General features: G+C 38.5%; 1 protein-coding gene across 2 annotated transcripts; it reads left to right on the top strand.

The window, feature by feature from the left end:
- The first annotated feature begins 17,113 nt into the window (after window positions 1-17,113).
- Window positions 17,114-67,992, top strand: SYK (spleen associated tyrosine kinase). 2 transcript variants are annotated; one of them, XM_056514388.1, is made up of 14 exons: window positions 17,114-17,368; window positions 34,753-35,207; window positions 36,583-36,743; window positions 45,652-45,790; window positions 47,238-47,313; window positions 48,319-48,365; window positions 52,660-52,728; window positions 58,666-58,750; window positions 59,412-59,589; window positions 60,744-60,953; window positions 61,382-61,571; window positions 62,871-63,011; window positions 63,228-63,340; window positions 64,898-67,992. In XM_056514388.1, exons 2-14 carry the CDS (start codon window positions 34,794-34,796, stop codon window positions 64,968-64,970), a joined length of 1,896 nt encoding a protein of 631 aa, XP_056370363.1. In that variant the 5' UTR covers window positions 17,114-17,368; window positions 34,753-34,793; the 3' UTR covers window positions 64,971-67,992. The 2 variants fall into 2 exon arrangements, with proteins under 2 accessions (XP_056370363.1, XP_056370362.1); XM_056514387.1 differs by having other exon boundaries at window positions 58,660-58,750.
- Window positions 67,993-72,089: the final 4,097 nt, after the last annotated feature.

Raw genomic sequence — 72,089 nt, 5'->3', positions numbered from 1 at the left:
CAAGTAATACACTGAAGTTTTTCCACAGAAATCTCAGTATGATGTCCCCTGCTTAAATAGTAGCTTACACTCACCTCCCCCTGAAAAGAATTAAACAGAGACCAAAAAAACTATTTCAGGTAAATGCTTCCCACTGAGAATGAGGAAAGATGAAGACTCCATGATGCCTACTAAGTGGTACTTCACTGATGACAGTATTATAAAATGCATGTCTGCATGCAACAGTTACAGACATCTGATGGTAGAAGTGCTTTTAAACCCAGATAAAAAAAGAAGCAAACCTTAGAATTGAGAATCTTTAGTCCTCATTTCAAGCCTTTTCTGAATAGCTGCCATCAACATATATCCCCGAAGGAATGTTGATAAAAAGGCTAATGGACACAGCAGAATATGCTTTATGCTTACCTAGGAGATAAACAATTTGTGGAGTATAATATGAAGGAGTGGACTAATACAAGGGTTAAATAGAAACAATTTTATGTCTGTAAAAGCTGCCTTCTTTGTGCCAGTTGGATATTGTATTAACTTCTACAGAGTCAGAAGCACTAGTTAAGATACTGCTTCAAAACCAGTAGTTCTCAAGATAAAGGTAATGACCTTGGTAGGTGCTGTGGCATGGAACAACAGAGGGAGGAACTGAACAAAAATAAACTTGCAGAAGTGAGTATTTTAAAAGCAGTTGTAAACCAGGAGGTGAAACTGCAATTCAGGAAATGAGAATTGAGGATATTTTGATTCTTTACCCAATTCTATTCTATGGATAATACAAGCAAGTATTCTTATTAATTCACTAAGATATTACAGGTCTACTCCAAAATATTGCTTTAAAACTCACCCTTTACCTGGCACTTTGCTGATTATTTCAAATTACTTTGGCTATCATGACAATATTCTGAATATATATCTTTCCCTGTAAACCAGAAACAGCAATACTCAGTGTGGTAGTTTAATCTCAACTGGCAACTAAGCCCATGCTCATCTGCTCAGTCACTCTCCCAAAAAGAGATGAGGGAAGAGAATCAAAAGGGTAAAAGTGAGAACCAGTGAGTCATGATAAAAACCAGTTTAATAATGAACATAAAATAATAACATAAATAATAAAAATACTAATGCTAATACTCATAATATTTTAATGTAAAGAGAAATAACAAAGAGAGAGCAATAAAACCTAAACAAGATAAGTGATACAACTGAAAACAATTATTCAGCACCAATGAAAGGCTAGCCACCCCCTGAGCAGCAGCCCTTATGGCAACGTCCTCCCTACTCTGCTGAACACAGCAATACATGGTGTGGGATACCTATTTGTTCAGTCAATCCCAGCTTTCCTGGCTGAGTGATCTTCCTATTCATGTTCAAAAATAAACATTTAGGAAAAAAGAGTGGAGAGACAAGAAGAGCTTGTCAAGTTAATTCTTGCAGAGTCTTCTGAATCTCTGTTTGTTGTTGACACACCTCGTAGCTAAGACATCCAAGAAAGCAGATGCAGTGTCAAAACAAACGTTGTAAACCTGTCTGACTTTTCATACAAGTACGCCGACCTTCTTTAAGATTGTGAAAATTGTAGCCCAAAGCAGAAGCTAGTGTTTTCTTTTTAGAAAATACAAATTAGCTCAGGCATTGAAGAAATTAATATGTTTCTTTGTTTAAAGCGGTAGTTGCACTCTTGTCTTCACTACTGCTGATACTACGAAAAAATTATGATATAACATTTAATATTGATGCTTACTTTACAGACAAATTGATGCCTTAATTGTAAATAAATATTTAAATGTTTGTAGTCACTTACAGGAATGTACATAGTTGACAGAACATGCAAATTTATTTAATTATTGGGAATGGTCCCATGTTTCACTGAAAGAGATTACCTCAATAACTCAAGCAAGCTACAGTTTTGTCATCTTAACCAAGCCCCTATCTAAATACAATTAATTTATTCACCTATTTTGGTCTCTTTCCTCAACTGCTTACACAAAAAAAGAAAAAAAGTAAGTTAGTTAGGGCATGGTTTTAGAAGCCTGTGAATAAGAGAAACCCATGTGTCAAAATGTATGTCCAATAACTTTAGTTGGGTATTCTTCCAACAGTGTGATCTACCTTCCTAAACACAGTAACTGAGATGGCTCCACAGGTAAACTTATCGTTAGACTTTCATTCATCCAGTTGCAATGAAGAGGAAATCACTGCTCACATGATTTCAGCCTTTTAGAATTTAGACATTTCACCTAAACTGTTTCCAGTTTTTAAAAAGAGAAATAATAAAGTATGCAGAAGATGAGTTTTTCCAGTTAAATAATTGATCATCTTTCAGCACAGCATTCCTTCTTTGTTGGATTCTGGATGGCTTGTCTTTCCTAGGCATACATACCATTTAGACAATGAAAGATGTGTGGAGTTAAATGGGATAACTCTCACCCTTTCTGTGTGCTGTGGATTAACACGGAGTTTCCTGCAGAATATAAACTGTGCAAATTTGCATCACAACACATCACAAATTATTCTGCTCAAGCAGTCTACCTCCAAGCTTGACACACTCATTTTATCTCTCAGAATTTTGTGCCAACAGATTCATATTTTTACGCAGGCATGAGATTCCAAAAGATGGAGCAAAGCATTATTCCAGTACTGTTGCTAGATGATGGCAACAGTACCAGTGTACATGTATAGGGTTACCAGTATACATGTATAGGGTTCTCTGGAACACTTTCCAGTTTATTTTATGCAATTTGTACTTCCAGATACCAAAATATCACCTTGAGAATATTTTTTCATTTACATATCTCTAGCAAAATAAGGCAAAAAACTTACTACATGTGCAATCAGGAAATATCTAAAGGTTGTGAATATTTGCTTGTGGCTGGGGCTAGGAGGGCTATAAGCTGCATGCTGCAAACAAAAATAAATCTATTATGGATCTCTCTTAACCTCAAATTCACCATAGAAGTAAAATTTAATACTAGAAAATGAAACCTGGAAGCAAGAGAGAGAGGTCTTCTGTACCAGAACAGGATTGGATGAGGTATATGCCAGAGAATTGCTCTGCAGACTTTAAGAGAAAGTGATTCCACAACTTCTCCATATTATTTATCATAGTTACTCACTGCCCTCCTTATTTGAATGTTTTTCCTTATATCTATCCTGGACATTTTTGGCTGTAGCTTAGGCATATTATTTCTCATCTTGCCTATTTTTTCAGACAGATAGATTGTTTCTTTTCCTTTTCCATACTCCTTCTGTTACATAAAAGTCACTGTCTAGTTCAGTCTTTTGTTCATGCTAATAGTCCTACAGGTCATGGCTCCTGCATCTCTCACCAGTTCTGTGGACTGGACTGGAATACCTCTAAATCACTCTGCTCTAGACAGTGTCTTTACGTATTTCTGGATGTACATGTGCTGACAACTGAAAATTGCACTCCAGCTTCAGTTACAGTAATGCTGTTTAGTGCACATGTATTCCAGATGCCTTGGGGATCATTGTCCTTCTCTTAAATTCCACGACAAGGTGTTTAGTAGTATCATTATATTTTTAATTCAGCTGAGACTGTTATATAATATAACATCTTGATCACTTTCAGAGCAACACTTACCTTTAGCTGGCTCTTCCTCATCTGTGCCATTGATATTCATGTAGTTTCTGTTATTTCTTTATATCAAAAATTGAATTACTATTCCTCCAATCTGATGTCTTTTTTGAAATCTAATACTATTTTCCAACCTTTCCAGCCATCCCATTTCACTTCACCCACAATTTTTAATAAACACACTTCATATTCAGGCATAATTCAATGCAGAAAAATGACAATGCCAAGAGCTCCATTGTCATGCAAGGGAAAGCCTGAAGCTCTGTGTAATCATGAACTCAACCACACCTCTCTAAGTATATGAGATAGGACTGCAGAAGCTGTCACTACTGTTAGGGAAGCTCAAACCACCTTATGGCTTTATGTGTTTTTTTTGTCCAAACTACTTTGTCTCAGCTGCCACATTTTAAAGATAAAACAGCAGCAGACAGAGATTTGTTGTGACGAAGTGTGCTGTTGTGTCGCACAGTTCTCTGCCCCACTCACATTTTCAAGGTGATCCTTTTGTCACACTGGAGTTTAGTTAAGGAATGCATGCACAGTGAGAAGCAGATTGTTGTTATTGTCTCTTTCTGTGAATGAGTAATGCTTATGGTAAGGTCAAAATGACATTGGGGTAGTCTTTCTCACCACACCAGCTGACTTTTCTTCATTGAGATTTGCTTTTTCCAAATAAAACAAATATTTGCATAGCTAAGTATTATATACAGCCATCTCATATTGACTGAAGTGTGCATTCCAAAAGTAGTTTTAGACCCCAAGGTCGATTTCATCCACTCTTTTAGCATTCCATATCCAAGTACCTATTATGTGATCAAGCACTGCCTCCTCTAAGAAAACAAATCAAAAGAGAGAAACAGTGGACAGACACAGCAGTAACTACCAGCACTAGTCTGACAGGATGGGATAAAGATGCTTTTAACTGATTCACAGAACAGGCATCATTTCAGCTTGGTGACACTACTCAAAAAAAGTGCCTCAGTTAAAACTCAGCTCAATTGCTCTTAGTGTGCTATAGTGTCAGTATATGCAGATCCCTCTATCTATCATTCTCAATTTTCTTCAAAACTAACAAATAGGATATCAGTTAAATCCTTTTTGTGAAGGTAATGATTTTCATTCTGCAGATATATGCATTCTGCAGAAAAAAATACTCTATTTTTTTCAAGTAGATAAAGACTTCTATATAAACCACCAATCATCAGCCATCCATTTCACATTACTGATATTTTCCAGATGTATATATTGCCTCTCTTCAGTTTGAACTCCTGAAAAGACCCAGCTCAGCTGATCACACAGTTCACAAATGTTCTTGTAGGCCCTTAAATTTACAAGGAGAGCTTTCAAGAACATTTGTGGAACATAAAAGATTTGAAAAAAATAAAGTCATATTAAGGACTTACTTGGTTTTTTCACCTTGTCGCATTCAAGTCCTGAAACATTCTCTGAATTTTTTTGCCCACTGGGAAAAAATAATATAAACAAAACATAGAACAAGGCAAATGCTGAAGAAGGAGTTGTAGCACTGCTTAGCATTAAAGTTCATGACCTTTCCAGAAAGCCCTGATGTCAGTTGTTTATAACTTCATCAGACCATGACCTTTAGCAATGATTTTTTTGCATGCTTCATTGTCTGAATAAAACTGGATCTTTCATAATTTCATTTAAACATTATCAGAAGCAGCTTGTTTTTCCCCTCAGAATGCTAGAATAAAGGGTTTTTTTTGCTATTCAGCTATTCAGTGATGAACTGTAGAGTTTTGTACAGTGAAATAAAGATCCAATAAATATTATGGGATATTTTGTGAGAAATTGAATGGTTTTCTCATATTAGTCTGGCTAAGTTATGCATTACAGTTACAAAGCTAGGATCCCAAAAGATCAGATTCAAGATTAAAGTCAAATGTAACCCACTATAAATCCACTATGTGCATGCTGTATAATACACAACCCCTAGTTGTATATACACAATTTTTTTTTTGTAAGGCCTCTGCTTCATTCAGTTCATGAGGGCACTGGCAGTAATTCTGCAAGCCAATATTTTGGGTATTTTATTAATGCTCATCTGCCATCCAAATGTGCAGTGCAGTAGACTGTAAACCAGGCTGACAGGACATCAGCTGTCCTCCTGACCCCCTTGTGCAGGCAGACACTGCCTCCCCAGTACAGGGAGGGATGGGAGGAAGAGCCTTCCCCTCTGAAAGAGCAGTAAACTAACACACAGAAAGATTCTCTCAGCTGTAGTGAAGAGTAACCACAGAGAATGATCAGTTCAAAATTACTGTCCTTTAAAAGTCTGTGTGTATATAAAGTTTAGCACTTCCTTCATGGGCAAAATCCTCATTCATCAAATAATGTCTGGTCCAGCCAAAAAACTCAATGGATTTCATCAGCAAAATTCATGTCTATCCAACCTGATTCACTACCAGAGCAATTTTATGCTATCTATGCTATGAGTCAGGGTTCCTGGAAAATGCAGCTTGTGGGCCATGCAACTTCAGAACACAGATACAGCCAAGCAGGATGATCTTCAATTCTAGCATTTCCTACCTTCAAATATTTAATTTTGTGACCTCAGTGGTCTTTTATTGTATTATTTCTACAAACATGTCAATGCATACTGTTCTTTAGGTATCTTGCGTTTTTTCTTTTTATTTTTTATTTTGATATTGTTCCTATCTACACACATAAACATTATTGTTTGTTATGTTTGTTTTTATATCTGTGGGGCTGGTGATTTGCCTTATTAATCCCTAAATTGTCATGCACCTCCATGATGTTATATCTAAATAATAATAAATGGAAAAAAACCCAGAAATTTACCTTGTGGAGTCTCACTATGAAGTATTGCTGAACTTCTGAATTAGATATTGTTGAGAAGAAGGGGTTGAAAGCAGAAGAATGGTGAGGAGGATGGTAAATTATCTCAAGTAACCTTGCAGCTGAGAATGCCAAAGCCTGGAAAATAATAGTGTCAGAAATGCCACATTTTATGCCTACTACTGTTTGTATTTTGTCTGTTCTGAGAAATAGAATTTCTGTGTAGAGATAACACTGGTGTTTGGAGAGATTTGGAGGCACCCTCATTGACATGCTTGAGCTGCCTGTCTTGGGAAAAGAGGAGAGGAGAGGAGAGGAGAGGAGAGGAGAGGAGAGGAGAGGAGAGGAGAGGAGAGGAGAGGAGAGGAGAGGAGAGGAGAGGAGAGGAGAGGAGAGGAGAGGAGAGGAGAGGAGAGGAGAGGAGAGGAGAGGAGAGGAGAGGAGAGGAGAGGAGAGGAGAGGAGAGGAGAGGAGAGGAGAGGAGAGGAGAGGAGAGGAGAGGAGAGGAGAGGAGAGGAGAGGAGAGGAGAGGAGAGGAGAGGAGAGGAGAGGAGAGGAGAGGAGAGGAGAGGAGAGGAGAGGAGAGGAGAGGAGAGGAGAGGAGAGGAGAGGAGAGGAGAGAAGAGAAGAGAAGAGAAGAGAAGAGAAGAGAAGAGAAGAGAAGAGAAGAGAAGAGAAGAGAAGAGAAGAGAAGAGAAGAGAAGAGAAGAGAAGAGAAGAGAAGAGAAGAGAAGAGAAGAGAAGAGAAGAGAAGAGAAGAGAAGAGAAGAGAAGAGAAGAGAAGAGAAGAGAAGAGAAGAGAAGAGAAGAGAAGAGAAGAACTCAGAGATAAAAAAATGTGCAAGTGAGGTCACAGCAGGGTGGTAACCTACAGGTGCATGATTCTTTAAAAATGGGCACAAACAAGAGTCCCACCAGCCACAAGGGTGAGCTGAGCCTGACAGTGTCTCTGTTCCTGTTTGAGTGTCTCTCAACAGCTCAGGGTGTTGCTCCAGGATCCTCCTGCTAATGAGGCAATTAAATAAATTTACTCTGCATTTCAGCCATGGTTTTGTGCTGCCTGCCTGTGTCAACTCACACAGGTATTTATTGACTTGGTACAATTAAAAATAAATTTGATGCTCTGACATAATATTTTTCTGTATTTTATTTTACTCAGTTTTTTATTGTACAAAATTATATTGCCTTAGTTGGTCAAATGCAGCACACTAAGACAATATAATTTTGTATTGAGTACAATAAGGTGCTGCTAAGGAGACAGAAATTCAAAGGCAGTAATACTTGCAGCCTGTATTTGTGTATGGCCAAGTTGTTAAAAAAACCGTGCTGCCCTTTCACTGACATTTACTTTACTGAGAAAATCTCTTACAAGAGCACAAATGTGACAAAAGAAGAATACATATTGTGGAGAGACAGGAAGAGAGAAAGAGAAAGCCAGAAGCATGCTGGGAACTCCAAATCTACACATGTGCATGAATGGATGTAGGGAGTCATAGAAAGTAACTGTTCTTTCATGGATCTCCCACTGCCTTGTAGCAATATAGATACACACAGCTGAGATCCTGACAAGTTCAAAACAATGCTCATCACTAAGCATTGAAACATGGATGAGACAAGATATATTAATAGAAACACAGAAAATGAAATTTTCAACAATATAAATGTTGTAAACTAAGGCAGTAGCAGCTTTAAAAAATATGAACATAGGGTTAACCTCAAAGTTGACTAAAATCTCTCACAAAAAATTATTATTCCATGAAATCAAAATCACCTCAATAGTTAACTGTTTCTCTTAACACATTTAATGAAGAAACCTGGAGGTACTTTCTGGATGTCCTGAATTCCCTGAAATACCCAACTAATGGAATCAACAACCTATGTGGCTCCTTAGATCCAAAAGCCAAGTAGGACCATCTGCCTCAGTTTCCATTGATCCATTTTTCAATCTGTAAAAAGTGTGTGAATAAGTTGAGAAAGCAATTACACTTTGGCTGTAGCAACTGCAGCCCACAAAGAGAAACTAATAACTTACTAAGATAAAGTGGTATTTTATAAAAATAAGTGAGGAGAGAAAAGTAACCAGTATGTTCTTTCCTTTAGGAAGGCCTAAAAATGAGGTCTGAAAAAGTGTACGGTCCCCAGCAAGAATCTCACAGTACATCTCACAAATGCAATGGAAATGCCTCTTCAAAATAGAGTCCAGGGAAAGTTGTTTCAATACAAATATTTGTCTAAACTAGTCTTGCAATCACAATGTCCTTCATCCATCAGCATCTTTTTATAAGCTTTTTCTTGTATGGGTGGTGAGATTGATAAAAAGTGCAACCACCATGGAGCTGCCTTTAAATTATCTGAAAGACTTCAAGATGGAAGAATAACTGAACACAATCTAGGGCAATGGTATCCATTTGCAGTGTCTTTCTAAAATCTTGGTGAAACTCAGTTATTTCTGTTTTCCACAGTACATGTCTTCCATCCTTGCAAACACATCATACAGGGGTCAGATACAAAGTTTGTTTTAGCACTCTGGGTTCTACACTGTTGTATGACTTGCAAGAGATTAATCATTTAGGTAGAGACTAGGAAATAAGCACCAGCTCTTCAGGTATTTCAGTGAGACTCCAACACTCCAGACCAGATCTGAGTGTTATTTGGGTGTCTGGAGCCATCTGGAGTTTTTTGAACACATCTGCCTCCAAATTTTTCCCACAGTGTACCTGTTCTCAAACACAAAGTCAGATTTTCCCTGTTATAACTTGACAATATGTACAGCATTCATGCATAGACCTTCATAATTTTCACTTGAAAAATGTTACATACACATTATATACAGGGATTTTTTGCTCAACAAAACCCCCCAACAAAACCACCCCATCTTACTCCACAGGTGTGGAAAGGCAAAGGAAACCTATTGTTTGAAATAACTCCAAATTACAAACTGTTTTATTTGAATTATTTTGCCTGCTACATCACACATTTAGGCATACATTAAAAAAAAAAAATAAATAAGTGGAAAGGAAACTAAAAAAAAAAAAAAAAAAAAAAAAAAAAGAGAAAGATTTTGATGCTTCACATACAGCATGCCTTATTTCTTTATCCCTCACTTGCTGTTAGAAGTGCTATGATTTTGACTCTTCTGGAAGGACATTATTCATATGTGATTAATGTTGAAAGGCACAGCTTAGTGCCTCTGCTTCCACCCTAATGGGAGATACCTGCAGTACAGCGTGCAACTAAATGCCCCAAGTGCTGCTTTTTTAACTACTGTTTTTTTTCTCTTTGTCAAAAGCACATGTCTACATTTGAAAAATAATCTAGGAAAATGCTCCTTTTACATATAAGACTTGTTCATTCCATTTCTCTGGGCAGCTTCATAAGAGTTTTGTTTAACTATGAAAATGGCCATAATATAGGCATAAAGGAAATTTTGACAGCATTAATTAAGAAGTGTACCAGACATAGAGAAGTCACTGTTGTATAACATCAATGTAAATAAGATTTAAATCAAGGTAACTTCTGCTTTCTGTTTCAAAACCATGAGATCTCAAATGGTTTCAGTTCACAAGGAGCTACAAATGCTTTTGTGTGTTCACTTGGATCAACTTTGGTTGAGATAGTTTTTCGATATTCTTATTCGGGGAAGATAAAAGAGATCTTTCAACTTCCCATATTCATGACTTGTTCTCAGTTTTATTTAAGATGGATATTGCTCCTGTCTTGTCCCCTCGAGCTCAAAAGCTTTTCTATGGCCATGTGATGCTTCCATTCTTGCACGGAGCACCTGCACCTTTCCTGTGGTGTAACAACGGGAAAAAAAGAAAGAAGCTATTAAGCTGATTTAATTCCTTCTGATTGCTTTGCATAATTCTATAAAAAAGTGTATTTTTAAAGTAATGTTTGATTTTGAACTGATTTAGTCCAAGATAGAATATTAGAGACTGTTTAAAGACATTTCAAATGTGTGCAATGTGTGTGTGTGTGTGTGTCTGTGTGTGTGTGTGTGTATTTGTACACCTACAGGGAAAAACATGTTATCAGACCCGACCAAGTGGTGCTTCTTTCTTTTCATCTATACTAAAGAAAAAATAGAAAACCAGCCTAAAATTTCAGGATTAGTAATCTCTGATTATTCTGGTTTTTGGCAGAAAATCTATCTTCTTGATGACATAATAGCTGTTAGAAATACAGTTTCTTTCTGGTAAAATTCTGTTGTATGCACAAAATTAAGTAACAAGTACTAGTATAAATGGCACATTCATTTAAATAGCCACACTTCTGCTTCTCCTGTACATTGGAAGGAATGTTAACATTCTTGTAATCCAAGGATTCCCAAATCAATTCCATCATGGATAAGATACTGGAGTTCAAAGCATTTGGAATAGTTCAGTAATTGCTGCTTTGGTTTTTTAACACACTTTTGTGTAGTTTTATTCAGAGACAGGTTGTGGAAAAGTTAGTTCACTGCTAAATGAAGTGTCAGAAAATAAAATACAGTGGAACACTGAAAAGTGCCATTTGTGCAACTTCAAGATATTACCTTGGACTACATCAGATAGTAGTAGACCCCAGATACCTTGCAGCATCAAACAAATCAAAACTTAATTATTCATGATGACTGTGATATTAAATAAATATTTATTCTGACTGTAAAGGCAGGAATTTGAGTCATGTTAACAGATAGTTAATATTTTGTATTACAATTTTATAGTATTTTGCAGCCTGATCAGTTTGACAGTGAATCCTGGATTGGAGGTGCCCACACTGTTTAGCTGGAAGATATAAATGACTGGCATGCAAGGTCAGCTCAGATCTGGCAGGATTCATTAGTTCAGGTGCAGTGATGTGGAAATGCTTCACAGCTCTTCCAGAGTTGGCACAATCCAGAAATAGTACATCTGCCTTTTGTGCATCAATCAGATGCTGAGACAATTATGAACTGGCTGCACAAAAAGACATATTCTGTGTCTCCACAACTTGTTCTCACAAAAAGGAGCATTTCTTACTGTTTCATATACTCTTTCTGCTTCAGTGTGGGTCCACCTCAGATTACTGCTTCTGAGCACCACGGGTGACAGCTAATTCATTTCCTAGAAGTGTTTAATAGACTAAAGCATAAATGCACAGATGCCACCTGTGCCAGCACTACATTTAAGCAAATACAAGACCCTTGACCACAGTGCAAAGATGGAGTGACTGACTCTGTAAGAAAAAGCTGACAAATATTACACAGGGAACAAAACTACAGCTGCATCCAAGCTGATTCTTGCAGTGTCTCTCTCTCTCTCTCTCATGTCTCCTCACTGTTCCTTGAGATTGGAGAGGGGCTCACTGACAAAGGTGTGAGAGGAGAATTTAGGAGAAATAGTATAGAAAAGACCCATAAGTGGGTTTATAATGAATTTGCTTCTATTTGTAACTACACATATATATATATATATGTATAAAACTATTGAAGTAATTTGTGCTGTTTACTTTGTCCAACCATGTTTCAGCTGAAACTAAAAAATCAGGCGTTTTGTGTGCCTCTTGTAGGCTTACAATGGGAACATTTTTTACTATTTTCATTTCTGCATCTCTTAAGGACCTGAAAATTTCACCTATTTGTCTCTACTTACTTATGCCTTTGATTCAGCACAAATGTGGCTGCTTTTATTATCCATATGAATATATAACAGCCTTAGAATGAAATTGGAGATGTTTAAATGTCAGTGCATGTGACCAGGAGGCGTGAGTTTATAATACCACGTCTCAGTGCAGTCCTCCCTCACAGTTCATTTCCATCCAGTACTGCCCTGCTTTTGCATTTCTAAGATGGCAGAAGAGGAATGGCCATCCAGGCATAAGCCATTACAGCACACAAGAGGAGGAAAGGTGGATTAGCCCATCCATTAACTGCAACCAGGGGGAATCACAAATGGAACAGGATGAAGAAAACGTGCCCTCCATGCTCTATGTACACAACCAATGATGGAAAAAAAGGCATCTGTTGATGATGTAACTTCATGTCAATGCAAACATCAGCACTGACACAGGCTTCCAACACTGTTCTTTTTGCTGATTGTGACAGTCCAAGATGATTGTCAGAGGCTGCATGCATATCCAGCATTTTACAAACTGAAGTGCCCTGGAAATGGTGTTGAACCTGAATCCCCCCTAGTTACTTAGTGTTCTGACAGTTACAAGACGTTTATACATCCCACCTCTTTTCTTTTTTTTCATATTCATGGTGATCTTCATCCAAAGCAGAGGTTAATAATGCCACTAATTCTTCTTAAGAATCTTTCTCAAATGTTCTCCTTATATCATATCCTTTTTGCTCACCGCCATAGTTATTTTCTGTTAGGTAATTATTTTACAGAAAGGTTTACTTCTTAAAAAGCCCTGTTTTTTGTACAGCCATAATGTGCTATTGTATATATGCCATTCCTTCTTTTAGACATTTTTTTCGTGCAATGCACTATTTTTTAATATTCATTTAAACAGACACATCATTTCTACAAAAACAAAAACTAGAGCCAGTCACTAGTCATGGGCATGGAGTAAAGGAAATCATAAAACCTGCATTGTCCCACATAAAATTTTAGTCTGCATTGTCCCACATACAATTTTAAATTTAGACATCATACCTCCTCATATCACACTCCTTAACGTGTAAACAGTACATCCTACAACTGCTCTTAATCACTGGTGAGCAAAACTATCAACACTTTTAAGTGTGATACATGTCTTGTTATGAAGTAAAAATAGAGGGGAAAGGTGATAAATGTGGCTGTTGCATGCAAAAAATATAGTATTACGATATAGTTATATTTATATAGATACAAAATAACACAGATATAATTACAATTACCATGAACTGATAAGGAAAATACCTTCACAGCCCTGAATTTTCTTGTTACTTTTGATTTCATATAATAAAGAGTATTGCTACTGACATTTCTGGTCAAAGCAGTAAATTAGTACGTAACCAAAACAGTCATAATTTATAGATTCTTACAATAAGCAGGCAATTCAATTAATTTTTTGGACATCTCCCCGGTTTACCTCCATTTAATGGTACTGAGATTCCCCTAGAGATTTCCACTAGTGTTTTCCACTTATTCATCTATAAGTAAGTGAAAATTTTATGAAACACATATACCTGGTATTTAAAATCTGTGAAGTATTTCAGGCCTGGTTTTAAATAAGATAGGGTTCTTTGCACTCTTTGGATATCAGAAGGAGGCCAAAATATTTGAGATGGTAGTTCTTTCTTTTTGGAGCTTCTGATCCAGTTCAGTTTTTCTGACTCAAATACAAGATATCTGTAGTGAAAGGTGTCTCTGCCTGTGGCAGGGGGTTGAAATGGTCTTTAAGGTCATTTCCAATCCAAACCATTCCGTGATTCTATGACATTTGCTTTTGTGTCACAACATTGCTTTCAGGGTACTGACTCTTGATTTTCTCTAAATGTTGTTTACTGCTATTGTGCTAACATAGAATCACTGCCTCCATCAAAATTAAAATGAAGCAGATAATAAATAACTCCCAAATAGCACATGTTTTTGCTCTAGCCATGATTGAATTCAATGATCTGTGCAGGAATTTTATATGCCTTAAGCAAAATGAGTCACTTCTTCATTCTTTCTGTGTAGATGTACGGTCCCTTCTTACTAACACTAACTTCTTCTATTACAGAGACCCTTTTAGCTGTAGGTATGATCACATGCTGAGAATTTGAACCTCAAATAAAATTGTCTGTCAGTGGCATTGTATCTCTTGTTGCTATGCATTTTAGGGAATTTCACATTTAATCAGACAACAAAGCATCAGTTTAACTTCAGTGTTCCCTACTATAGAAATGGTGATGGCACTTCAGAAAATGCCCACCTTCAACCTGTAATTCCCTAAAGGAATTACAGTAGTACCACAGTACTACCTCTTGTTCTCAAGCAGAATTCTAGCATAGCAAACAGTGTCTGCAAAAGTTGCCCACACTTGTAGGACAGAAACCAAACTAAATATTCCCTCCTGGAGAATGAAATAAAAAATAACGCCTCATTATGGCAGCATCATTGAAGAAAGTCTTATTTCAACGAACCTACTTGTATTTTCTTCAAACCACCCAGTCCCTGTAACAATGAAAACAGAAGGAAGGCAACAGAATAGACACTTTTTACTACAAATTTGCAGATTTTTGGAGATGCTCATTTGCACAATTTGTTCTTATAAATTTTACTGTTCCTACAGCCTGTATAGTAAAGAAATGAGATTTGAGAATATTCTAATAAATCATTTAAGTAAACAATAATGACTGCTGAAAGCAGAGGTGTTTTAAAATATATTGCCATAGTGAAAGCATTGAAACTCTCTCAGATACTCCCAAAAAGTATGGAGCATTACAAAGGTAAAATTTTTGTTGTTATTACACTGTGCAACTAGTTGGCCATCATGTAAAAATTATTAATTTCTACTATGTATATTCATGTTGGGTAGGAAAATTCACAAATTTACTAAATCTTCCCAGAAAATCCAGATTTATGCTTATCAAACATTTCCAGAAAAAATGAGGAATTATTTTACTTTATTGGTTACTGGCCCTAAATAGAGCTAGCCACACATCACAGGAAACTTCAGAATGCTAATATACAATATTACATGGAGAACATTAAATAATACACCCCATAGCTCCTTACCAAAAATCAGTATTGCAGAACTCAGCTATTTGTAATAACTCTCACATGAAAAGAAAGCAAAAGTAAAGTGTGGACAGCCCAAAAATTCTTTGCTTCCCTTCCACAGTTGCCATAAGCTGACCCAGTCCAGCAGCCAAGCACTCACACAGCCAAATGCTCAGTTCCCCCTGCCCAGCAGGACTGAGGACAGAGTATGGAGACCCAAAAATGCCATGTGTCAAGATAGACATAGCTTAATAGGTGAAGGTCAAAAACAACGTCACAACCACACCAAATGATGCAGAGCTGGTCACCCACCACCTCCCACAAGCACAGTGATGACCAGCAAATATCAGATTGGTGGCTGTCTTGGAAGAAGCACACATCCTTCCAATCTTCTTCAATTATCCCCAGTTTTGAGTGCAAATCATGATAACTCTGTTCAGTTGCAGGCAACTGTCCCAGCTCTGTCCCTTCCCAGCTTGTTGTGCACCTCTAGCTCACACACTGGGGACAGGGGTAGAGTGAAAAGTGGAGAAAACCTTAATATTATGCAAGCAGTGTACAGGAATAGACAAATTCTTAGTGTGGCATCAATCCTCTTTTAGCCAAAATCAAAGATACAGCACCATATCAGCCACTGCAATAAAAGCCACTGCAAAACAAATTCCTTCCCAGCAATGTCCAGTACAATTGCTTATGCAGTACTGATGATTTTTTTCAGCAATTTAAACTTCCCCTTAAAAAGCGGTTCATAGTCCCATAATGACTTTCAAATAGCTTTTCCTGCACATCTGCTCACACTTGGACATTGATAGGAAAAGAACAATACCATGAAAACAGGTCTAAGAATTAGGAGAATTAGGTTTTTTAAGTTCTTCTCTTTTTTTCTAACACGCAAACAGTGCCAATAAGAAATGCACTGCCATTACAGCATTTGTTAAAAGTCTCACTGAAACAAACCGAAACCAGAGATCTTTTTAAATGGCATGGAATATGAAATATTGGTATTTGGGCAGGTTTACTGAGTATCACGTAGGTATACAGTCCACTTTGCAAAAAGGAAAGAGAGACAGTCTTTTGACTGAAAATAATGCCTGTATCTCACATGAGTGCTAGCATCAATTTATTGTGGGGAAAAAGGAAGTGGACTTTTCCTGCTGCAAGCACTGCCCGTCACGGGACACCGCAGTGTGTCATGCAGCACAGTCACCGCTGAAGGAGAGCTGCCCACTCCGGCCTGACCAGGGCTCCTCGTGCCACCCAGCCCTGCGTGACCCGCTCCAGGAGCGGCTTGTCCCGGGACAAAGGATGGCAGCACTTTTTGTCTGTGCGGTCTCACCTTCCACCGGAATTAATTCTGTCACACAGGGTGCTGAGGAGGACTTGAAGAGGGACTTTCCTTCAAGCTCAGTGTCTGGGACACACCGGCAGTTGCTGCAAATGTTTGATAAAAATATGGGAGAATTTTGTTTTGTGAAATACAGCAGGAAGGGTGATACTGGGCTACGGCAGGCCCCTGTGCTGCTCCAAAAGGAAAACCTCTGAGAGTCCTTTTCTCGACGAAGTACCCACAAGGCACCAAAGGACACTGAACTTCCAGATTCCCGAATTCACCAATTCGCAATCGGCGTGTGCACCTGTATACACACCCTCGTTTTTTCCCTGCCGAGAAGCCCGCCACAGGCGCACTTCACTCCTCAGCGTGGTGCTGGGCAATGACACGTCCGTCACCCAAAGCCCGGAGCCCGAGGGGCGACGCGGGCGCTACAGGGAGCCCAAGGCGGGGTCCAGGCGGAGCCGGTACGGCGGGTCCGGGGTCAGCCCGTCAGGCGGCACCGGGGGCGCACGGCACGGCTCCCGAGCAGCCCGAGCCGCGGTTCAGGGGACACGGGCGGGAGGAGCCCCGCCGGCGGCTCCGGGGCTGCAGCGGTGCCCGGCCCCCAAAGGGGGTCCGGGGGGACGGCGGCCGCGCCCGCCGGAGACGAGGGAGCGCTCGCCCACACGGCGCTGAGGAAGTGGCCGCGGCTGCGAGAGAAAACGAGGAAGCGGCGGATCCGGCGGCGCGGAGAGAGGGTCCGGCCCCGCTGCGGCCGCACCCCGGCGCGGCTCGGCGCGGCTCAGCAGGGCTCGGCGCGGCTCGGCGCGGCTCGGCAGGGCTCGGCGCGGCTCGGCAGGGCTCGGCACGGCTCGGCGCGGCTCGGCACGGCTCGGCACGGCTCGGCGCGGCTCGGCACGGCACAGCCGCCCGCCCGAGGGCTGCCTGCCGGGAGCCGGCGGCGGCACGGAGCCCAGCGACCCCGAGGCAGCGGTGAGCAGCGGCCCCGGGCTAGCACAGGGAGCCCGAGGGCGAGCGGCCCGGGGCCACCGCCCCTTCCCCGCCGGGGCCGCGCCGGGGCCGGGGCCGGGGACATGGACGGGGCCGAGGACGGGGACGCGGACGGGGATGGGGATGAGGATGCGGCCGGGGCAGGGGATGAGGACGGAGATGCGGCCGCAGACGGAGGCAGAGGAGCGGGCGGCGCTGCTGCCCCCGCTGCGGGGTTGCGGTGCCGCGGACCCCGGCAGAAAGGAGAGCAGGAGCGCTCAGCAGCGCTGGCAGCGAGGGTGAAGCGCTCGGGACGCAGCACAGTCCGGAGGAGCGGCGGCAGAGAGGGGCGCTGGTGCCGGGGTGGGAGCGGGCGGCTGGAAACGCACCGCTGCCGGAAACCTCCCTGTAGTGTAGTGCTTCGAAAAATAGATACCACCAGCCCGGCGTCTCAGGAATTTAATTCTAAAACTTAGGCGCGAAAGAAAATTGATTTTGCTTTGTCTCGAGACGTTACTGTGGGGGCAGGTTTTAAACAGAGTCAAGTGTATACAGAAGTAGGGCTTACTGTCTGAATGGGGCACAGCCTGTCAAAGATTCAAGCCTGGAAAAAAAAGGCTTTAAAAATGCGGGTTTTTTAACTAAACTTCCCTATTTCGTTTCCAAGTAAACAACTGTGTTTATTGTATCACTAGCAGTCAATTCTACAAGCCTAGTGCCGGAGAAATACCTCTTCATTTTGAGTTCTGCCAGCATTATTCATCTTTATTAGCACTGTACTGCATTCACTTTGTGTTGTAGCTATCTAGATTAGTTTGAAGTTATGTTATTTTCGACAAAGTAAAACAAGACTTTTGTCAGATGAAGCAGTCCATTAGAAGAGTGGCAAGTAGAGTCCTAGCCTGGCCAAGTTATATGATATCTTATAAAACAATTATTTAAAGTAAATTTAAAATGAAATTTGTTCGTCTTTAGGGCATTAACAGTTTATAGGATTTTAAAATGTTCTTTTCCATTAGGTTTTTTCATGCTCTTTTTATCCAAACACGCTTAGATCTCCTGAGCTCTTGGGTTGAATCCTTGGGTGTAATCCATGGACACAGCCATCCAGTGCAGATGCATGCGGTTTCAGCATGCAAAGCTCTGTATTTTTAAAGGCTTGGAGGCCATACCAGTGCAGATTGAGGCAGTCCCCTTAGAGGAACTGTGACTTCTTTTTTTTTTTTTTTTTTTCTTCATCCCTCTGTTGAGCATTGAGAGATAAATAAGGAAGTTTGAATGGTCTTTATATTGTGACAGCTGTCTTGTGAGGGAGAGAGATTATAGTCATAGATTTGTATATTTTAACTAAAGAGTTTGAAATCAGCTGTGATTCTTTTAAAAATGGCTGAAGTAGATAAAAGTGTGTAATTCTTTTGATTTTCACAATCACTTGAAATCACTACAAAATATCATCAGAAATACAGCTGATGCATTCTGGTTTTTCTTCAGTTAAAAAATATTAGCATTCTGAAAATAGAGGGTGAGCTGTGCAGATTTCCCCTTTGCACAGTTTTGCAATTCTGATACAAGAGCAAAATTAGACCCGAAGTCACAGGAAGACAAAAACAAATTTATTTTTAGGCTTAGCTAGCAGTTTATGTTGAGCACAAAATGACAGTTTAGCAGACTGATGGTGAAATTAGAAGCTTGTCTTGTCTATAAGCACCTTTGAAGATACCAATGGCAAAAAAAAAAAAAAAAAAAAATTAAAGAAAAAAATCTAGAGTAATTTCATTAGTCTCCCATCTTTTCTTTTGTATCTGTTAGGATACAGAAGTATTGGAAGTGAGAGAAATCACTTCTGAAATGTATGTTGTGTTCAGAAGTCGTGGTCGCTCAATGATAATTTTCTCTTTTTTTTTTTGCAAATCACACTCCTTTTTTTTCTTCCTAATCCTTTTTCAAGGTGAAGTATTTAGCAGAAAACAATGAGTATGATGCCATTGCTGGTTTGAACATGATAAAAAATTTTGTTTGTATCTGAATCTACAAAAATTCTAGATAGCGTTATCCTTTTTTCCAGCTTTATAGACTTTTGGGTCAGTGCCCCAAGATCTGTTGTTTGCACATCACACAGACTGTGCCAGAATCTGCCTTCAGTTGCATGTGTTTAGCTCTAGAATAGCACGGATGAACAGGGAAACTTGTCAGGGTTTATATCATAATTACAGGGAATATGAGAAAAAAAAAAAAGTCACAGAAAAATCATTCCAAATTAGTCTTCTAATCTGTTATGTTGTGCTCAACATAAACCCTTCTAAAAACTACTTCCTTTTTGCTTGAATGTAAACATGCACTTAAGTGTTGCTCCACTGGAGCAAGAGTACTTCTACCACTCAAGGTACCTGTTACAAAGCTGAACGTGGACTTGCAGGTGTTTGTGAGTGACAGTAGGAAGGTTCAGTCATAGGAATGAAAACGTCTCATCTTGCAGGGATTTACAGTATCATCTTCTTAATTTCTAATTTAAGAAAAAGTAAAATACCAGCTCATTGTAGGGAAAAAATTTTGTGGTTCAGTTTAATGTGGTTTTGCTTGCATTTGACAAAAGAAGAAAATCTTGATGGAGAAGGAGAGGGCAGCTCACTAGATGTCTCAGCTGGCATTTCTAGAAATGCTTTTACAAAAAAAGCTTCTCAATATCGCTACTACTTTTCCAGAAAAACATTATTAATTTCTGCGCTTGGATTTAAGCCTTTCAACCTCTCTCAAGAGAAAAAGAAACCTTGGGCTTTGCAGTCTCCTTCCCTAATCTTTTGTATGGTGTAGGATAGCACAATACATGATTAATATTATTTATCTGAGGCATGGTAAAATAATTTGATCGTGAAGCTCTTGCTTAGTATTTGCATTTTATTTTAAGATTCCAGCAGCAAGGTTACTTAGCTCATGCTGTTTACCTTTTAATTTCATGACATGGGGTAATGTGAAGGCATACAGTAAAGCTGAAGAAAGAATTTCCCATTGACTTCTTCACTGCACATTGGGGTGATTGGAAAACATCAGCACTGCGAATGCAAGAAGTGTGAAGGAACCTGTATGCCCCTTAACCAAAAAGCAAAAATGCCAGGATTTGCTGTAGCAAATTACATTTAATAAATACCATATTTGACACAGAAATATTGCCTGCCTCAAAGAAATAAAATACAACTTTGTAGTCTGTGTATGCATTCCAAATTTGACATTAGGTTATAATTTCCTGTGCTTTTACATCCAATGATTAATGATATTTCTTAAAAGGGGCTCTTCTGAAAATGAAATAAAAGGTAAAAATTCTTCTGAGACTCACAGGGATCCTAATGTTTTAAAATTACTTCAGTATGTCTATTTTGGGGCTACTCTTATTTAATATCTTAATGAAGACAAAGGGATCAAGTGAATGCTAAAGAAATTTTTACATAACACCGAGCTGAGAGATTCAGTCACACCTGAAGGATGGGATACCATCCAGAGGGACCTGGACAAGCTCAAGAAATGAGATCATGGGAACCTGAGGAAATTTAGTGCAAGGTGCAGCACCTGGGTCAGGGGAAACCCTGGTACCAAGAGAGTATGGGGGATGAACAGATCAGAGCAGCCCTGTGAGAAAGACCTGGAGGTGCTGTGGGTGAGAGGCTGGACATGACCCAGCCATGGGCACTCCCAGCACAGAAACCAAACGTGTCCTGGGCTGCATCCAGAGCAGCGTGGGCAGCAGGGGAGGGAGGGGATTCTGCCCCTCTGCTCTGCTCTGTGAGACCCCAGCTGGAACCCTGCATCCAGCCCTGGGGTCCCAGCACAGGAAGGACATGGAACTGCTGGAGTGAGTCCATAGGAGGCCACCAAGATGATTGGAGGGATGGAAGAAAGGCTGAGAGATTTGGGATTGCTCAGCTTGGAAAAGAGCAGGGCTCAGGATGACCTAATTGCAGCCTTGCAGTACCTGAAGGAGACTCACAAGAATGATAGAGAGACATTTCATAAGAGCATGTAGTGATAGGACAAGGTAGAACGGCTTAAAACTGAGTTGGTATAGATTACATATTAGGAAGAAATTCTTTACTGTGAGGGTGATGAGGCACGGAAACAGTTTGCCCAGTGTAACTGTGGATGTCCCATCCGTGTAAGTATTCAAGGTCAGGCTGGGACTGGCCCCCAGGATGGGGCTCTGAGAAAACCTGGTCCACTGAAAGGTGTCTCTGCCCATCACAGGGGGATTGAATCTAAATGATCTTTAAGGTCCCTACAACTCAAACCATTGTATGATTCTACAATATGCAAAATGCTGCAAGACATTCCTTTGTACCAGAGAACAAATAATTAAAAATTTACATGTATTAGAACTTAAATAACCAGCATACAGGAGTATGATCACAGATAGTTAGTCCAGTTTCTCTAACAGTGTGTAGTAAACTGGTGTTGGAATATATTAATTGACCAGTTAGGACTACTCAAGTAATTTCTCCAGTTTTGCCCTCATTTGCTTTGAGATAGAATTCATCCAAACAGATATGGATTTCAAAATGTCCAGTAAAAATTCCAACAACTTCTCATTTAGAAATGGAAAAGGCAGCAGGAGGAATTTTTCAGCACTGACACTGAGCAGAAGTAAGATGAGGTGCTAAAAGCTTTGATAAAGAAGCAGGACTTTTGGCTTGGTAGTATGTAAGTCCAGCCATGTAAATCACTGAGACAATATCTAGGCTAGGGGTGGAGTTGAAATTGGCAGGAAACACAATAGTGATTGGAGGGAACTAGAGAAAACACATTCAGGAAGTGTTAGAGTAGGATGTGTGCCAAGGAAACTGGCTATTGCTCAAATATTTTAATATCACAAATCCTTATCTTAAACAACTGATTCAGTAAAATGAGTAAGTTGTCACCATTTCATGCATCAGCCACAGCCTATCCCTACCCTCTTGGAGAGACATTCTCTTATTTTTCCCCCCTGTTTGTATGAAATAATGAAGGAAATGAGTGCGGGGAAAAAAGAGGAAGAAACTACTAGACTTCTAAGACCAGAGCCTATAGAAGAAATAGATTCTGGAACATATAAAGATATGTGTTTTAGCTAAAGCCAGTGTGACTGAGAACATGTGGTATGCTGTTTCTAGATGATAAAATGTGTGTGTGTTGTTCTGCTTTTAAAAGTTCTAGTATCAATTTCAAAATTAACTCAGTTTAAAACAATGTCTACATGTTTTTTACAAAACGTATTTCTTGATTTTTTGATAGGGTTGCCTGGTAAGTTTTTTTTTCTTCATTGAGATTCAAAAACTGAGGTTAGAAATATGCTATAAAGGCACAATCCTTTCCCCACTAAAATTCTTGTAAAAATGCATTACAGAAAATCTTCAAATGAAAAGAAATCTTTTCATTATTTTATTTGAAAAGAGCATAGAAAAGGAAGCTGGTATGTGTGTAATAAGCTGTTGTTTACGGGTAAGTTTCTACTCTGGGAAAGAGACCAGATTTGATAACCTGAATCAAGAAGTTCAATCTATACAAAAAACCCCAAACCTAAAATTCTGTCAGGTGTTAATCTTTGATATAATAATCAGAGAAAGGTTTGGATTGGAATGCACTTTATCCCCAATTGCACTACCATGGGCAGGGACATTTTTTGTTAAACCCAGTTGCTCAATGTCTGAAATGTGGGCATTGTTGAGCAAAGCAAGCAGCAAAAAGATTGTCAACTTTGGCATAAAGTTATAAATGTCAGTGCTGCATTTCATTGAATTAATATGAATTCCACAGCTCAAGATTTAGTAAAGCAAGCAGGATGTTTAAGTAAAGATTATTTTTGCAAATTGGATAACCAGATTAGCTATCTTTTGAATTAGTAAGAATCTTGCTGCTGTGAAGTAAAAATGACAAATTACTTAAAATAAGTATCAAGTGGGAGAGCAGTGCTTTGAACAGCTGTGACACCCCAGAATTGAGATGGTCATTGAGGGGAGCTTTAAGTGACCTTTCCATCCTCAGTTATGAGGTGCAGTTGGCAAGGAATCTCATGCTGCCTTCAGGTGCTCTGAACAACTGTGTGACTGTCATCATCCAATAAATACATCACAATCTGGTCTGCAGGTATTTCTATGCATAGAAGTGCAAGGGAAACCCCCAGTACGGGATGAGGAAACTCAAACCTGCTGGAACATGCTTTCTGAAAAGGACTCAGAGCTGTGTTCACTTGGAAGCAGGGTTGTGTTGAGACCATGATGTTGCTAGTGTGAAATCCAGTTGCCTCCAGCTCTAAAGAGACAAGTTTCATCAAATGGTGGTGGCTTTTTGTTATCCAAATTATTTGATATAGCAACTATCCATAGTGACAATTACCAATGGACCATTTAGAGATGCAGCTGTTGATGCTGTGCAGAGAACACCCCATGAAAAAGAGACCTGACTACAAGCTGTTTTTTCCAGCCTGGCAGTTTGTCATGCAAGAGATAGGGAAATACTGCCTGTTGACCTGCAACACGCTGACGCCAGGTGCATCCTCCTTCTGCCCAGAGTGATAGATTTGCCTTGTCAAGACTATTTAGCTGGTCCAGGGGTTACAAATGGGCTTACTTTGCAAGATGGGAGGAGAGGGCTCATACTTCTCTCTCTCTTTCTCTCTCTTTCTTTCTCTCTTTCTGTCTCTCTCTCTTTGTCTCTTTCTCTCTTTCTCTCTCTTTCTCTCTCTCTCTGCAATATTCTGTTTTATGTTAGAGGAGAGGTTGGGTTTCAGGTTTTTTGCTGGCTAAAATGAGTGCCTGCCTGTTAAGAGACTGTTCTCTCTTTATACCAATGAGAAGTAAGTTTTATCTCTGCTGCTTGTTCTGATAATAAAGGCTGATATGGGGGGGGAGATACAGACTTAGTCTTTTCTGGATGGCTGGTTGGCTGATGTGCTAACTATTATGAAGAGTCTCTTGCAATGCAGTCTGTCTTTTATGATGCCTATGTCCTCATAAAACCTAGTCAGGAAGAGCTGGCACAATTGTTGGATGATAGTATTTTTAAAAGAAGCATTCCTTTCCTGACAAAAATGCTATATATTAGAAATGCTTTCTGGGAGAGTGGTGAGGCAGTTGAACTGGCTGCCCAGAGAAGTTGTAGATGCCCCAGCCCTGGCAGTGTTCAAGGCCATATTGGATGGGGCTTTGAGCAGCTTGGTCTGGTGAAAGATGTTTCTGCCCATAACACAGGGATTGGAACTAAGTGACCCTTAAGGTGCCTTCTACCCCAAACAATGCTGTGTTTTTATATTTCTAATTATTTGATAGATTTTAAGAAACTGATCCTTAATGTTGTCAGACTGGCTGTATGAGCTAGTATCGTATCTTCCTTTCAAAAAACAGAAATGTTTTCCCTTTTTTTCCATACCTTCATGAGTGTCAATTCTTTCTGAGTGTAATTTCCACTTAGAGATGCTGCTTACACTGTGTCTATAGCAGAATACTAACCTGGCTCCTAGTAGAAGCTTTTCAAAAAATAAGGTGACATGACATGGTTTTTAGAGATTCTAGAAAGTGGCATTGAGAAGGCTTGGCTAGTTTTATAGAAGACTTCCTATTCCAGGAGTATGAAAGGCAAGTTATTTTTGTTTCTGCAATAATTTCTGTGCTTTATATATAAAGCAGGATACTGCAGACTGTTTCAGATGACAAAATAACCTTAGCCTGAAAGAGGAACCTTCCTAATTCTGCCACTCTGACTCATGGGGTCAGTCCATTGAGGCATCTATTCAGCAAAGATTTTAGCAATTCTAAAGACAGACCAATAAATTTCAGATAAAGAAATAAAGTATAATGGGGTCCAAGTGCTCTTGGCTTGTTGTTTGCTTAACAACAAGTGAAGGCTAATGTTCACAGCTGAGGAGCTGAGATATATTATACATCTGTAGCCTCTAGACTTGGAACTAAGTAGAGACAGACTTGCACAAAGAAGGAGAGTTCATACTTTCGTAATAGCTTTGGACCTGTTAGCCTGCAACAATTAGTGGTTTTAAAAAAGTTAAATGAAGACACTTACTGTAGAATAATGTAGAATAAACCTATCTTTTGGGACTGCCAACTGATAAGACCACAGTGGTCTTTATTTGAAACTTCGAATTAAATATGGCATTTTTCCTTAGTCCTGTAAGGATTAAAAACTTTGAGACTGCTGTTATAATGTTGAACTTCTCCTGGGTTGTTTTTTTAATCGGTGAAGCTTCTGATTCAACTTCTGCTGGGTTGTAGCTACTTCCTTCTAGAATTCATTAGTTCTGAAATGCCTTGTTTACCAGCAAATTTGCTAAAAAAGGAAGGAAAAACAAAGTTATGGATTGTGGATCCATTCACACTTGGACCCTGATCCTTCTGGATGAAGCCAGCCATTTTCAGTTCTCATGGTAATGAAAATTCACAGTATCATCAGCTCTCTGCCCAAGGCACTTTTTTGTGTGTGTTTGGAAATTGGACAGATATTCCAGGTTTTGCCTCACTGGGAAAAGCGGAGTGTTTTGAATCAACGTTTTTGGTATTACACTCTGATAGATCTTTGTCTGACAACTTCTTTTTGAGTTGAGAAAAATAATAGACTATAGTGAACTTTGAAAGAAGATACTGGAGTAATTTGGAGCTGGGGGAAATTTAGTAATAGTTAGATGTGTCTTTGTTTTACTATGCTATCACTATCTTGTGCATAGCAGTTTTGTTACTGCTGTCTCTGTAAAAACTCTTCTGTAAAAAAGAAAATATATTCTACTTGGCAATGCTATGCTATCATATTTAATGTCACTGTAACTTTGAACCTGAAAATATGCAGACCACCGACTAATCAATTCAATCTCTTTTTAGTGATTTTAGTGATTTCTTGCAAGAAAGATTATTTTTTTTTTATTTTGCTCTTCATATATTTTCACTGACTTTTGAGTTAATTTCACAGCTCCCTCTGTGCAGTCATAGCAGGATCTATGGTATATAAAGGACTTTTTACTGTAGTTCTGGAAAGGAAATATATGTTTGAAACAAAACCATAAAGGAATAATATATACATACTTATACATAAATATATATACATATATATGTGTGTGTGTGTATGTGTGTGTGTGTGTATATGTGTATATACATATATATATGTAAATGTGTATGTGTTTATATATATGTATATATGTATATATGTATATATGTATATATGTATATATGTATATATGTATATATGTATATATGTATATATGTAAATATGTATGGGTGTATGTCTCAGTAGTTCCTGAAGGGAGGTAGCTGGGGCTCCCTGAATAAGACTTTTGTAACTGCACCCCAACACAGGCTTTTTTCCCCTCTCCTTTTTTTTTTTTTTTTTTATTTTTTTTGCCTTGGTTTTTTTGCCCAGCATTGAGGAGCAGCAATTACACCTTTACTCTTCCACAGTCACTACAGAGTCACAGCTGGTCTTAGTGAAGATCTGTCTGTGCCCAGAGAAGTTTGTTCGCATCTTGTCACCGCAGAAAGGTTGGAGATGAAACGGGTCTGCCTGCAGTATCTTACATGCTTTCCTGTGGATGAACTTATTATTTATAGAGTGGATTAATAGGGACTGATTACAGTCGAGTACTTTGTCCAAAAGGGAGCAGGCTTCCCAATACAAATGATGCCACCCATTTTAGGTCTGAAATTCTTGCTTTGACTAGAGATATGTTTAGTGAGAGACAATGTTTGCGTTTGGGACAAATGCAAAAATGCTCTTTTGTAAGAGTGGAAAAGGAGGTAAGGGAATGACTAATAGAGCATGGTAAAGATGTAGAAGAAAATGCTCACTTTTTTGTGTAAGTAGTTTTGGTTTTTCTTTGTCTAAAAGGAGAAAAATAATTGTTTCGGTTTGGGGTTTTTTTTTGGTTGTTTGTTTCTGTTTTAATATGTGTGAAAATCATAGGATTTTTACTTCCAGGGAAAGAATTTTTATAATCCATAAATATCTGGCACATTTTTTCTTTCACAGTAGCATTCTGAACTTTTTAAAAGATTAAAGCAGAAAAACCTTATTGGAGGAAAACCATGACATGTGAAAAGATTACCAAAGACATTAGAGTCCCAAAAGAAAGTTGCTGTATAAGAGAGACAATAGATTCCTAGTATCAGTGAAGAATGCCCTTTTAGTGTTAAATGCTCCTCCATGAACTCAGTACAGAAGATTTTATAGACAAGCCCTGAAAAGAACAAGAATGCTGAGATACTTTTCTGAAGCATCTGTTTGCCTTGTGATAGGGCAGTAATTGTGTTGACAGGTCAAGTAGTTTTTTCCTCAGGAAATATTTCAATAGCTAGATTGCCTGGAGTAGTCTGATAATATCAGAATGCCAGATGCAATTTAGAGTAAAAGAGGACGTTTCTGGCATATTCTAGTGGAGAAAAAACCACCTATTTATCTGTCCTCAGTATTGGTAGATGACTCCAGAAAGAAAATCTATAGGAAAATATTTTTTAATCACACTTTTTTTTAAGCTAATGGTGATTTTAGGTGTGTTTGTTATATTCCTTTTCAGTTAATTTTATGAGTGACTCCTTGACACAGAAGGGGAGATAAATGGTGTTTTCCCTAAACCTAGTAGATGAAAAACCAAAGCCACCTGTTTAGGTGCAGTCGGGCAAGTTCTGGTATGGCCAAAATGCTGAGGATTTACATGAATGAGCACAAAAACTGTTTCCTCTAAAGCTGAGAAAGATGCTAGCTAGCAATAATTCTGATAAATACACAGATACAGATTCGACAATCCCAGAGCTCACTGATTATATTGTTAGATCCAGGTTTTGAATTAGCCATCAGAAAAGCCTCCTGGGCCAAAGCTAAACCATTCCCTATTTTTCCCTGACAAATTTTAATTCAGTTATGTTTCTGGTAGAGAATACATCTCAGTGTTTGAAAACTGTAGTGGAAATATCATTGTCACCCTAAAAGCATCACAATAAATCAAAAACATCTGAAAGAAAGAAAATGCTTCTGAAACTGAACTGTTAAAGTAAAATGTGGAACTTGACACCGCAGACAGATATTTTTTACTAGGTAGAAGTGCTAAGGAAAGAGCCCAGGGCTGAATAAATAATAAAATGAAACTTGCTAAAAGCTAACACACGCTTTGTGTGTCTGTCAGCTCTGGCCAGGAGCATGTGTGGAATAACAGGAAAGTCTTTGGAGACAAAGAAGGCACATTTTCAGAGTCTGAAGTACAAGGCAAAAACCAAAGCAGTGTAGCTTAGACTGTCAGTAAAAGGTTGCAGAATTCAGAGATGAATGTTTGAAGAGGAAAGCTTTTCATGGAGGAGCAGGAGAAAACACATGGAGAAGGAGGCCCAAGCATGAGTGATGGAAATGTTGCTGTAGCTGTAAGCTGGTGAGAGACACAGAAGGTGCAGGCTGGGACACAGTGCCCCAAGCACCAGTACTAAACAGGGCACTTCCTGAGGAAGGGCAGCAACTCAAAGAAATGTGTCACTTTTCCCTTTTAGACCATGCTACAGAGCATCCCCTTCAGTCTGATGAAGGGGACATTGTTTGAAGATGCAAAACACCAGTACAACTGGTTGAATTACACAGAATTCCAAATGTTTTTTCAGTAGGTCAGTAAGTTTGCTGTAGTGTCCTGATCAAACTCTAGTTTGTTTGAATTACTTGATAAAATTATATTCTGCTGCATTTGCTGCCCTAATGACTTCCTTTTATACTCTTGCTGTGTTCTTCCTTTGTTTCTGCATAATTTGCTCATAAAAGCTCCTCTCCTAAGGTGTGGATAGAAATTAAATCTTCATGTTTATGCAAAAAGGTAAAGGAGACATTTAGAGCTAATCTGTTGATCAAATTAAGACCACCATTCAGCTGCCTCTGCACAGTGGAAGGTGATTTTAAAGGTGCAAAAATGAGAATAGAACAGTAATTCAAATCCACTTTCTTTGGTAAACTTCTTCAAATTTAGTTTCTTTAAAAGTGAGATAGTAGCAATAGATTTATAATACTACAATGCTAATTATGTCGAAGTGTATATCAGTTTGGAGTATACCTTTAAGGTTCTCCATAAACCCTGAAACTACCAAATTATTTAATACAGCACATCAAGTCACCATTAAATGTGCATTTCTAATTCTACACATGTTGAATTCCTTTCAGCTTTCAGGTGTGTTACATAACTTTAAAATGTAGAGAAGAATCTTTAAAAAACTTCTACTGCTTTTCTCAGAGGTATACATCTTGATTCCAAGAATCCTAATTGAATTGGAGCTTCAGAAAAATGCACATTAATATTATTCTTTCATTATTAATGTTTTCCTTTGTATAATTAGAGGACTGTTGAAGTTCTGTAGATGCTTAAAGTATCATCCCTGTACTAAAACTAGTTGTTTCAGTGAGCGTGTTTTCATCATTTGCCACTGTCTAGTGAGCCTTATACGTATGCATGCGTGCAAGAAATTTGCTTTAAACCTTACTTCTTTACTTTCATACCCTGCTTACAGAACACTACACTGAAAAACAAGAAAACTGCTCAAATAAGGAACATTTTTTGTAGCAGTGTTTCATCACTACACAGCTTCTGATCTTCTGTCACATTTGAGTCATTTTACCCACGGAGTAGAAAACTAATCAATCAGAAATCCCTTAGACTCCCACCACACTACTGTTTGATCTTTTTAGAAAGATTCATATTCCTATTTATCTTTTTTTGTGTTATAATCAGTACCTCAGTAATATTATACTCTTTGCTAGGCAAACTTTTCAATACAGCACTTACTCTCCCTTTATCCTTGTCTAAATATGAGATGAAATAAAAGTAAGCTAAGTGTAGCAGTATGGGTAGCATGGATTTTTTTCTAACACCTTCCAGGTGAGGTTTATTTAGTTTTGCTCATCTGTTCTGAGATTTTGCATGAAGTGTGTGAGGTACTAAACTCCTGGGCTATGTCAGGAGTACCCTGCTGAGTTGATGAGGAAGCTGCCTGAGGGGAAGTGAGTACATAATTTTCTTATGTATTTGCGTAATACTTTTTCTTTCATGTGGGATAAGTTTGATATTTGCGTGCATTTGTAGCTTCCTTAAAAGTCAAATTTAACAACTAAGGGGAGAGCTGTGCTTCAGACCCTCTTTTGCTGTTATGCTCAAGCACCTCTCTTGGGTAGCCAGCCACACTTCCTTCAGCACTCTGAAGGGTAAAGCTGTACATTCAATATTAGGGGGCCTAATCTCCATTTTACAGCTTCACATTTTAACTGCACTGGCTTGAAAAATTCTGCACACTGTTTGTGCACCTACAAAAACTTAGAGGAGGAGAAAACTCTGAATTCAAGCATTTTCTTCTACTCCATTACTCATCCTAGAAGGGTATTACACTCCTAGAAGGGTATTAAAAGAAGGCAAGATTTTGAAGATCTAACCAAAGAAAACAGCCATCTCGAATTCAGAAATTCTTCCAAAATTGCTTAGAAGTTTTTAACCATTATCTAAAATTTTTTGTGATTATTTGCCTCTGTGCATACCCAGGAGATACTGCATCAGTCCAAACATTTCCTACCATTGCTAAACACTAAATAGTCTTCACATATTAGAAAATGGGGTAGTGAAACCTGGCCTGAAATCTACCAATGATAACCTATCTTGTGAAAGTAAATCAGGCCATTGTTCTCTGAAACAGTTATAAATAAATAATTTGGAAATATAAGAGTTAAGAATCCTGCTGCTGTTCTTTCCATAAGTGAGAAACATTCTTCATATTTTAGAAACTTTTTATATATCAGGCCTTCTCATTCTGAATATTTAAGAGACAGTCCCTCACCAGTGCCATCACTGACATTTCATCTAAATTGCAAAGTGGATTTTTCCTCCCCTCTCTTTTAAGAACTTCTTCTTCCTGGACAAATCATGCTGAAGAGTGTGTAGAAAATACTAAGATTAATCTGAGACAAAAGAATACTCTGAGGAGTAGTCTGATCTGAAACACATTGTAGTCAAAGTGAATTTAAGTTTCAGTAGCCATAAAGGTTTTTGTAACCAGAGATGATGTGTTTATCCCCTCTAACCCTGTCCCCCACCCCACTTTTATTTTATTAGCTTTGATTTTCCTTTTACAGTTCTTTATCTTTTTTAAGTCTGAAACTAGAAGTATGGCAAAAATGAACTTTAATGAAATACATTCACGAAAATAAATTTCTACAGATGAAGAGTGCGGTGATGTTTTTCTGTTTGATATTTGTTCAGCATGTATTCAGTATGTATGAAGTGTTTTGGGCAGGCACTGCAGTGCAGTACCATTCTTGGCATGAGTCACACTATGGGATTATTTCATCCTTTTCTCCAAATTGTACATTGATGGTGAAGAACCAGTGTCAGTCAGTCATGCATCCAAATCCTTTCCTTACTAAAAACCTAGCAGTAAATCTGTTTTCTCCCATCATTCATGAAACTGGTACTGAAGACTTGGAGCCTGCCTTCCAGAACCATTTTGCTAGAACCTGGATAATGTATAGTCGTCTCCTTTGCAGCAGTATATGTTGTGCATAGTGGAGGGAAGGGAAAAAAAAAAAGACATGGGGGTGTGTGAGGGAAATAGGTAAGCAGAAGTGAAGGAAAAAGGAACTAGAGCATTCAAAACATCCATATTTGTAATGACTTTCAAAATAATAGAATCAAAGATTCATAGAAATATTTAGGTTGGAAAACATCCTTAAGATATCAAGTCCAACTGTAAACCTAACCACCAGTCTGTAGGTCTTTAAATCCCTTCAGGGATGGTGATTTAAATTCTTCCCTGGGCAGCCTGTCCCAATACTTGATAACCTCCTCAGTGAATAAATATTTACTGGTATCCAGTCTAAACCTCCTCAGTACTACACAAGATCTTTTCCTCTTGCTGTCTCGCACATAGGAAGACTGACTCCAGCCCTGCCTGGGGTGTCTGGCCCCATGACCCTGTCCCTTTCGGCAGAGTTGTTCTCCCCCATGCCTTCCTAGGTGCCTGCCTGTCAAGGCAGACGTGCAAGGTGATGGGGCTTGCCTTTTGCTAGGAGTAAAAAAGTCAGGGAGGAGTCAGGAGGCTGTGGGAGAGGGGAGATGATGGAAGAGCCTCCTCATGGCTCTCCTTGAAGCAGCTGCAGTCCTGGGACAGGGCAGAGAGATGTGGGGCTCAGCTGGTCTGTGCCTGTATGTCTGCAACTCCCTGGAGGGCAGGGAGAGATGGCAGGGCTGGAGAGCAGGAGGAAAGCCCTGATCTCCACACCTCCCAAGTGCTCAGACTGAGATGTGTGTTGCATGTGGTAGGCTCTGCCAAGATGTCAGGAGGGCTTGGGATAAAAGCTCAGATATCTACAACCCTAAGCCCCCACACCCTCCCCCAGTCACCACCAGCTTAGCACAGTTCCTGGGGGAAGTGGTCAGGGAAGAAAGAGGAGCTTTATGGAAGTGTTCCCTGGCGCCAATGTCCTGGCACTCTTGTGCCCGCTGTCCCAGGACAAGCTCCTGTGGGATCCACAGCACTGGCAGCGGGGCAAGGAAGGGAAGTCTGGGACTGCCCTTGTGCAGTGCCAGACCTGCTGCTGTCCCCATGCCACAGCTGGTAGAGCAAGCCAAGAGTCCTGATGGAGCCTGCATGCCTTGGGTGTGCACCTACGGGGCCCTGGAGAAACCATGGCAGACAGACCCTGCTGAAAAACACCCTGGCCACAGACCTTCCTTCCATGGTGGCTTCACAAGGGTGTGAGATGCTGCCTAGCCAGGAGGGCAGCTGCCCCAGAAGGGGCAAAGTCTGCTCCACAGGATGAAGCCTTTTTTGAGCTTCATTAAATTCCTTTCATTTAAATTCCTTAGCTTTTCCGGGTCCCGTTGAATGGTATCACAGCCATTTTGATATTTTAGCCACTGTGCCATTTTGTTTTATTTGTGAACTTGCTGGGGTTGTTCTCTCCCCACTGGCCACCACCTCAATGAAAATTTTATTGACCCCAGTCCTGACCCTGACAATGCTATTAACTGAAATCCAAATGGGCATTGTTTTATTGATTGCAATCCTCTGGCCCTGCATTAAGTTACAGAATTAATCTATTCCATTTGAAGAAAGGTTTGTTTGATACAGTCAGAATGGTCCTTTTTACCGTACAGAATAAATGTTTGGTGGGGACTAACTGGGGGACTGCCTTCTGTGTCTTCAGTTACAACTTTTCTTCTTTGCAATTAGCAAGCAAATCTTATTTTACTAGATTAGTATGGGAACTTAAATCAGTAACTTTTAATTCCAGATCAAAAGAGTAATAAGTAACATGCTGCACAAAGCTCTATTTTGTGGGGTTGCAGTATCTTTGCAACTTTGATGTCTCCCTTATTTGAGATAGTGGGAGAAGACCGGAAAGTCTGCACAGCATGTGGTTTGTCATGACTGTGCCCTGTCTAGTTTTCTGTATTGTGTGAGCCTTGTTGATTTGACTCTTTCCCTCCCTACATCAACCTTTTATGTATTCACAGCATAGCCCAGGTATTTCTCTACTGTTTTTAGACAAAGGCACAAGTGACAGGAAATCAGCAAACCGATGGACCAAATCTGAGCTAAGGGGTAGGACAGCCTGCAGGACTGCAGGGAAGGTGACAGTCTGCAGCACTACATTAAGACTCCCATTCCTTGGTTACACCTTTGCATTATGGACCCTTGCTTCTTACATAGTTATCCATAAAATCTTCTTCGCTTTTCTTCATATAACTCAGTTGTGCACTTTGGCCAGCAACAAGACAAACGTGGTATTAGTTCCCATATAGTCTGAACTGTTTAGTGCTGGTTCCACAGATTGCTGCATGGCTTCCCTAAAATCATGCTTCATTTTATTGTGAAAAGGGTTCATATTTTAACTCCTACGTGCTTCACAAAAGTAGAAGCAGAAACTGAACTTCTGATCATTTTGTCCACTTCTAGCCGAGTGGAAGCAGGAAAAGAGAGCTGCTGGGATTTAGAAAGACAGCTGCGAATAAGATAAAAATAAAAATGGAATCTTCACTTTAAAATAGTTTTTTAAATTGTTCAACATATGTATCAACAACAAATGTATTAGCAAAATTGCCTCAAGCTATGCCAGGGGGTTTCAGGTTGGACATCAGGAGAAATGTCTTAATGGAAAGGGTTGTTAAACATTGGAATTCTCTGCCCAGGGAGGTGACATAGTCACCATCCCTGTAGGTGTTCAAGAAACAAGTGGATAGAGCTCTCAATGCCATAGTCTTGTTGACAAGGTAGTGATTGGTTCCAGTTTGGGCTCAACAATCTTAGAGATCTATTGAAGCCTAAATCATTCTGTGATTCTGCAAATATACTGCAGGTGAACTGCCATCTTACTGATTTTTTCTACTGACATTGGTGTCTCTGTCTTTGTATTTTCAGATATAATATTCTAGGTTTGCTACTTGGAAAAGAAAAAAACCATGGCTTCCAGCACATCAAACCCTGCTAACCATTTGCCATACTTCTTTGGTAATATCACACGTGAAGATGCTGAGGAATATCTGATGCAGGGAGGAGCAAGTGATGGACTGTACTTGCTCCGCCAAAGCCGGAATTACCTGGGGGGCTTTGCCCTATCCCTGGCCCACGGAAGGAAGGTTCACCACTATACAATTGAGAGGGAGCTGAGTGGCTCATACGCTATTGCAGGAGGCAAGTCGCATGCCAGTCCTGCTGAACTCATTAACTATCACTCAGGGGAAGCAGATGGCCTTATCTGTCTGCTGAAAAAACCTTTTAACCGGCCACCAGGTGTTGAACCCAAAACAGGACCCTTTGAAGATCTGAAAGAGAACCTCATCAGAGAGTATGTCAAGCAAACCTGGAATTTGCAGGTAAAACCAAACTGATCTTGCCATAAATCTTTGAGCTAGGATAAAAAAAAATGCAGTATTTGTTTCCAGGTGTTGCTGCTGCTAGGCAGTATTTTTGTCTCAGTGAAATCATAGCTGTTTGAGTTTTAACAGTGAGGGTTTTTTCTCCCCAGTATATGCAGTAACTTGGCAATAAGCATAGTTTTCCAGAAATTTAAACCCTTAGAATTTCTACAATGTCCTGGGCTAGCATAATCTTAACTACTTCTGCAACATATGTCATCAGATTTGTACCAAAAATTAATACATGTAATAAACAAGATACAGAAATTATTTGTCTCATGCTTTTAATTCTGATTTTTTATGGATTGGTATGCAGGCAGGCACCATGACATGATGACTTGTTTTACATCCTATTGTCTTAGTTGGCCTTGTTTCTGTGATGCTAATTTAGATTATATCCAAAACAGAAATTGTTCCTGAAAGAGAACAGTTTCTACACTGCAGAGCACTGCCTTTACATCTTCAGAGCTGCAGGGGTCAAGCAGGAATTTTCCATGTGGAGAACAAGATGTTGGATTTTTTCTGAGAATGACTATGAAGAAGCCAGTCTTAACATGGAAACACTAGTGTAGGAGGCTGCAAAAGGAATATTATTTCACCTTGAGATGCCATGAATTACTTTTATGAACTCATGAAGGTTCACAAGGTTTCTAATCTCTCTTGCTGCTAGCAAGTAACCCTGTGAATTCTGCTTTGTAAAATATACGGAGCAACCCCGAAACTGGAAAAGCCTGAAACTTACACAACATTTTCTATTACTGCTCAAGTTCACAGTGTTGTTTTTTTTTATGAGTCTGACCTCAATCTAGAGGGAAGTCGATGAACTCTGGTTAAACACTGGTGAAACTAGTGGGGATTGCCACCAGATTCTGGGCCCAATTTAGAATTAGTAGGTTAAGTAGATAAGGTTAGAAATGTCTAAGTTAATATTACTCTAAATAATTTACTCTAAAATGGGGTCTGTTCTGTCTGGGAAAATTTGCATTGATGTCTTTGACATAGGCAAGCTGCAACTGTGCAAAGCACATTCAGTTTATTTTATTGCACTGCCATAGGATATATAATTTGGAAGTATGTTTGAAATCTCAGACTGTGGTTTTATTTACTGGTTAATTTTCCTTCTTTTTCTCAGAGATAAAGTGAGAACCCTAGTTTTGTGATGTTTAGATTGCCATATGTCAGTTTCTGGTTTAAAATTGTAATAGCCATCAGGCCTTCATGCACAAAAAATATGTGCAGATTGTGGATGTCCCAAAAGTCTGGGAGTCTACCTGTCATATTTTTATTGTAGAAGATAGTTTGAGTGTTTCATCGTGTTTTTACTGTTCTCTAGGGGCATGCTCTTGAACAAGCTATCATTAGTCAGAAGCCCCAGCTGGAGAAGCTGATTGCCACTACAGCCCATGAGAAGATGCCATGGTTCCATGGGAGGATATCTCGGGAGGAGTCAGAGCACCGTATCCTCTTTGGATCAAGAAGCAATGGAAAATTTCTGTGAGTTTGGTTTTCTGTGGTATTGCTGTTTGCCTCCGTTGTTACTGTACGTTGTTACTGTTGACTAAATTTCAAATGAGACTATGCCCTAAAACTGGTTCGTCCACAGTGAGAGCACCCAGTTCAGCATCATTTACATGACATGATGCTTCCTGCTCTAAGCAAGTCTCTCATTTAACTAAAGATGGAAAACTAGAAAGAAGGCCTGGAACACCTGCAGAGGTGTCCAGCAGGGCCTGCTGGAGCCAGTTGTGACCAGCCCAGGGCATCCCCTGGCCTTTGCAGCCCCACTGTCAAAGCCTGACCATCTGCATCCAATACACAGCCTTACTAAAGTGGTACAATTAGGCACAACCTGCCTGTGCTAGTAGCTGTTGGGATCTGTATTTGTCAAGTCTCTCAGGGACAGTGGTAGTGCTTTGGTTTATAGTTAAGCAACAGAATTAATCACTTCTACCTTGACAGCACTATTTGGTGTCTACTGCTTACCCTCTGCATTTACCCAGCCTAGTGATCTTTTGTTTTCTGGGCACAAATGTGTCATTAAGATAGTGACTGACAGCCATCATCTTGGAGGACTAGAGCAAGGGGGTTTTTTGGAGAGCCCTCATTTGCAAAATACCAGTGTTTTAACAGAGCTGTCTTTTGTCACTCCCACCCCCACCTGCAAAGTATATTTATAATGATAAAAAATTAAGCTTAAAAGTCATTGGCAAGTAAGGATCACTTAGAGCTGTATATTTTCTGAGGGAAATTTCATCCCATGTAGTTTTCTTTAGCACTCAGCCTTCTTTGTCTTTTTTCAGAGGCAGTCCAAAGCGAAACCCCACAAGTGAGTGCAGGAAGGATATGCTTATTCAGCACCAACTCTTTCACTTTACTGATTTTATGTAATTGTGCCATACTAATTGCTTATGTGGATGCAACCTTCACATTTCACATTTCAGTCTTAGTTGACAGGAACCAGTAACTCCTATTCCCATTGGTGTGAATTCCTGTGAGGTCTAAACCTCAAATACTTTGACTATAGTGACATCTCATTTCTTGAACCCTTTTCTCCCCTCAGTCCTTGAATTTCTTGCATTTCATAGCCACTCCCACCCAAATATCCATGCTTACCTATTTCCAGCCTCATATTCCCTGTTCCCTATTGATGGGGATCCAGAGGGGCATTTACCCAGTTGCTCTGGTTGCCATGTGCAACAACACATTGCAATAAACTGGTTAGAGGTTTTATTATACTTACAGTAAAAAAACTGTTACAAAAGTTACAAAAATTCGGCTGCATAAGAGTTCAGAGGATTTGATGAACACAGTTGCTGTTGCAGGTTACCACCAGCCCAGCATCACCACCCAACCTCTCCTTTCTCTTGCTCTTTGATTTTGCTATTTTCTTTTCCTAAATTTTAGACATAAGGTCCAGTAATTTAAACAAAAAGCAATCCTTTCTTTTAATGACAATTTTATACCTAAAAATATGTTGATTTTTTTTTCTGTTTTAGCACCTTACCAAACCAACTCTGTATCAGCTGAGTCATGATGTTGATCATATATTAAAACTGGCAGCTTTTCCAGTTTGCCTCAGGCACACATTGGTTTCTCTGTGGCCAAAGTACTTCTCTTTGGGACAAGGGTGGAAGGGAGAGAAAACTAGTTTTTCTTCAAAGAAAAGGATCCATCAGCTAGCATTTCTTAATAACAGGGATAGGTTTTGGAGTAATTGGGTGAGATTTCTTAAGAGAATTGACGTTTTCAGCCCAGTTACAAACATTGGTCTCTCTATAATCTTCTATAAGCATTTCTACTGGTTTGACTTTTGACTGGAATTATTTCACCAGCATTTTCCTGTGTTCCCTAGAGATGGCCTAGGAGGCATTTTTGATGCTATTTGCAGTGACATGCTCAATGACTTGTGTGGGACCTTCTCCAATGGGACTGGTTATGTCATTGGATCCACGTTTTACATAGTTTTGATGGAACTCAGGTGGCTGCTTTCATATCAGGGAGAGAAATCCATTTAGGAGAAAATGCTGATTTTAAGGCTCTGTTTAAATCATTAGAACTGCCACTGGAGCTTAAATAATGTGAAATGGTAGTGTGTTGATCTTGGGTCCCTCTTTTTGAGGACAAGACTGTCTGCTTGTGCATAGGTAGGATGATTTTTGATGTATTAATTGTTCTTGCAGAGACTTCCTGTCTGGTCATTTTATAATGTAGCAACCACTCAGCTGCCATTTGCTCCTATGGCCTCAGGGAAGACACAGGGAGAGAATTCCATCTACCCCACAGTAGCCAGTGCAGCAAGAGAAATAATGTGTTGTTCATTTGTGTTGCAATCAGTTGTTTTACACTCCTGAGCCGTTCTAGCCCTCAGACTTAGAGCCTCCTTACAAACAGCAAAGAACTGTCTAATTCAGAGAGGTTTATTGCCTTCTGCAGTGGGTTGCCTAATGTGGGCTTGCCCGGCAGGTGTTGAGAAATAAACCACTCATTTCTGGCTAACTGAAGCAGAAGCAGCAGAACTGTAGAGCATGAGAGTGGCGCATTCTTTTGCATTTCAGGCACAGACATCATGTAGTTTTACTTACCCAGCAGAAGTGCTTGTCAGAATATTCTGTACACCTGTGGATTCTGTGCATCTGAAGGCTTTGAAGTTGTGACTCTGAATTAGTGTCTTCTTAACACTAGTCAAGATAATCAAGCCCAGTAGCTGACTGAAACATAAAACCTTCAAACATTTACGGTCTAAGAAATGTTTGTTTGTTGAGGTAGGAATTGGAATGTGGAAAAAAGAGAGTGGATAGATTTCTTTAAGAGATAGGTACTGTGAGGTTATTTGGATACTTGTGTGCGACAAATATCATATTGTTTATTATGGATAAAATAATAAATATTAGAAGGCTAGAATTTTTCTGTATATTTTTAGGTTCTCAAATATCTCATTACACCAGAAATTTGCTATCCATGTGACCTACCTACATTGAAAAAAAATTCAATACAGCATTTTAATTATTTATGCATTATTAAGTGTAAATAATGCATCTGATATATAAATTTCTTTAGCACTGCTTTGCAGCAATACAAAATTATCAAATCTAGAATTATTTTTAATGGTTTAAATATGGAAATAGTAGAAAAGCTTCTTGTCTGTCATTTAAAATATCATGAAAAGCACTGTAAAAATAATGCAATAATACATCCAAGGAAAAAATCTGAGCTAAACCTGGATGCTTTACCAGGGAATTTTCAAAGATCTTTTTGAAGGTTTTTTTTCATGGCTTAAAAAGTAAAGTAAATAATGGCTTATCAATAAAGTATGTATGTGGATGCTAGAGAGTTTGTTTTCAAAATCAAATGCAGAAACCATGTCATGAACTGACATAAAATGAGAAGTAGTTTCTGCCTCTTCTGTAAAGAATGTTTATGTAAGATTGCCACTCTAGGCACAAACTTTGGAGGGAAAAAAATAGCAGTGGATTAGAAGTAAAATATCTCTAAAATTATCTGAAAAGAAACTGAAAATAGGGAACTTCATGTCTGAAGCCCCACTTAATTTCACTAATACTATTTTACATTCTATATTGGATGATGGTTCTTAACCAGATTTCTGGGGTTTATTACATTTTGCCTGTTAAGGAACATTGATCATAAATCAGACTATTAATATTTGTAATACTTTTATCAGCATTTAATAGTATTTTTATTAATAATGTATCATTAAATATTTACAATATTGTTGATATCTAGGTGATTTCATGAATGCATGTATGGAAAAGTTTAAAAATAAATTATAACTTTGCTAAAAGCAAAAGCAAAAGAGTTAGTTTTCTCTGCAGTTTCACATGTGAAAAGCCTCTGGCATGTGGTAAGGGTTGTCATATCTTGCCATTAGGAATCACCACTTAACTTAATCAAGCGTGTGATCTTGTATAAGTGTTAAAAACCAGAAGTTCTGAAGTTGGAGGAGGATAAAGAATATTCAGAAATACTGTTAAACTTAAAAAATCAATATTAGGGAAACTGAGTGAAGGCATTGCCAATTAGCAGTTTAGTCTACATAAACATTTGCATCTGTTCATAGTTATACGTAGTTCACATAAAATATGAAAAGTTGTGTGAAAGGAAAGTAGAAAATTATTTTGGTGTCATATGGTGTCTTCAGTGAGCAATGAGAATATTAATGAGGACAAATCTAGTTTAGGCTATTATAATGAGTCACAGTAATACGCCACATCATGGCATTCCACGACAACTAGAAACTAAACTGTCTCTTATATGTCACAATAGTTAATATAGTAACAGTATTTCAAAATAATAAGGTTTGAAGTGCATTTGTGTGTAAGGGTTTACTTGTCTTTTGTCTGACCAAAAATTTCTGTTTCTGGTATACATAGCAGTCCATATTTACACTAATCTTGCTGCCTTCTTATAGGAGCTAGATCCTTTTTAGACCTTGTAAAGAATTCTTTAGATAATTCTATCAGTATTAAGTTTGCATCCACAAGAGGGACTGGACATTGTTGACATCGTAGAAGATGAAAACAATCCTATTAAATGTGACCTTAATTTCAGGTTATTAACCAATTATAAAGTTCATCTTGACAGTGCCAAGCAGTTGCTAGGCTTAGACGGCCATAAAAATTTTTCAGGATGAATGGTAATATACAGACTATGAACTGTGTAATATACAGAACTGTGTTTCTGGAGGGGCTTTCTTCCTCTCCACAGCAGCCTGGATGATGCCTATGACTCTTTGGAGAGTGGTTTACTGATCTGCAGTTAGATATGTGTTGGGTGCCACTTACAGACCAGTGTGGCAGGGCTGTGGCTCCTCTAGACGGGCTCTGCACTGGGAGCTTCAGCAGCAGAGTGGGTCTGAGGTGTGAAGAAGATGTAGCTAAGATAGCTCTATTAAGAAGATCCCCTATTTCAGGTGCAGTTTTACTGCAGAGCTGTTTGTTAGGGGTTTGGTGGAGCGTGGTGTATTTTGCTGCCAGGATGAAGTCAACTAAATAGACGAATGTGATGCAACCCTTCTCACAAAAGTGTTTTGTAACTGTGTAGCCAACTCACCAGGGGATGAACTTTTAGATTCCATTGTAGATAGCAGTAGTGTGAAGCTGAGATATCTCCTAAATTCTGTAGTGTTCTGACATTTGTGGAACAGCTTTGAACGTGTTAGTGAACAGGGGGAAAGAAATGATGCAAATGAGGACAGCAGTCAATCCATTTTGCCCTTTATGTAATTCTTTTACAGATGGCACCAAGTTCATTTCTTACTACCCTCAAACTTGGAACATACACAATGTGCAGCACATCTTTGAAGTGATAATGAGTAGCCATGTTGTTAACAGCATTACCAGAAAGATGGTCATGAGGGCAAGACAAGCAGGGAATGCTGGAGCTCCGTCAGCAGTGGGGAATGTCAATATCTCTGGCATCAACAAGGCTGTAATTGCTGAGAAGGCAAAGCAATGCTGAGAATAAAATTTAGCATGCCTTCGGATTCAGGACCAAGAATAATTTCACACCATTCCTAAAGCAAGCATTTTGCTTGTTTATTTTCTTCATAATTCTCCACTGCAGAATGCCACAACTTCTGTTCTTTCTGTATAGTCAATGAGGCGTGTTGTAATAGCAATTTATTTCTTTGACCCTCAGGGATATTTTCTTTAGAAAGGGATGGATCTTTTGAGTTTTCAGATGAAAACAGAAAAAACTGGGACATTTTGCTTCCAAATGAAAATACCAAAGGAAGGAATGGATAGCTATTTACACTGCCTGTAATAATACTCCAATTTGTATCTAGGATGCACTCCCAAAACCACAAAAAATGCTCAAACACACATTGCATGAAATATAAAATCAATACCTAAATATTCTCTGCATTGCATCCGGTAACAATTTGAATTTCTACATTACTTATTCTGCTGTTTTAAAAATGTATGTCATAAAAAAATCTAGATACCTTGGAACATCTCTAATATAGCTATGTACTCAAATCCATTCTCAATGAAGTTGTTCATATTTTTGATTAATCTCAGTGGATGAAATGATAGTGTTTTTTATTTACAGGTGTTTATTATCTTTATGTTTTTCTTCTGTACATTTGCAATTCTCTGCAATAACATGAAATGGAAGGCCAGGTGATACCTTCCTGATGGCTTCCTTCCTTGCCAGAATTTTTAAATTAAGACCTTTTCTTTTCAGCAGTTTTTATTGAAGAACAGTAAATAATGTGTTTTCATTTCAGAGCACTTTAAAGCAGAGCATGCATTTGGAATTTTGAATTTTTTTCTCAACATTCTGAAAATTGTTACTTTCCATACTTCTCCAAGGAAAGTTCCATATATGAAGAGAGCTCCCAGATCTGATGTGAAGGCTCTGGGTAATACAGGCAGCACCATCAAGAAGATGTGAAACTTTTACTTCTATTCAGAGGTTTCAGTTTACAACCTTTTGGTTTGAACAGCATTTGCCTTTTTTCTATTTTTTACAGCAACTGTTGACATAGAATTGGATACTGTTACCCAGCTGCAGTTCTGGAGGTTTAGCCTAACCTAGACACCCATTACCACAGCCTGCAAAACCAAAATGTAATTGTGAAACATGGCCTGGGGCAATCCATGTCACCCAGTAAGGGTTCTGTTTGCCAAAACTAGAACTTAGTCTGCCAGTTTAATGCACTTGATACTTCTGCTTTTCAGATATATTTGGAAATGTGGTAGTATCTTCTGATTTCATATTTTGTGGGGATTCAGGTTGTGTATCCTGATTCATCTTTTGTAGGGCTCTAGGTTGTGCTGGAGCTGACTGACTACAGTTTAAAACCCACCTTTTCCATAATCCTAAGGGAACAAGGCTCCCCTGGACCCTGATTTATCGTGTGTTAAAATTGAGGTGTTTTTAGGATGTGCAGTGATGGAGCTGTCTGGCTGAATTTGACATTAATGTGAACTGTAGACGGCCCCAGAGTTGTGTAGCTGTTGGATTAGGGAAAGGAAAAGCTCCACAGTGCAACTACAGCATTATAAACCTGAACTTCACCAAAATCCTGCACTGATGAATGATAGAGCTTCTTGGGTCTGTGCCATGGTCTTCAGAAATCAGGATTCTCCCCTCCCACAGGTGCCTGTGCTCTTAAGAAATGTTGGCAATGCCTCTTGTGAAAGTAGTAACTCTTGCAAATGAGAACCAGTTTCAATAAAACTGAATTGTACTGGAGCCTCCATTTCTTCCTGTGAAATATGGAGGATATTTGTTACTGAGAAACAATCCATTGCATTTTATAATCTTATTTATGCTTTATTCTGAACAGAAGCCTGATTGCAATGAAATACAATTAGTGTTTTAGAAACAATGCTGCCTATTCTGAAAATATTTTCCTAAGCTTTATTTGCTTAGGGCAGGTCAGAAGAAGACAAAGTAAAAGTCACTCTTCATTTTAGCAGAGCCTGTTGCTCTTCACTGGTCAGTCAGCACAGGAAATCAGCATGCTAAGGAAACACCTACATGCCATGAAGAAACCACAAGTGGTTCAATTTGCTTTAGAGGCTTGCGCAAGTTGCTTTGTTTTCAGAAAACAAAAAACTGACCCTACTTCCCTTTTCTTTTAGCCATTGTCCTGTTCACATATTAGGCAACAAGAATCACTCTTGAAAGAAAAAGGCACACAACCAATTTAGACAAAATACAGTTTTACTTCAGCCTTGAGAGTGCCAGCTGAGGAGAATAATTTAATACTTGCCTCTGTAATCTCCTAAAATATAACAGCAAGTGCCAGTCTTGTGCCAGCAAAGCTCCTTAACACCTTAGTGAGAATTTACTGCTATATTTTTTTTCAAGGCTGTTCAAAAATTCGAGGGACAGTGAGTAGATTTCTGTGCACACCAGAACAAGAAACGTTTTAGCGCTCCAGAATCTAAGCTTCTCATTAAAAATGAAAAAAAGCCAGACAATTTTATTCTAACTCTACTGGTGTCACACTGATAGCTGTAAGTGAGCATGGGAACTCGTCTGAAAGAAAAAGCCTTCTTTTTAAACTCAGAAATGTTGCACCAACTATGACGGAGCTGGTAACAAGTTCCTATCTACTCTGGGTTCCAGTCATCAGAGAACACTGGTCCCAGTGTCAGCTAGCCCCAAGTACACGTGAAACAATTCTGTCGTGCTTTGTAGGCATCTCAGATGACACTCAGGTGTCCTGGAAGAAGGAGATCATCCTACCTAAGAGTTATAGACAAAGTTTTTATATTACATTCAGAGATCTCTCCATGGTAAATTTAGATGAGATATGTACACTTCAATACCATGTGAAGTTTCATATGAATTTTATTTGAAATCTGCAACAAAACATTAATGTCTTTGCTGAAATTATAAGAATTAATGATTACAGAAGTATATTATTTTCTTTAAATTCCCAGCCACACAGCAAGCTATTTCAAACACAAAAATCTTGCCGTTTCACATTATGTTCTTTCAGTATTCTATTTTCAGTTCTTACTGTCCTCTCTTTATTTCAAAATAAAAGATACAAGCGAGGTAAGCCAGTTCTGCCAAAGCTTTAAAATGCATATTTGCCCAAAGAGGGCATTATGCAATGTACAATGTCTGTAGCTGCCTCAGTGCCTTACATCATTGGTTTTTTGTTTTCATCAAATGTTGCCTTTTGAAAGGAAAAAAGAGAAACTTCAGGCAATTTATCTGAAAATTAATTACACTAAGAAATAAATGAAAGGCTTAATAAATAAAAAAAGGCTTAATAAATAAATAAATGAAATGCAACAGAGGTTGCATTGCTGATTTTGTTTTTTTTCTTTTAATTCAAAAGCTTTAATGAAAGGATGATTTTAAAAGAATGTTCATTCCTCGTAAAGTGTAACCCTGAAAATCTTTCTTATTTCTACAGTATCCGAGAAAGGGACAGCAATGGTTCCTATGCCCTGTGCCTGCTGAATGATGGAAAAGTACTGCACTATCGTATTGACAGAGATAAGACAGGAAAGCTCTCCATACCAGATGGAAAAAGATTTGACACCCTGTGGCAGGTCTGTTAAATTTACATCACATGGATATCTGTCATCACATTTCCATATAACTGACCAAGGCAGCATTGTTTTATTTTGGTTTGTGTCAATAGTCTTTGACTGAAACCAAAATGTTTTGGCAGGTTATTTGTCATGTTTCCAACATTGTGTGGTTTCTGTACATTAAGAAAATATATATTAATGTAGAAAGCTATGTGATTGTAGAGAGTTTAATTATTTTTAAATGTGATGCTGCAGCCAAGTTCAAAACTGAGATTAATTATTCAGTTAGCTGAACATTCTCTAGGATGAAAATCCATTTGCATTTGCAAGTAACCATTTTCAATAATGGATATGCATGGTTTATTCTTTTGCTGATGTCCTTTATGACAGCAACCAACAGAATTCTAGCAAGCAAAAAGAGGATGGTTTAAGGTGTTGCACACATAATGCCGTCTATAGCTTTGAAATTCTCCATCTTCAAGTCTGCTAAAGCATGGCTTGCTGAGGCTTACCACCAAAATATGACTAAACCTTGGTAAAGATTAAACAATTAAGAAGTTCCATAGATGACTATGTCATAGTTGGTACTAAAACTGAATAGTGGTGAAATGACTAGGTAAATTGAGAATACTAAGGGCATTGAAATCCCTGCAGAAATATCTTATGTCCTCTTGCTTAAAAATCTAATAAAACGAGAAAAGTGAGTCACAGATCTAAAATATTAATCTTTGCTTGCATATATTAATTCTTAGCATTTTTGTAAATGTCCTACATATTTCTTACCTGATGTCACTGGAAATTTAAAAGCAGCACTTAAAATCTTACAATTTTTGTGAACGTGTCTGCAACTCTTAGACTCATAGACTTCTTTATACCCAAATGGACAATAGCAGTAACAAACCTGTAAAAAATTATGTGGAGAGGACAATCCAGGAGCACAAAATGCCACAACTACTGGTGCTATACATTTATTGACTGTGCACATCCCGTTGCAATTCTGAAGTCCAAAGAAAGCATTGCATACTAGGATAATTCTTGCACTATGCCCAAACATTTAAAATAAAATGAAAAAAGAAAATAAAAAAAAAAATGGAAAAAAAAAAAGAAAAAAATAAAAAGAGCGGGAACTCAGAGATATTTATAAAAAGAAGTTATTTGTTCAGTTATAAAGCTGTTTAGCAGCAGAACTAGGAGGGGAATACTGACCCTTAAAAATCCAGTTCCAGGATGTCATTGCACATTTATCCACAAGATTACTTCAGAAACATGTACCCCTACTAAATAGAAATAAAGCAAAGAACATGTGCAGTAAAGATCTGCTGTATGCAAACGTCATTTCTTATAACATATATCTACTATTTTACATATGCATACATTGCTAATATATTTAATGATACCATCCTCATATTTTCATATTTTTTTCTCTCATTATTTCTTTTTTTTTCCTCCCCTCTCATTTTGCTAGTTAGTTGAGCATTATTCATACAAACCTGATGGATTATTAAGGGTTCTTACCATTCCTTGTCCACAACCAGAAAATGGTGAGTTATTTCTATTATTTTTATGTGTGTTAAAAGACAAGATAATTATGATAAATATGTGTGAATTTTTTCCACTTGCCATATAGGTGGGTGCAGATTATCCACTTTTTCAAATGAGGTGATATCTGCCAGATTGTGCGTGATGGAGGCAGACCCTGTATTGGTAGACCCTCAAATTATTGGTAGATCAGGAATGTGCTTCTCAAAGTGGCAGTGTGTGTTGCTTGGGCCACAAGCACGAACAAGGTAGTGTTTGCAGCACTGCTCCAAGCTGAAGCAGGTACAGCAGCAGTGCTGCTGGAGGAATTGAGGTTGGCTGCACCCAGCAGGTGAGTTCCTCTGCTGGGGAGAGCAGGGCAGGACAAGGCACTGGCTGCACCAACATTGAAAATGGGGTCAGACAGGAATTCCTAGATAACTTGTGGGAAAGGAGGAGAAGGGGTGGGGGAAAGTGTCAGTGTGCTTTTTATCCTGTTTCTTCTTTAATGTCAAGTCACATTGAAGAGATGTTGTCCTTCCTCTTGCCCCTACTGAAAAGGAAAAAGAGATGCATCTGACTGATCTATGTCCAACTTGTGCTCTTCCAGAACTGGTTGTCTTTCTCTAAGGCCACCTTCTGTCATTCTAACTGGATACTAGTACCATGGTGAGAGGACATAGAATAACAGAGTATCATCAAAGAACCATTTAGGTTGGAAAAGACACTCAAGATCAAGTTCGACGCCAATGTTTTTACTTTTTCCATCCCTTAGAATCACTGCATGTTTTTTCCACCATTATATTCCTTCTCCTTTGAATAATTTAGGCTCTGCACTTACTTTTGTCTCTGTGGCCAGAAGTAGCAGAGTCGGCTTCGTATAAGAGACAAAAGCAAAAAAGACAGTCCAAGAGAAACACTGTAAAGTGGTCTGAAAACTAGACAGTTGGTCCCCTTTGTAAAATTCTCTGTTCCTGCACAAATTTCTCACCTTGCTCAGTTTCATTTTACATTTGATTCTTTTGCAGATAGTCTTGGTTTTAATAGTCATCCTTCTTCTGGAACACTTCCTAAGGTAAGTGAAGGTGTTGGTATAGCATTCATTTGAGAAGGATTACAGTCACATACTTTTCTGGGAATTCTAATTCTTGAGTATTATTATCTGTCAGTTTATTTTTCTAAGGTTATAAACAGTGAGTTGAAAAGAAACATATATTCTATCATGGTGTTGCTTTCATCAGTGTTTTGGATATGCCAATAATTTAATTTTGTGAATCTCTTTTACATATATAGTGTATGTAGAAAAACAGTAATTTACATAGGTGTGATGCCTCATACATGGACATATTCTATAATGATTGTATCAACACTGGAAGGAGAGAAAACACATTTCTTACTTTGTTCACTTTGAGAATCTGCTGACTGAAGCAGAAATGGAAGTTAAATTTATTTTCGTATTTGGTTTGTGCAGTTTACATCAGACTTTGCACAAGGGTTTAATTTCTTATGCACTGTATTAGGGGTGATTCTTTTATCCACTCCATGAAGGGTGAGCAGGCCTACTTGTTATCATAATTACCTAAGTTTCCCGAGCTCATTGACTACACATGAGGTGTGATACATCCACAGAATCACATAATACTGCCTTCTTCAATATAGTTGATTCCATCTGAAATAGGGAGTTAATTTTAGTCATTCCCTGCATAACTTAATCATCTAGGTCATTGTCTTGATGCAGTCCTACATGATAGAAAAAAAATTATTCAAATAAGTAATTACCTCTATTTCAATACAATTGACTCCTAGTCCTGTGAGCAACGATTCTCATACCTTCACTTCTGAAAATCAGGTACCTTTTTAAGTAATTGGAAATTAAACAACCAAAATCAGTCCATTTTTAATTCAAATATTTTAAAATGTATTACTTCTTTATTATTGATAATATTTTAACTTAAAATAATTAAATATAAAAATACTGCCTTGAGGTTTGTGTCTGTGACATTTACATGGATGTCCATGATGTTTAAGCACACAAGATCACATGTGTATAATCTGGAATACATGCAGCTTTAGACATAGGGCAAGCACATTCAGTGTGGTAATACTGTGAATGTTTCATAATAGCCACAGAAAAGTTCACATTATAAATGTAAATTTAACTGCTACTGCTTAAGACCTTGTCATGGTAGCTAAAAAGAAAGTCACCAAAGCTAAGAGTGCATATTTTGCAAATAGTCTACTAAAACATTGTTTTAAGCTTCAATATATCTGACATTTTGATCTTCTTAAAACTGAAATCTGAATTTTGTGTTTTCCTTGGAACGTTTTAAAAATGAGCCTGCTAAATTACTTTCCTGGAATATAAACATAAAAAATGGAAAATTTTAAATAACTATTACTGCTTATGGAGCTCAAAGGCTTCACTTAATATTTCCAGGTTTTCACACCTTAATACTTATGTGCAAAAGCAGGAACTCATGAGGATTTTTATTATGCCTGAAATACAATTATTCATATTACACACACACACACACACACACAAAACCAAAAAAACCGAACCAACAAACAAACAAACAAACAAACAAACAAACAAAAAAAAAAAAAAAAACAAAAACAAAGCAAAGCAAAACAAAACAAAACAAAACAAAAAAAAAACCAGCCTGAAGATAAATAATACAATCACAAACATAAAAAATACAAATACAATTTTATCTGGAAGATGTGCAATCTATCTTCATATCATTTACACCATGATAATTAACAATTAGGAGTTTCTGACATTTCTAGTATACTGCACAGATTTTTTTATTTATGAAAAGTATTGTCAAAATATGTAAATTGGAATAGTGAGTTTTTGAACTGGGTATCAAAATAACTGTGATGAATTTGAGAAATGTCATGGGAAAAAAAAGGGTGAGGCTCAGTAGAAACTAGTGCAAGGTATTGCACTTTTAATAGTCAGATATAAACCACAGAATAGCGAGCAGACACAGCTTTTCAGAAGATGTTATGCCTGCAATGAGTCAGAATGGGAACAAGGATGAGCAACCACCATGCTCATGGAAGGGGAGACATCAATGTGTTTCCAGCTTGTTCAAGACTGGCAAGGTCTCAACTGAGACTTTCACCAGTTTTTGACACCTCACTGAAGAATGTTGTCTGGCAGGAGATAATCCAGAGCAAGGCAGCAGGAGTGATCGTGACTTGGGAGTAAGGATTGTTCATAATAAGGCAAAGGAGAGAAGGTAGAAGAACACAACATAATGGCCAGTTCTAAGAAACAATCTAATACTGGTGCTCCCATCCAGGCCAGTTTTAAAGTATTTTTTTCATTTTTATATATATTACAGCCTAAAATATAGTGGTGCTATTACACTAAAGTCTTAGTGGAATAGCATGGCCAAATTGGAAGTTGTTTTGAATTTAAGAAGGTGCATGGCATGTAGAAATACCTGCTGGATGATGTGCAAGGCATATCCATGTCCAAATGTTTTATCTATAAACTGTTGGTTATAAGGACTTGGAGTAAAAGTTATGTAAACATAGACATAAATCTGCATCAGATTTTTCTAGTATTTCCAATTGTTCTATGGGCAAATTTGGAGAGGCAAAATGCTTAAGTTTATTGCAATATGGACATCACATTTTTAGTGATACTAATATGCCTCTCTGCAAAAGAAAGGACTGTATGCTAAATGTCTGTATTGAAGGTAATTTTCTGTGCAGAGTATGGAGAGTTGCTTGTTCTTGTTTCTCCCAGAACATGCAGAGACTGGGATATTCCTTGCCTTTCACCAGAGGCTCCATGGCTAAGTTTAAGGTGATTTTGATCACTTCCATTTTGTAAATTACCTTTTTCTCCCTGCAATCAATTTCACCCCAATATATATTTAAATAGGCAGAGGAGCTTTTGAAATGAGTCTTTAGATCAGTTCTGCAGCTGATGACATTATAGTGAAACTGCCAAATTCTGGCCATTTCCCAAATTCCCCTCTTAACCTTTCTCAATATTTTGTGTAGTTACAGTCTTTCAGGTGGTGATTGACAGACATAAACTTTATTAGAAGAGTGTAACTGTAACTAGTTGCAGTTCCTGATGAAATATTCATCTCAACATTCATTTGTAGGTCTAATACAAACATATGAGTTAAGCAGTATTACCATCACTACAGGTGGCTTCTTAGTCAAGTATTGGGAGATACTCTTGTTGAAAAATATCATGAACCAGGCTCAACTTGTGCAAAAGGGTACTTGACCTCGTAGATAATTTATCTACTGCAAAATTGAAACTACGTAGTACTTCAGGTTTCATTTATTCCCATTATGGAAAGAAAATTTCATGAAGTAAATGTCTGACTCAGTAACCATTTTTAATATGCAGTGTACTGAATTTTTATCAAAAAGGTTTCTGTACTTCCAGCGGCAACAGGGACCATACAGTCACCCTTGGTGTCTTGAAACAAAAAACACCTTTTTAATGTGAAATCAGACATTTTCTTTTAAAAGAAAACTAGGAAATATACCAATCCTATCAATTAAAAAAAGATGTCTTTTCAGAAAATAAGAAGTCCAAATGGACTATTAAAAAGTTCAGATCATCTAAGCGAGTTCAAAGCTGTTTAAAGTGACTGAGAATGTGGCTCAGACTATTGTTTCAGCCTCGACATCAGTCTAAATGTTTGAACAATAAATTCCCCATCTCAGTTTTTAATAGTCAGGTATGATCTGTCAGTGACCCCTGGAAATGCTAATTTGTTACATTTAATTAAGTTAATGTGTTCTTATAAAATATATTTGCCTATCTTTTAATGCTGTCTTTACACAGAGCATAAGTGCGTGTGTAAAATGTAAAGCCTGTTCCTTTTTGTTTGGAATTAATGTTACTTTGTGTGCTTTCTGCTTCAATAACCACGTTGTATGTTATGTGACCAAGGTGTTTGTTTATTGACCAAGGTCAAATTTTGCTTGATACATTAGTCATACTTCCAGATACAAAAGTCATCAACTTATTTCTAAATATGTTTGGGGGTGGGACGATGGAGACTAAAGTTCAGTGGCAGAGGCAGGAGAAACATACAACATACCCTATGAATAAAGATCTGGACAAAGGGCAGTGCATTTGAATTTAAAAACTGCCTTAAGGTATGTCTACAGGTTCAGGATGGTTTGACAGTAATATAGATGAAAGAAAATTTAGTACTAAGATTTCCAGTACTACATTTGTTCGATGCATCAGATGTGTACTTGCAGGCACATGCAACAGAAAGTTTGGGAGTGTTTTGTTCTTTTAGAGTGTTTTTGTTCTGTGAAATACCTTTAGCTATTTTCATGACACATTTACTGTTCCTCTTTGACATTGTGGTTTCTAGAGTTGGGCAGGAGGTGGAATTATCTCAAGACTCAAATCGTACACCTTTCCAAAGGCTGGCAGCAAAAAGGTGCCTCATATACTTTTTTTGACTGAGTTAAAAATGCTTAAAAATACTTAAACTACTAATTTTGCTCTGTTCTCCCCCTCTTTTCACTTGCTTCTTGGCTACTAACAATTAGATTATGAAGATTTTGTAAGCTTTCTGCATCTATCCTAATTATCTGCATAATTATGGGCTTGATTTTATAGCTGAAACAATAGGTTTGAAGGAGTTTTAAAAACAGAGGGTCTCTTTTTATTTAATTTCTGGCATAACAAAATAATGCAGATCTCAATATTTCTGCAAATGAAATGCAAGTGATAAAATATTTTTCAAAACCACTCAGTTATAGCAAAAAAAAATTATATTTTAACTCTCCTTCCAAATCAGAAAATTGTCTTGCTTACACAATTACGTTATTACTGAGCACATTTATGGTACAATAAAAGCAAACAAAAATACATACTTACATAACCTATGTGCACAAATCTTGTTATGCATTCACTTACCTTTAGGTAAGATGTCACAAGACCAAGTGGAATGGGAAAATTGGCAAGATGCCAGGCAGCCAAGGGAGCCCAGCCCTGTCCTACTGAAAATGCTTTTGCATGGCCAGAAAATGGTGCTGTTCAGTAATTGATGTAGTGCTGAAGCATGTAGCTATGAGTTTTTTTGCATGCTGAGAATAGTATGTATGCCCCTATTCAATAAATGAGTCTCTCTTTATGTTTATTGATTTATTTCCAGTTGCTCTTCAACAAAAATGAGCAGGCATGAAAAGTCCTAGAGGTATGCTACTGTTCAGAGTGAAAAGCTGTGTATTTTACAGTATATATATATACCGTATTTGGTAATCATGATAAATAACAAATATTCTTTTCCTACAGCTTCAATTCCCTTTCATGCTGTAGTACCTACAGCTGTTGTCAGCTGTGTATCCCCGCAGGACTCACACCTCTTTTTCCATTTGTGTTTATAATTTACAAATACAGATGCAGTCTCACGATCTTCTCTCATCCATCTGAAATACAGTGCCAAACTATCACACATTTTGGGTTGATTCAGAAAAATGAGAGTGGGGTCTGAACTCTGTAAACCTGTTTTTGGTAACACTGCTTCCTGTTAACCAGGTAAAACCTGTGTCTTGCTCTGGTCACTTTCTGTGATCAAATACCTGTTTCCTGCCTTCTGGGCAACATGCACAGGGTAGAGACTGAAACAAAACCAATCATTTAAGAAAATAGTTTCAGAAACCTGATTTGATTACCATTTACATAACTTTACCCTGTGTACTCAGACCCACATCATACTGCCAGATTTTAGACTCTAGACAAAAGTTGTGCTCTGAACAATTCAAAGATTTGAATTAGTTAGCCCCAACAAGCTGAGTTTACTTTAGACCTGGTTAATTACACAATTACTTCTACTATGTCAAAAGCTTTCAGACAGTAAACCAGAAAAAAAAATATTTTATTTGTTATGTTATATTTACTCCTTCTTGGAAATTTTTTAAAAAATCACAAATACGCTACTTGTATTGAATTTTAGTGTTTTACTAGTGTAAAATTGTCAATTTAGACAATTTAAGTGAAATCCTGCCACCTAGTGGCAACCGATATGCCTTAGCCAAAGCTCTTCTCTCATGGCTAATGAGATGTTTGCAGTAATGTCATGCAGTATTTTGCTATTAATTTTTAATAAAATGACTTTATGGTCTGCATTTTTTCAATCAGAGTTATTAACCTGAAAGAATATTGCACTTGCTGTACAAATTGCCTTCATGAGAATATTACTATACTATTTACTGTAAAATTATAATTGTCGCTGTAAAAGTCAGATTTAGAGTAGTTGGAGCCATTTCATTCATATGCCACATTTTTTAAAGGCTCCTTTATAGGACTCTTTTCTTATATTCCTTTTTACTGGTTGAATAAATCCATGGTCATCTTGCCCATTCTCAGTTTCTCATAACAATACGAAAGTAATCAGTTATCCTATACCTTAGATATATTAAGACAAAGATCCTTTTGTCCAAAAAAGATCTGAAGAATTATACTTGCTGTTTCAAAAGTGTAGGGCAGAAACAACTCTTCATTTAAATGATAGTTAAACAAAAACTAAATTTTATTTTACTATCACTCAGATCACTGTATATGCATACATCCTGCCCCATTTCTAGTCAGTCTTGCTTAACTTTAAGAGAAAAAAAATTCCAATTCCTGGTAGAAAATCCTATTCAAAGTTATGCAGAGTGCTGCATGCCATGAATACATGACTGTGAGGACTAAAAAAAAATATTTGAGATTTTCTGAGTGCTGCACAATTTTTCCAGGTTACTGATAGGAGCTGAAAACGTGCCTGTGAAATATTAAATTGTAGTTCAACCAGAAATTATAGAGTGAAAGAATGTTAAGTCTTGTAAGGGATCTTAAAGACCATCTAGTCCCAGCCTCCTCTGTCACAAGCAGGGACCCCTTCCACTAGACCAGGTTGTTCAAGACCTTATCCAGTCTCTCCTTGAGAACTTCCAGGGATTTGGCATCCACAGCCTCCATTGGCAACCTGTTCCAGTGCCTCACAACCCTTGCAGTAAAGAATTGCTTCCTAGTACCTGAACTGAATTGTCCCTCTGTCAGTGTGTGCACATTACTCCTTGCCGCTACAGTCCCTGAGGAAGTGTCCCCCCTCCAGCTTCCCTGTAGGGCCCCTTCAGGTACTGGAATGCTGCCATGGGGTCTCTGCACAGCCTTCTCTTCTCAGGGTGAACAGCCCCAAATTCCTCAGCCTGTCTTTGTAGGGTAGGTGCTCCAGGCCCTTTTTCAACTTTGTGGCCTCCTCTGGAATCTCTCCAATAGTTCCATGTTCTTCCCATGTTGGGGGCACCAAAGCTGGATGCAGCACTCCAGGTGAAGTCTCACCAGAGTGGAGTTGAAGGGTAGAATATCCTCCCTCACTCTGCTGGCCACTCTACTTGCCACACTGCTTTGGATGTTGACTTTTTCATCATTCCCAAGTCCTTTTCCCAGGGCAGCTCTCAGTCCCTTCCCTGCCCAGCCTGTAGGTGTGTCTGGGATCACCCTCACTCAGGTGTAGGACTTTGCACTTGGACTTGTTGAACTTCATGAATTTCACACAGGTCCACATCTCAAGCTTGTCCAGGTCCTCTTGGATAGCATTCCCTTCCCTCAAGCATGACTGCATCACACAGCTCGGTGCTGTCAGTGAATTTGCAGAGGCTGCACCCAATCCCACTCTCTGTGCACCCAGCAAAGATGCTGAGCAGCATCAGCCCCAGTACTGACCCCTGCAGACACCACTTGTCACAGTGGTGACATGACAATGTTCCTCATGAACACTGGGACCTTGACACCACTCTTCACACGTGATCATCCAGCCAATTCTCTATTCATGAAGTGATTCATCCATCAAACCCACCTCTCTCCAATTTAGGGACAAGGATGTCATGCAGAAAAGTGCCAAACACTTTGCATAAATCAGGTAGACAGTGTCAGCTTCTCTGCCCCATTCACCAGTGCTGTAGCCCTGTTGTTGAAGGTCATCAGATTTGTTGGGCATGATGTCCTCTTAGTAAAGTCATATTGGCTGTTATGAAACACCCCTTTCTACCCCCTGTGACTTAGCATAGTTTTCAGGAGAATCTGCTTCATGACCTTGCCTAGTACAAAGTAACACTGACTGGTTTGTATTTCCCTGGGTCTTCTGCTTCCCCATTTCTAAAGATGAGGGTCATGTCTCCTTTTTTCCAGTCATCAGAGGCTTGACTTCACTGCCACAATTTTTCAGTAATGACAATGGCTTAGCAACTTTGTCTGAGAGCTCCCTCAGTACTCTCAAATTAATCTCGTTGGGTCCCATTGGTTTGTACACATTCAAGTTCCTTAGATGATCACAGACCTGATCCCCTCCTGCAGTGGGTGAAAAGTGTTCATCCTCCCAGTACCCACATTTTCCTTTCTCAACTTGGGCAGTGTGGCTACAGTGCTTGCATTGAACATGAGGCATGGAAGTAATTGAGAACCTCAGGCTTCTCTTTGTCCAGTGTAGTCAGGTCTCCTATTTCCTTCCAGAGAGGAAAGAAGGAATATTAATGAAAAAGACATTACTAAGCCATTTAATCAAACTACAACAATTAGAAAAAACATTCTACATATATTAACCAAGCTAAGTAGTTATAGGACACTATGATTCTTCTTAAACTTGAGCAGCTCTCTGAGAAAGACAACCCACTTTATTATATCTGGTGTCACTGTGTGATTTCCAGCTAACAGCTGCAGAGCTTTATTTACAAGCATGGAAGTGATGTACTTTTTTTTTTTTTAAATACCTCTGCTGAGCAAGAGCACACAATCCTTTCTGATTTTTTTGTTGTTGGTCTTGAATTGCAAAGAGCAGGAATATCTCAGGTGTCTAATTTGAGGATTCAGCTATGTCTTGGCCAGAGCTATGTTTTCACCAGCTGTTCTTCACTGGTGAATGGATTCTTGAGGTGTACAAAATTTGGTGTACATTAATTACATTTGGCCAGTTCAAAGTATGCCAGTTGACTTCCAGTCTTAAAGAGGGTTTGGGGTTGGTGAATTGCCCATGTGAAATAGAATGACACACATCTTGGAAAGCTGTCAGGGTGAATCAGTCTAGAAAAACAAAACTAGAGCTGAAGATCTTGATTTATACCTTCACTTGTCTTGAGAATGGTAGATCAGTCAGTTTTTTCTTTGACATATCCCAGAACTGTCTCAGGGGTTTTATGGTTTACCTTGACAGCAAGTGTTTAACATTATTCCAAACCACAAATATTACCCTTACTGTGCCTGATGTCAATGTGCTTATCCTACTAGGCCAGAATATTGCTGAAAACTGGCTTCCTACACATGATTTGCAGTAAAATCTATGTAGTGAAACCTTTTCTATTTCATCCAGCTGGGCAGATAACTTCATTATCTTCATTAACTTTAAAGTCTGCAGTTCCCAGGTCAGGTGTTTCCCCTACTAAATGCGGTTTCCAAATGATAACAATTCTATTGCATCCAATAACTCACTGTTGGAAACTTCACAGAATCATTGAGTGGTTTGTGTTGGAAAGGACCTTAAAGATTATTTTGTTACAATCCTTCACCAGGGACAGATTCCACTAGAGTTTTGTTTCTCTTTGCTTGAAGATAAATTCATGTGCAGAAATAGGATCTGTAATTCCATGTTCCCAGCAGCTCACAAACAGAAGTGACCAGAAGAGTAGTTTCTTTCACCTATAGTTTATTGTGCTGTACCCAGGCGAGGAGCTCCACAATGGATGCCATGTTTTGTGTACTCCATACTATTCCTCTGACAAGAGTAAAGGCAGGGGAATTGTATTTGAACCAGATGCTTAATTAATTAATTAGTTTGTCCCTCCTCAGAGCAGACAGACAGGCTGCATATCTGGTCCATGATGTTTGTCCCTGGTGTTACACAAGCCTATTAAAGTATTAACTTTTTACTACAGTTGCTTGTACTTCTTTAAAATAGAGTAATATCCACAAGAAAAACAGGAAATTGTTTTTGTTTTCATTTGTGCTAGTAATTTCTCTGTGGCCTAGTTAAGGGGATAGATAACTTGAAGAAGAAGGAAGGACAGATTAAAGAGAAATCCTTCTGACTACTTATGTTACATGGCAAATTTGAAAAGAGCATATAAATTTAATATTTGCAGAATAAGATTTGTGCATGACCCACTACAGTTGATTCTCTCTTATCTAATGCTCTGAAAGACATATAATACCTTTATGTGCTTTTGGCCTGCTCTAACAATAACCTCCAGAATGAAATAACCTCTTTTGGGTCCCTTTCCTTCTAATTCTCACCTATGGGTCTCTTGCAAACATTATGTCAATGGGGGGAAAAATGCTTTTAACTTACCTATCCATTGTTAAACAAGAAAGCTTTATTTGTGTGCTACAGCTTCAGTCATCTATTGGCCACCCAGCAGAAGAAGCACCTTTTAATCCCTATGTGCTGCAGAGGAACAGAGGTTTTGCAGGAGCAGAAAGAGGTAGGCAGAGTAATGTATATTATTAGTGCAGTTTTTTCCTTATGGCAGAGCTCTCTTTCAATCCTTATTTCTGTTTTCTTGCATATATTTCACATTCTGTTATGTATTGATATAGCCACTATCATTACTCAAGCCTGGTAGCTGAAGATGCCCAATGTCACCATCTATAACAAAAATCATTTATCAGAAACCCCTTTTTCCATTTAGAAGTGGAGTATTGTTTCCTGGACTCTAAAAACTATATCCTCACATGTCATAAAAAGAATTGTGCCCTGTTGCACCCACAGTGCCAAGAATGCAGTTAAAGCTGGGTGCCTAAGAATGAAGTACATACAAGGCAGCATTCACTGCACAAAGCAGTGAAGAATTGTGTGAGGTAACTAGTGGGAAGTACTAAGGAGAAGGGCCAGCCTTTAACCCTCCTTTTGCCAAGGAACCTCCTGGTTTCACCCTGCACCAATGTTCAGCATGTCACCAAGGGGAGGCCACTGCCTTTTCACGTGCTCTGAAATGCATATAGATGGGCTGCATGTGGTTTGTTTACAGTGCCCATACAAGTCAAACACATTGATGATTTTGAACATGGAAAAGGTGACTATATTATCTGTGGCAGCAAAAATGTCTGAAATCATGTCTAATTTTTTCATTGTTTGGACTGCAGGTGATCAGAGAGAGGCCTTACCCATGGATACTGAGGTCTATGAAAGTCCATATGCTGATCCAGATGAAATTAAACCAAAAAATGTCACTCTTGACAGGAAGTTGTTGACTTTGGAGGAAGGTGAACTTGGCTCTGGCAACTTTGGTACAGTAAAGAAAGGGCTCTATAAGATGAAAAAGTAAGTGCTGCCTTATATTTTCATGGAATCTAATATGTAAAAGCTCTGGCCTTTACTTTTTGGGGTGATAGCGTGTAACTAATTTGAGCTAATATTCACCAGTTTCTCTCATTTTATGTACATTTATGCACTCATTTTTGTCTGTAAAGTGGTAAAGTGCTGTTTATGACTATTTTCTCTCCTGACAGGGATAGCAGAATGGGAATTTTACTCTGTCTTCCTCCATAGTTTTCAAAAGTACTAATGCTACACAGTATTTCCCATCTGCACAGCATCTCTGTCAGAAAACATGGAGAGGGCCAGGGACAGTTTACCTATAGCAAAGTGTGCCTGAAGTGTGATAAATTTTCCATTTTCCTGAAGCTGGAATGTTGATTTTCAAGAAGACAGAACATGCTGTGACATTTTCTATCATGCCTTGTCAGTAGGAAGAGACCCTGTTTATACTTGACTCTTCATGTATTTTCATAGTAAAATGTTATCAGTGTGCTGTTTATGTGCATGGACTGGTAATGCAGACTCTCATCTCCTGAAGTTGGAGGCATTTCCTTAACCGAGGTTCTCAGAGGCAGAAGGGATTTCTATTTTTCTAGTATAGGCTGTAGGGATTTGAAGGTCTCTGATCTCAGCTTGTGTGTATTTTAATCTTGTTTCACACTTGAGCTATGTTGATCTCATCAGTCACTCTTTCAGTTTGCTGTATGAATGAAAGGTTGCAGAAGTAGGCTTAGATTCTCAGGATTTCAGAGCACTGCCTTGGCACCTGGCAGTGCTGCATATTCCTGTCTCATCCCCAAAACACTCCAATGCTTAGAAAGCTCTTTATAGATTTTCTTGCCAGAAGAGCTTTATGCCATTCTTGCCAGAGTGGACAAGAAAATTTTGTCTAGTATTTTTTTTCAGGCTTCTTTAGGCATTTTTATGACAATCTGTAGTTTTCTGCGTCTCTTTTCACTCTCGTTCTTTTGCTTAGCTGTTTCTGAGCATTTGGTAGGGAAATGTTCCTGTTATGGCTGTTTATTTTCTCCTCTGAGTGTCAAGTCCGTCTTTTTATCACAATTTATACTATGTGACTGGAAATATGCGATGAAGATCGTGTGCATTAGTGCACAGATTTTTCAGCAACTAGTTCAGAACTGGATTCTCTTTTGCAGGGGTTCCAAGCCTGTGGCTGTAAAAATTCTAAAGAATGAGAGTAATGATCCAGCCATAAAGGATGAATTACTGAGAGAAGCAAATGTAATGCAGCAACTGGATAACCCATATATTGTCCGAATGATAGGTATATGTGAAGCTGAGGCCTGGATGTTAGTAATGGAAATGGCTGAACTTGGGCCATTGAACAAATTTTTGCAAAAAAATAGGTATGTAAACTTTGATTCTATTCCATAGGGTACAGTTCCTTTCTCCTATTTTTTCCTTTTTCTTTAAGAAAAATTTAAATCGATATTAATGTAATAATTTAATGATTATAATTACTCTTCACTGGAACATGTCTCCAAATTTTCCATGTCAAAAACATGTCAGACATTTCTGCCAAAATACAGTCTTTTGAATGAATGAAAGACTTTTCACATATTCTTCAACTTCTCCTTTTTTGATGTGATCACACATCATCTTGCCTAGGACAGGAGGCTAGATTAGCTTTTCTAATTGAAGCTTAGCTAAATGTAAGTGAATCAGGTTCCCAGTGTAATGTGGACAATTTCAGAGTAAAGATTTGTATCTGAACTCCATAAGAAGTCATGAAAATTAACTACTGACCTCTTTAAAATCCAATTGTGATTTTCAGACATGTCACAGAGAAGAATATAACAGAGCTGGTGCATCAGGTTTCCATGGGGATGAAATACCTGGAGGAGAATAATTTTGTTCATCGGGATCTGGCTGCAAGAAATGTGCTGTTAGTCACCCAACATTATGCCAAAATTAGTGACTTTGGACTTTCTAAAGCTCTTAGTGCTGATGAAAATTATTACAAGGTAAGGTCTGAACACAATGTGAAAACTGTAGCATAGCTTAATAAGGATATTTTCAGTTGAAATGCAGATGAATATTAGAAATATTATGTATCATTCATTATTTTATAACCTGGTATTAGGTTACCAAATTCAAAATATGTGATCAACATTAAGAGACATTAAGAAAAAGCTTGTCCCTCCTTTTACTTGTCTACTTTCATTTACTTTTGATAAACTTGTCATAAAAAGATTGAATGTTATTGTGGAAATGAGATACTCCCTTATATAAAAGTGGGTAAATGTGTTTGTTGCAAAACAGTTCTCATCATGTCCAAGAAAAATGTAGCCTAGCACTAATACACTGTCTTATAGAACAGAATTAGGGGAGGTTTTTGAAAGGTTTTTATTACTTTGTTAAATAATAAACCAACCTAAGCAAAATTTGTTTATTCTTTTTTAAATTTTTTTTTTTAATTCCTAGGACCTCTGTACATCTCAAGTGATTAAATTAATTGCAACATTTCGTAAGATAAAAGGCGGGAGGAAAAGGCTGTTATCATGCCTGTATTTGTTTTCCTCTTATATCACTCTTGCAATTCAAATTACTTCTTCATTCTGCTTACTCCCTTTTATTGTCTCTTTGAGACAAATAATCCAGCCCCTGAACACTGCAGAGGAGAAGCAAGGGCATGCTCCCTGCTGATGAAGTTACTGTGCAGGAAGAGTAGTCACTGCTGCCAGAAAAAGTGTCTTAAATCCCAGTCTCAGGGCCTCAAGAATTAGTATCAAAGTCCATTTTCTTTAGAATTCCTCAGGATGAAGTAGGATCCTGCCACTAGATCTTGCCCTGTGCTGGTATAGCTTGACACTCAAATGGTCATGATGCAGTTTATGGCATAATTTAGGTAAACTAAATGTGGTGTGGCAGTCACTGTGCTTTGAAATAGAGCACCCACTTCAAACATCTGGACATCTCTTACCCTTCATGACAGCCAAAGGGAAAAACCAATTTTATATATATTCATTGAGCAAATTTAAATTAAATGCCACTAAAAGTGCAACTCAAAGTCATTTAGCTAAGTTTTTTTCTTACCATAAATTTCATTTCATTACGCTATTTTGAAAGTGGAACAATTTTGTAGCACTTTAGCAGAAGCTGTTAGCCATTCTCTCTAATGCTAGCTGCATCAGAAATGTATGGTACTTAGTACAAATGTGTGCAGATCTAAGTTAACATAAATTATGTGCATTCAGGTGTTGTTCACTACTTGTCATTGTATCTAGTCTGCTTTTTTTCCTTTCTGTTATGATATACTTTAGGCACAAAGTCATGGAAAATGGCCAGTCAAATGGTATGCTCCAGAATGCATGAATTTCTACAAGTTTTCTAGCAAAAGTGATGTCTGGAGTTTTGGGGTTTTAATGTGGGAAGCTTTCTCTTATGGACAAAAACCATATAAGGTAAGTGGTCATATTTAGCCACGCTTTTTCTTTAAAAATTTAGATCAAATTTGAACCAATATCTTTTCCTATATATAAAGGAGTTGCTGCAACAAATGAGTCACAGGATAGCCCAAAAATCAGTTCCAGGCCTCTATTTGATTTACGTTATCATGTGTGCTGTAATCACTTGCAGCTTGGATGACTGCTCTGGTCACACTGTTCTGTCTGTTGCAGGGAATGAAAGGTGGTGAAGTTGCACAGATGATTGAAAGGGGAGAACGAATGGAACGTCCTGAAGTCTGCCCAACAGAAGTCTACAGCCTAATGAAATTGTGTTGGACATACAAGTGAGTGTGATGGGATGCTCTTTTGATAGAAGTACATTTAACCTACATGGTTAATAGCCAGAAAGGGGGTCAGTGGGGTTACTTCAAAACACATCTTTCCAGCTGAAGTTTCACTTACAACCAGACTTCTAGCTAAAGAGTCAATTGCACTTTCAGTTATAGTGAATTTTCTGAGTTATAGAGTGCACTACAAAAAGCCAATTTGGCTGGAACAGTTATATACAAAATACAGGGTACCATAAAAAAGTAAATCTACAAAAAGGTCAGTCTAATGCATTTTGAAAAGTATATTTGAAATTAAGCAAATATTTTTGTTTCATTTTGAATTGTGTTTCATTTAATTTTAATTTCCAAGGCTTTAGCTTTACTTTTTTATTGCCAAAATGTTTGTTCTATTCCTCAATATTTAACTATTTTAAGCTGTTTATGTCTTCTCTCATAACTGAATATATTCAAATTGGATCCCACACTGACTTCTTATCAGTGAGAGGCAAACTGTCTTTTCAGGTCATACTTGATACATTAGAAACATTTTTTTCTGTTTCAGAACCATTTAGAAATTAGAATTATGAAATATAACAAAAAATAAAGCATACCTGACTTTTTAAATTAGTATATTGCAAAAATGTGTTAAAACTGGTTTATGATTTATTGTTTTAAACTATTCTGCTGAAGTTACTTTTAATTTAACTGGAGGAAGTCTCCAGAAAGCACCCAAAATTATTTAAATGTCACTTATTCTTCCAGTTCACCATCTGGAGAATAGGTTTGTCCAAAAAGTCTACATTAAGGAGCTCTGGTACTTCATTTTTAGGTACCTTTCTTCTTTGTTAGCTTTATTAAACCTAGTACTCTAGAAAGAACATGCAACCAAAAAGTAATTCCTGCCTTTTGGTTTGACTCAAAGAATACAAATACAAATACAAATAATACTACCGTGAAAAGGATCAGGTTTTTTATTATTAACAAACGTATAAAGCATGCTGATTTTTAATTTTTGTGCTAAAATATCTTTATTATTGGCAAGAAAATAAATTTTAAAAAGAAGTTTCAGGTCAGGCAGAGTAACTATCTCGATGTGTAATGTAAAATTTTGAGGGCTTGTTGCCAGTTTAGTTGTGTCCTCCAAATAAAGAAACAATTGAATATATAAAAGAAAGATGCTACAGTCATATAGTGCATGTGGCTAGTGCTTCTAACCACCCTGTGTGATGGTACTACCCATTATAAGGCAAGTATTGCACGTAAAATATTCTCTTCTCCAGATTATTACAGAAGTAAATGAAGTAGAAAATCAAACTGAGCTAATTTATAATTTCTTTGTTCTAGTACCTTCACCAACCACAGAGTAGCAGGCATGATAGTAAATCCACTACTGGATGCTCCATAGCAGTATTTGCCCCTTGATATTAATTTTGTAGCGCCATTTTTGTAGCCTTAAAATTTTGTGGGATGTTTAAATGAGCTGTCACAGTGGTAGAGCCTCGAGGGCTGCAAGGCCCACGAGCCCTGACACTCTGCCCTTCCTGCTCAGTGACTCTTTTCATCTTTCCACAGCGTTGACGACCGACCAGGGTTTGTCGCAGTCGAGATGAGGTTGCGTAACTACTACTACGACATTTCCCACTAGCAGCGTGGCCAGCAGCAACCTCCTCGTCTCTAGCCAGCACCCTCTGAGAAGCAGCTCGTTTTCCAAAAGCAGCCTCGATTTTTGTACTTCCATTTTCAGCCTGCAAAGCTCAGAGCTGAGCTTTGTGTCTGCAAGGTTGCCTTTTCTTACCTTCTGCACAAAATCCAGCCCCAAAAGAGTATTGGAAGTGTAACAGTCTCAAAGTCCACAGCAAGGGTGTTGGGTGAGATGCTTGTACTTTTGCTACATTCCATTTCATTTTATTTACAGCTTTATTTGCATTATATTTTGAAGTCCTGTAATTTAATGACTGAGCCCTCTTCTTCTTTTATATCGGAATTGGAATTTATATTCTTCTCATCAATATTCTTAGCCTTTAAATGTATTGAGTTGTTCCAGCCTTCGCTTTCCTCAAGGAAGTATAGCATAAACATTTCTCACAATGAAGCAAATTCGCTGTGCAAGTGTGACAGACACTTTGACTGACAGGTTGTTTGATTATATCACCAAACCCCTTTAAACCAAATCACATACTTCTTAGCAGTAAAATAAGCAGAGGGGGAATTGAGAGTTCTGGCTTTCTAACACCATCCCATCCTTTAAATGTGGCTTTTTTTTTTTTTTTTTTTTAATTTTATTTATATTTTTTAAATGTGGCTTAAATCTTTTGTTCCTCATCTTACATGTGGACCCCAGCTGTTCCTCAGGAAGTTATTTTTTTCCCAGTGACAACTGGGAACTCAGAGGCTTGATCTCATCTTGGAAGTTACAACAAACTCCAACACTCCATTCCTGAAAATACACCTGTGATGGAGCAGCACTTACCTTTCTCTGTGCTCTTCCATCCTTCTCCAGACACCTTTTCTATTTATCTATTTGGGTATACCATAGCTCCATGTGTTGTGAGCAGCAATCACTTCTATCCTTTCTTAAAACCTTTCTTAAAAAACCATCTGTGAGAATTTCACCACACCTTATCACCTCTAAAGTTAAATTTAACCTCAAGTTCAAATATTTTATAATGGGCATATGGACAACAAGATTACTTTAGTCAGCTCCAAAATCTTATTATTTGTCCTATGGGAAAAAAATAGCTGTGGACATCTCAGGAAAAGGCATTTGTCTTATCACTCTTCAGTAATGCAGCGTGCATCTCCATTAAATTGGAAGTGTAGTAGGGTAATAACAAATAACGTAGTCAACTTATGGTTCTGTTTTTAGCCTTACTTATGCTTTGCTTGCTCAATCTCATTTTAAATATTATCAATAGCAACATTTCTGTCACTTATTACTCACAAGCAGCTACTTTATTGTCATTTGCATATATCTCAGGAATCTACATACATTTTGTCTGCTAGATATATAGATTTTTGAAGAATATAAAGAATAGGATTTAGAGTTAGATATATTTATTGCATATGGATGGTTTTGTGTGAACAGAGTATTCTTAGAGATGTAAGTGGTATTTTTTTCCTCTGGTAGTTTTCTGAGCAATTAAACTGAGAAGGGGTGAAATAATTTTCATAAAGGGCAGGACTATAAACAAATGTAGAAGGTACTGGGTTTTTTTGTTTTTTTTTTTTACTAAGTTTACGGTCTATTTGTTAAATAATATCTGGTGCCTTTTGCTATTTTAGTCTTGGCTATGCAGTACAAGGCACCACAGGCTAGTGGAAGACACTGAGTGCAATAGACCGTGTTTCAAATGTGACCAAACTTAACTTACCTTGAAGATGATTTAATTTTTGTTTTGTTTTTGAGAAACATTTTTCTACAAGACTAGCTTGTGTAGAAGTTAGCCATAGTTATACATAGGTGGTTTGTCACTTTAGTTTTGTTGCAAAGACTTTTTTCTCTACATGTGCAATTAGTACACTTATGGGGATATTAGTTGAAAACAAATTGCACAGATCTCTATAACCAGCAAGTGACAGTACTCAATTTCCCAGAATGAGAGATATATTCCTCTATATCTCTCACTCTCTTTAAAAGTGATGTCTGACACAACAAACCTGGAGGATTATTTTTTCTCCTCTCTTCTGAGTGAATGTCAACATCACTTTCTGGAATTACTTGATTATTTTTAAATTCACTATTACGTAATAAAAGTTTACAATGAGAATATAAAGTATTGTGAAATAAATTGATTCGGTTTTAACATTTTGATTAAAGATACTTTTACAAAATATGCTGTCTTAACAAGAGTCCTTTCATAATTACATGCTTTGTAAAAAATCCTGATACTGGGCAGTGTGTATATGTACTGAGTTACTGTGATTGTTGTGGAAGACTGAGATTTTTCTATTGACAGTGAAAGGAAGGTACCCAACAGGACAGAGAAGCCCACTGAAACTTGGGCTGCTTTTGTAGCAATTCAGAAATAGCAGGAAATTCCCAAAATATGCTTTGTTATTGTAAATAAGTGTTTTCGAAGCAATTTACAACAATATTGGATCTGGAAGTTTAGAGATGCCAGGAGTCAGTACAGTGTATCAGCTAGCCAAGAATTTCTGCCTTACAGATGTCACCTATGCAGGATTTAAGTCACATTATATAACATGGAGCCTCCCTCAGATGCAGATAGCTGTTCTAGGTATTCTAAAATAAAAACAGAGACATTTCACTTAGCTTTGCAGGCTCAGGTTCTCAGGAAAGCTAAGGCTAGATGGGTGAATGTGAATTGGAAAAATAAACAAGAAAGGCAGAAAGACAGACAACTCTTCACACAGGTACTTACCTTTGGCGGGGATCAGACAGTGACTGATTGACTTTGTTTTTCTGTGGTTATTGTCCTGCATAGCAAATCTGGCCTAATTGCTGCACCTTCCCACTTGTGGGGCGGCACCATCAACTGATATGAAGGGATTTTTCTGTCTTTTGTCTGGATCTGATTGTCTATTTTTAGATTGACTTGTCTCAGAAATTCCACTTGGTGGTGTAGCCCACAAGTGATTGTCATGACAGAGGTAAGGGTAGAAAACTGCAGCATGTAGCTGGAAAGGCTGATGGAGAGGAAGGACCAGGTGATAACATGCTAAGAAGGCTTTTCACTGGAGAAAAACTGTATTTGCACCTTCAGTTAGAGCTCAAATTTGCAAAATCATTGAGTTTTTTTGAAGTATGGGAAGCATGTACCTTTTTCCATAAAGACACACCCAAGCATCTTAAAAGCCCTGGTCCAGCTGCCCATGTTTCTAACACTGTGTGAGAAGGTGACCTTTAATCAGACAGTGAGAAATACCCGTGTTCTCCACCCCTGAAATCACCGCAGTCAGCACAGCCAGTTACCCGAAGAACCCAGGATCTGCACCAAGGCAGCAGTGTGTCCTTGCCCCAGCCCTGCCAGGAGGTGGCAATGACTGAACACGGCTGGAGGGAAACACTTCCCTGGCCATTCCTGGCGCTCTCCACTCTGCCCCGGCTGTTTTGCCTGCATGCTACGGAGGACACACTCTCTCTGCTCCTTGCTGTGAAGCAATGTTGCATGTGAGGACGAATCATCGTTTATTTATGTGGTGGATAGCCAGCTGTGGGTGATTAACAAAGACTTCTGAGACTCGGTGTCCCCTTGTCTTTTAAGTGATCGCAGCAGTGAGAGATTGCACGCAGAAAGATACAGACTGCACTCCACACATGCCTAGAAGGGAGTGAGGGTGGCAAATGGATTGAATAATATAGGGAGATATTAAGCAGGCATCTGTAATTATCAGCCCTAAATTTAGCGAGGACAGAAAGACTGCAAGGCATGCAGACGAAGAAAAAAATAGATTCCTGTTAACAAAACTGTCAGAGCAATGTTAGACAAATCTGAGAACAGTCCTCCAATCACTCAGAGTTCCCTGAAGCCAAGCTAGAGCTGTGCATCTATCTCCAAATAGGTTTTTTTTTCTTTTCTTTCACATATGTGATAATTGAAGCAAAGACCTACTGGGTTCCTTGGCATATAATTAACTCAGCATGGAGGATAATGACTGCTTCCCTGAGGTAGTGGAGGTGTGCACATGTCATGATAACCAGAGAAGAGAGGAAACAAGAGGCAGCTGGGGAAAGCATTACACTACTGTCCATTAAAATACATTACTTCAAATGTAAATAGTCCCTGGATGACCAGTCCAGTGTAAATGTGCTGAGATCATTAACTCTCCTCATCTATCCACTGGTGCAAATGCCTTAAAATGTCATGTTCAGAAACTGTTAGGTCTTGCTTGACTGTGTCAAATTGCTTGTGTGGGAGTGCCACTGCCATTCTCCTGCAGCTACACTGCCCACCAAGCACACTCCACGTGTCAGAGGTTCAGTCAGCTGAGTGCCAGGCTCTCTGTGCCTCTGCCACGTTAGAGATGCAACACCTTTCTGCAACGACAGAAAAAAATAAAAATTCTGCAATGAACAGTTCAGTGACACTGTCCTGTCACATTGCTACCTGCCAGTGGCTGCATTGACATCAACATCTGTTCTTCCTTCTTCCTGCTTTAATAAAGAGAAACTGTGCCAGTTTCAGCACAGTATGAGTGCCAAGACTATAATTGCATGACTGAGCAGCAGAACAGGTAGCAGAGAACTTTAATAGCTATCTCTTGAACAGCTTGAAGACTTTCCTTTAAAAATATTACACACTTATGCACATATGCACATGTATTTCTTGTCATTTCACACTTGAGTTCAATAATTACTTGTTCATCAGTTTTTACTGCACAACCATTGTAGCTGTATCTTCATGTCTTGTTCTAATTTATGTGCAGATTTCACCAGTGTTACCAAATGATTTGTCTCTGACTGGTGTATCAGGTTCCACCTCCAGCAATCTGAGGCTGAGACCAGCTGGCAAGAATTAATAATGCTGGTTTTCAGTGATTGTTCTAGAAGATAACAAGGACACTACATGGAAGGAAACAGCTGTGGGGAGCTTGGATACATCAAGAAATGCATGAGCAGTAGAAGCTCACTGAGCTTGTCAAAGAGCAGCACTTTGGGGCATTTTTCTCTCTTTACTTTGGAGCAGATGTAAATTGACTGTTTGGCTAGGTTTGATGTTTCTTTTCCCAAAAGATATATATTAAGAGTCAATATTTCCTTAGTTTTCCTCAGTAATAACACATCTTTATACCCATAGGTATAAAAACCTAGATCATCAATGTCATTTTATTTCAGCAAGATTTCCTCTGTTGCCAGTAAATGCCCCAAACTGGGCTTTTTCTATGCGTTTCTGTTCTGGCAGCTTCCAGGAGCCTCATTCTTCTGACTAGTCTGCAAACACACACTTAAGTTAAACAACAGCCCTCTCCCTGAGCCCTCATGCTCCCTCTGAAAGGGCAATGCACAGAAGCCATGCACAATAAAGATCAGCCACCACCACGAGGATCGTTCCCAGCCTCCTTCTTCCAGTATGCTGTTGTTCCAGTTGTATTTTTAGACAGCAAATACAAAATTGTACAGATATTTACTATCAGATTACCTTGGTGTTACAGGACCCCTACACACACCTTGAACTCAGGAGCCACCTCATTTTTTACAGACTTCTAATGCACTAGAGCACAAAATCTTATTTTTTCTTCTCTTTCTTCTGTAAGTGCATTGGTGACTCTGTCATAGATACACGCATGTCTTTGCCTATTTTAAAATTGTATATTCACTGGTATTACTGCTTCCCCAGGGGCATGCAGCAATGAGGTACTATTTTTAAACTTCTCAGTCAGCCATGACTTCCTTTCTGTCTGTCCACTCTGTAGCTGCCATAGGGAGTAAGCATGGCATTCCTCATCTTTTTGTGGTTTCTACTTATATGGAATAAGCAGAACAAGCAGTGGTTCTTGTTGGTGCTGGAGTACTACACAAGTCAGATTACAGGAAAAAGCAAAGACTGAATCATGTCTCAGAAATTCACCCTCCAGTGTCACATTGTACCGAGTTAATGTAAACCAGAACTCCTGCTATACAAGCACAAGTACAAAGCTCACAGTTTGTTCCCAAAACTCCCACAGCTTTTTCCATGCCAGCTATATAAAAGAAAAAAACAAAACCAAAAACTAACCAAACACCAAAACCCAATAAGATTTAATAATATGACACATTCCTGTGTTTGTTTGCAGAACTGTATGTGAGTAATTTTATGAGTCATTTAATTACAAGGAAGCCAAGGCCTGGACAAAGAAATACACTCAAGGTTTCCTTGGGTTGAAGACAGTCTCTCTCTGACTTTACCCAAAAATGAAAAGGTCCCAGTGTGTTTGAAATGCAGCTAGAAGGAATTAAGACATCAGATGCCCCACCAAAACTGGACTCTGAGACAGCTGTGAGACTGATGGTACCTGCATCTTTTGCTTGAAAACTGCCTTATTTGGTGGTAATAGGCTGGCCCACAAAGCCAGCATGTCCCACTCCTTGGCCTCCCAGCCCTCAGCAGGATTCTGCTGATTAAAATACACATTAACAAACATTTATGAAAAAACACACAAATAGAGCACCCTCTTCACCTGACATAAACATCATACACTGAAAATGTCATACAAACTGGGACATGTACTTGAAAGGCAGGGAGCATTTTTGCCTTTAAACATATTTATCCCAGTGAATACAGCCAGTCTTTGTTCCTTCTTACCCAAGGAGCTGACCTGCTGCCAGCATGCTGGTGTCCTGGTTAGATGTCCCTTTTAGAGGTCCCTTTTAGAGGTCACCAGGAAATAAATAACTTCAAAAGGTGGGGTGGGATGGGAAAAGAAGGGGGACAAACTCATCACTATACTCATATATATACATATATGAGCCTTATGTAGAGCCCTATGGGCACTATACTATACTCATCACTTGCAAAAAAAAATCTATGAAACACACTTTCACTCATAAGCCAAGAAATTTAAAGCAGCTGGAAACTGGGTCTGGAACATTCAGGTCACCAATAAGGCTCAACATTCAGCCTAGCAAGTAGTACCAGGTTTACAGAGGCAATGTGATAGAGCATAATTTTAAAAAGGCCTTTCATTTTGTAAAAATTATGCCCATGTAAGATTAAATTCATGGGCCTTCTTTGGTTGATTTATTTATTTTCCTTGGGCTGTGCTTAGCAACATGCAACCATGTATAAATATGCCTTACTTCAGAAATATTTTATTCTCACCACTA

Source organism: Oenanthe melanoleuca, chromosome Z (genome assembly GCF_029582105.1).
Source record: "Oenanthe melanoleuca isolate GR-GAL-2019-014 chromosome Z, OMel1.0, whole genome shotgun sequence".
Taxonomy (NCBI): domain Eukaryota; kingdom Metazoa; phylum Chordata; class Aves; order Passeriformes; family Muscicapidae; genus Oenanthe; species Oenanthe melanoleuca.
The sequence above is the reverse complement of the archived record's forward strand: the minus strand, read 5'-3'. Positions and strand labels throughout refer to the sequence as shown.

Excerpts from the sequence above, each read along its gene's own strand:
- SYK (XM_056514387.1), top strand. The coding sequence starts at position 34,794 with ATGGCTTCCAGCACATCAAACCCTGCTAACCATTTGCCATACTTCTTT. Across the intron at positions 45,791-47,237 it reads GATTTGACACCCTGTGGCAG|TTAGTTGAGCATTATTCATA; the intron begins GTCTGTTAAATT and ends TCATTTTGCTAG. Across the intron at positions 52,729-58,659 it reads CAAAGGCTGGCAGCAAAAAG|CTTCAGTCATCTATTGGCCA; the intron begins GTGCCTCATATA and ends TGTGTGCTACAG.